General features: G+C 43.9%; 2 protein-coding genes across 3 annotated transcripts; one reads left to right on the top strand and one right to left on the bottom strand.

Annotated features, from left to right (window-relative positions):
- Positions 1-28,678: 28,678 nt before the first annotated feature.
- On the bottom strand, positions 28,679-39,043 carry C8H17orf67 (chromosome 8 C17orf67 homolog). The gene is made up of 4 exons (XM_006262748.4): positions 38,718-39,043; positions 37,881-37,981; positions 31,386-31,527; positions 28,679-29,221 (listed from the first exon to the last, which is right to left on the bottom strand). Exons 1-3 carry the CDS (start codon positions 38,770-38,772, stop codon positions 31,411-31,413), a joined length of 273 nt encoding a protein of 90 aa, XP_006262810.1. The 5' UTR covers positions 38,773-39,043; the 3' UTR covers positions 28,679-29,221; positions 31,386-31,410.
- A 2,849-nt stretch (positions 39,044-41,892) lies between these two features.
- On the top strand, positions 41,893-67,206 carry DGKE (diacylglycerol kinase epsilon). 2 transcript variants are annotated; one of them, XM_006262749.4, is made up of 11 exons: positions 41,895-43,422; positions 48,861-49,020; positions 51,284-51,403; positions 52,433-52,576; positions 53,679-53,836; positions 54,158-54,209; positions 55,351-55,464; positions 57,197-57,268; positions 57,900-58,027; positions 58,288-58,399; positions 58,588-67,206. In XM_006262749.4, exons 1-11 carry the CDS (start codon positions 42,962-42,964, stop codon positions 58,777-58,779), a joined length of 1,713 nt encoding a protein of 570 aa, XP_006262811.2. In that variant the 5' UTR covers positions 41,895-42,961; the 3' UTR covers positions 58,780-67,206. The 2 variants fall into 2 exon arrangements, with proteins under 2 accessions (XP_014457301.1, XP_006262811.2); XM_014601815.3 differs by lacking the exon at positions 58,588-67,206 and having other exon boundaries at positions 41,893-43,422; positions 57,904-58,027; positions 58,288-58,376.
- The last annotated feature ends 4,141 nt before the right edge of the window (positions 67,207-71,347 follow it).

The following is a 71,347-nucleotide window of genomic DNA, read 5'->3' as shown; positions in this document are numbered from 1 at the left end:
GTTTCATTTTTAATCCAATAAAATGCATGCACACTTTGTTGATGGTGGGGACACACTGAATTTCACATCCTTCCTGTAATTATTTTTTTTTTTTTTTTAAGTCCGAGGAATTTGCATGTAGTGGATGGAACTGTAACTGGGACGCCCGCGGTTTAAACATCTCTTGCCATTGAGGCAAATTTAAGCAAGCATCTTGTCAAGGCAAAACTGAGCGAGGTTCTCTTTTTCCAAGGCTTGTATGTGATTTCCATCATCCTCAATGGAGATACGCGTGCATAACAGGTCTGATTCAATGGGACAGAAATGGATCTCAATGGATCAGGGGAACGAGGGGCAAAAAAGCCACCCTAAAGCTAGCAGATCCCCAAAGGCATGTTTCCAAGCCCTGTTAGCACTTCAAAAATCACTATGCAGTATTTCAATAGGGATCTGGTCCCAACTTGTTATAACAACAGGGGGTTGGTGGGATGGGGTTGGCCATACAAACAACAGTGGCAAGGACTGATTGCAGCTTTTAGCAATGAGAGGGCAGCGTTTTGTTGCAGGAAGCCGAACGAGGCATCCGGGGAAGGAAACGCAGCAGCAAAACTGATCGGTACTGGGGAAATGCTGGTCCTTAGTGGCTTCCCACTTGAAAACACTGAAGAACTCTGTTGGAAATATCTTGCCGCATGTGTCCCTGCCCCTGTTAGCAAGCATTGAAATAGCTTCCCCTGAACAAAGACACTTGACTGAAGGGGGACAGATTGGTCATAGATTAAAGCTGGTTCTGGCATCTGTAGCATCAAGAGCTGTAGCAGCCGTGTGTTCTGGAGGAATGGGGATTGGAAAAGGAATAAATGTTTCTCAAATGCCCCAAAGAGAATTTTTCTCTTTCTCTGAGGAATCTGAGCGAGTGCCGGTCCGGGCATTTTTAATGATTGATTTCACAATAGAACTTGGTACCATAAGTTAGCGTTTGCACCAGAAATGACACGTGGCAGTATGGATTGTGTGCTGGTTGCAAGTCTATACTGATGGCTTTGGCATTAATCCTTGCTTCGTTAAATGTCTCTTATCTGTTCCCAGCACCAGCTAATTAACTGCTGCGGATAAGAGGAAGTGATACTTCCCGTTTTGCTTGATACATGTTCTAAATAAAGCAAAATAATGGTCTGCCTAATCTGCTTAGCACATCGGTGGAAGTCCTGAAGTTCATGGCTAGTAGCCGAGAGAGAGGGAGGCAGTCCATATTCTCTAAGGAATGTATATGCCTCTAACTCCCAGTGAAATCAAATACCCTTGAGGAGCTAGACCCAAAGCCCCAGCCCACTGAGGACTTTAAAGATGAAGTTTATCAGTGGATAGACTTCAACCAGTGATAGTCAGATCGCACTGCCTAAGCCACAAAAGAATTTGCACTTCATTCCCTATGGATAGTCACAAAAAATACTGTCAATGTGGACTTTTTACTGCATGCATTGGCTATGTCCTTTGTGCAATCGTGAATAATGCAACACATGCTAGCTATTTCTATCTCTGTCAGCCACAGTATAATGCGCTGTAGTTTTATCTTCTGAGCTGACAAGTGTCACAGGTATAAATGTCATTAGTTAACACTGACTCCTCATGTTGCCCCTTCATCAATAGTGTCACTGACTTCATTTCTTCCAGGCCTAAGAGAGTCCTAATGCAACCAATATAAGCACAGGTGCAACCAACTGGAAAGCTGGAGTGACCCTCTGCTGTGTGCTCACTGCAGATCTTTAAATGGACCTGGTTTTGAACACAAGGTGATGCAGTGCATAGAATATCGGTGCAATAGGCTCTCTTCTACATGGTACGCTTGAAAGAATGGATAATCTGTGTTGACTGTCACAGCCTGCCCCCAGATCAGTCATAATACAGCCCCCCCAGGTTTCCTGGTGTACCCAGGATGGTACACGAGGGCACAGAGATTTTAGGGCATTCTTGGTGATGTCTCCAGAAGCACTGGAACTACCTCACTTGGTCAGGAAGAGCATGGACTTGATGGGTTTATGTGCGTGCTGCAGAAGACCTGTGCCCGAAAGGGTTTGCGGAGAAGGCTGGGTGTACATACATTACCTCCACGATGTGGGAGGTGGAAAGACGTTTCTTTGTGCACAGCTGTCCAACTGGCCAGCTTGGCTCGGGTGAGGAGAATTATTGGTCCCTGCTGACATGTGTGCTTGTTAATGCTGCCAAAAGGTTTGATTGTGTTGTTGAGATATTAAGAGCCAGAGTGCCTAGAGACCCTCCGTACCTTTGTTACACTTTACATAGAAAGGAAGAAAACACACATTTTCAGGAGTGTCCTTGTCTCTGCCATTGGGTGCTGTGGAAGGGACGTCTCCAGTACAGCTCAGGTTGAATGCTGGATAACAGAGGCATCCCAAACCAGTGACGGTGGGCAACATCCATGATGTCGCATAGTGGCAGTGAGATAAAACACAGCATCCTGACTCCAAGGGTTTCAGTCTCTCTAGGCATCACTAGCTAATGAGCGGAAAAGAGAGGCTGATGTAGCTTCGACTGTAACATTGCTGTCTGATAAGCAGGGATCCTGGTTTTCTCTGATTTAAACAAGTCCCCAGTTTCCGAATTAAAAAAAGTAACACCAAACACACATTTTTCCATGATTAAAATAAAGCACCGCTAATATATATATATATATATATATATATATATATATATAGTTGTGTTTCACTTTAATCATGGAAATGCATGGATTTGGGGTTACTTTTTTAAATCCAAAAATTGGAGATTTTTTTAAATCAGAGAAAACCAGGATCCCTGCTGATAAGACACATTTTACTAGCCTTTTTTCACTATCACCTTGCTTCCCTGCTTCTACTATATACACATACCTCATATTATATAGCCACATATGTAGCTAATATGTGGCTATATAATATAATATATATGTGGAATATAATATAGCGTGTGTGTGGATTCATGCGTATGTATGTATATATATATGTATGCATGTGTGCATACATATGTTTATATGTGTGTGTGTGCATGTATAAAATATAAAGTATATATAATAGTATATATGTATACACACACAAATACACCATATATAATCTTTATAATATATTTAATGTATAATTAGGTATATTATCCATACAAACACACTTTTTATTGCCCCCTTCATTTGACTCCACTGTGCTAAGAAAAATACTAGTATTTATTTCAGGACACTGTAAAGCCCTTTTGCTGCAATGACTGCCTTCTGATTCTGGGAGAACACTGTCATGTGAAAGGACCTATTCAAAATCCATCGCATTCCCGTCCTTTTAATTTATGCAGTCAGGTTTATACTGTAACTGCACATATCAGCTCTTGTCTGCTCCTAGATCCATTTGCTTTCAGAGCAGACAGAGCTGCCTAAGTGGCCACGTACATAACGTCCTTCTCACACTGGAATGATATTGTCCCTCAGTGGGTTTCATTATAATTGCTGCTGCTGCTGCTGAAAACTCTGGCAGGACATCAAGCAGATTAAGAAGTTTAACAAATGTCAGAGCTGTAGACATTAAGGGCCAGTGTGTGCCAATCTGACTTGTGCTGCAGAGTAGCTCATTCCCCATATGGTCCTATTGATTTTAATGGGGCCTCTCAAAGAATAAGGGTATGAGAATCTGGCCCTAAGTGAAACAGCTATTTGGTGAGCAGTTACTCATATAAGTGTCGAACTGTGCGCATAGAGGGCTTCCCACCACGTGGAAGGGTTCACAGTCTGGCTCTTGGACCTAGAGTCTGCCCAGGTGTGAGCGCACATGCTGCGTGCACTAAGACTGCAGAGGTGTTTGTGGGGCAGTGCGGGGGTATTCCTTCCTGACGGGTTTGGGAGGCACCCAGCCAGGGGCTACAGCAATGCCTACTTCCCTAAATGAATTGTGGCCAACATGCTGCAGTTCATCAGAAAACGCTGCAGTACATTGTCTAGCATGGACCACGATAGCTAGTGCGTGGGCTGCCTTATTCATGATGGCAGGAAAAACAAACCTAGCGCCTGCAAGTAAAACAAGATGAGGACACGGTCTGTGAAAAACAGCAGGTGATCAGCAGAACAGGTACCTTGGGCCTGAGTTGCACTGATCCAGTGCTTTGGGCACTAGCCTAGGACTTGGGAGACCTGGAGGTTAAGCCTCTCTGCCAAAGGATCCTTGCAGGACCTTGGCCGTGACATTTAATTTTTCTGCATCTTTGCTCCTCTTTTGTAAATGGGGAGAGCAGCACCTCCCTACCGCACCACGGGCTGGGAGAACAGCAGGAGATGCCGCACCTTTCTGGAGATGGGAGCGTGGAGTACACAAGCAAGAGCAGATCAGTCTCAAATTTCCATCTTGTTCCTTTCAGAGGAATTAGCAGCTTAGGATGGTTTGGGTAAAATACGGCCTGCAGGCTGGATCTAGCCTATGGAGAGACTTTGTCAGCAGGTCTCTTGGTCCTGCCTGGCACAGGTGGCATCCAGCCCATGGCCCTTTGCAGCTGGACTCCCATGTCCTGGTAGCCCTGGTGGCAGTGGTTCCTTCTGGTCGGTCCCAGCCCCATGGAGATCAGCCCGGATCCGTGTGGGCAGGGAGCCCAGGGGTAATTGCATGGCCCCGGCCCTGGCCCACCCTGCACAGAGGATGAGGGGCCATGCAGAGCCCACTTCAGACCCACCGGCCCTGGCTACAATGAGCAGCAGCTGTGGCCAGGCAGAAGCTGCCGCTGGGCACGTGAAAAAAGCAGGCATAACCACCTCCCCCTCACCACTGCCAGGCCCTTCTCGCTGTGGCTGCCTGGAGCCTACGCCAGGGCTGCCCTGTGGCTCCTTCCCGCTGGGTGTGGGGGCCCAGGGGTGATGCTGATGGAGATGGGGAGGAGAGCCCCCGTGCAGGCTCCAGACAGCAGCAAGGAGGAGGCGACTGCACCTGCCCAGGCTCTGCTTCTTCCCAGCACCCAGCAGCAGCTTCTGCCCAGGCTCCACCGCCGCCGAAGCCGGGCAGCAGCTCCAGCCCCTCCTTGGGGTATGCATATTTCTAGTGCTGTCAGCTAAAGTCCCCGGCATCCCATCAGCCACTTGTTCTGATGCCCAGCTCCTCGGCTAACAACGGGGATGTGTTTTCTGCCCTCCGTCGTGATGGCAAACCCCTTCTCTGCTCCTTTCCGACAAGCTCTGCAGCCTCTGAACACTTTCCACTTCCAGGCTCTGTTTGTCCTGGGAATCCTTCAGCCGCCCCTCTACCAGTGTTTACATGGTTATCTGTGTTGCTTTCTTTCTCGGCTTGCTCATACTTTCCCTTCTCTCTCCTCCAACTCTCCTACTCCCACCATGGCAAATTAATTCAAATTGCTTGTTTATCTGTAATTTTTTTTCTCTTCACCACAATGTGCATGCCACCGTCTGCTTTCCAGAGGCCCGGTCACCCAGGGAAAAACAAGATATTTTTTCCAAATTTTCTAGACATTGGCTATTTCAATTCTGAGGCAAGGCCCAAGGAGTCATCCCCACTTCAGCATCCTCGTGCCTGATCCACCTTCTATTCTGGGAAAGGGGGAGAATATCACTGCAGTGTCCCAAGACTGCGACAGGAACTAGACTGTGACAGAAGAGCTCCCTTCTGGCCCCTGGGTTTCTTCCCGGTGCAAGGACGGGTGATCTGGCTACAGTATGGAACAACTGGGATGCTAAACTAAGACCCCCCCATTCCCTGCCCCAGCCCCTCGGTCCTCACTAGTCTGCACAAAGTTGGCTCTCTGCCCCATGAGCAGCCAGTGTGTCTCCTGCACTGGGAAAATTAACTGACTTGAACGATGCAACTTCAGACCTGTTTTTGATGCACCGTCAACTTGTCTTTCCTTGAATGTCCTGAACTCCCTTGAATTGGAGCACGTGTATATTAAACCATTAACTCATAATGTTTGGCAATAACCCAACCAACTGTGGCCGAATTTGGAAAAGGCACAGAATGTAGCAAGGCTGCCAAACCAGATGTGGGACCCAGGAGCCCTCCACCAAAAGCCGCAGGAGAAACTTTTAGATGCTTCCAGGATGAGCACAGGGCAGCCGAAGTCTTGAGCTTTCATTCAGCTTTTGCTGCAAAGCTGGTGACGCATCTCGTTAGCTGGAGGGGCCCACTGCACAATGCTGAGAGCTGAATGCAATTCCCAGGTTTCCATCTGAGTTGTGTCATGAGTACAAAAAAACCCCAGAGGGGTGCAAAACCAAAGGAGTCAAAGGCACTTGCAAGGGCCAACAGGGTAAGCAGTCATCACTGATCTTTTGCTCTAGATTTGTTATTGGGAAATCTATACACGTTCCCTCTTTATGGGATCCTGAAGGTTGGCTCTGGTTGCACGTTTCTGTATCGGTTGCACACATCCACATGCAGCTGCCAACAGCTGCCACTGACCAAACCCACAAAATGTTTGTTCTTCTTCATTGTCAAAGCAGCAAGTTCCACACAGCTCAGCTCTTGTACCTATTCGGGATGAGCCCAATTCTGCCACGCTTAGCTACCATGTACCCTGTATGCCACAAACAATCCTGTTTGGGAAGGGGAATTGCAGCAGAGTCTGGCACTAAACTGCTATGCAAGTAATTTTTTTCCCTTCAGCAGAGCTGTGATGCAGCTGATGTCCCCCTCTTCATACCCTACAGCCACGGATGAACTGGTATTGTGAATACATCCTGGATTAATCTATAACAAAGGTGAATTCTGTAAAATCCCAGGCTGTACCAGGAATTGCCCACATCTGTTATTTCCACTTGAAACTGTGCATTGTGGTCTGTCCTGGAGTTTTGCATCTCCCCTGAAATTAGCCCGGGATGCTGCCTCGTCGAGTGCAGTTCTCAAAGGCAAATCAGGGCCATGCATTTTTGGGAAGGTATTAATTAACCCTTGACGTGTGACTGCTCACAGCACCTGCAAACTTCAACATCGTGTGTCATTCCTTAGAATTAACATGTGCAAAGTGTAAAGTGTAACTACACCCAAAGGTGCACTCCATTAGGGAGAAGCCACACTGTGTTTTCAGAGCTGGGTTAAGGTCCCCAATCATTAAAACATATATTTTTTTAAATGCACAATATTTGAAAATCATTTTCTCCAATTATTTATCTGTTTTGATCTTACTCATTAAGGGGGGCAGCATGGTGTCTACAGCAAGCCTCATCAAAGAGCAGAGGTGTAGCTGGGCAGCTGCACACCCAAGGCAGCACCATCTGTTGTGATGCTGATCGCAGCAGCGCAATCAGCTAACGATGCAGTTGTAGCTATTTTTGTGCCGCTCCATAAAGGCACACTGCCCTGTTCACTCCCCCTCGGTTACACTACTGTCCAGGAGGGCTTCAACATGCATTCAGCCAGACAAGGAATTAGATCTCAGGCAATGTAAAACAACATTTCAACTCAGTAGAGCTTCATCCATTTAAAGGAAACAGTCCTGAGATCTAGGTGGAATAAAACTGCCCATTGACTTCTGGATATATTCTTATGTAGCATCATCAACATTAATTTATCAGAAACTGCCATGCATTACTCATGTTGAATAATACTGAACTTGTAAATATGAACACATCTACCCCAATGAGACATATGCGGTTAAGCTATTACTTCCTATGACTAAAGTCGGTAGGATTGATTTCTGCATACGTGTTATATTTATTGTGTATAAATGTATTATACATGAATGCACAGATAAATCCATTTTCTTAACTATATGAGAAGCTACCCTCCTAAAGATATACTATAATGAGAGGACAGATATAATATCATGAAAGGCTTTACAAAAGAAGATCAAGATTGCTACAAAACTTCTTAAGGTTCTTGAATAGATATAATTCCTTTAGGCATGGGAATTTGGGGATTTTGAAATCTTTCTAGCCGTTCTAACCTTGAAATGTTATCTGCCTTGTCTGCTGCCCAGAGCTTCTTTGATCTGTTAGGTTTCATCATTTCTTTGGGAGCTAATTGCTGTCTCTTCCTCCCACAGCGTTATTTGAATTTTAATATCCCTAGACCAGTCAGACAAGGAGCAGTTAGTGCACAGCAGATCTGGTACTCATCCATGTTATATACACATCCAAAAAGCTGCTTCATACCTGTCCCAGAAGTTGTATTTTGATACATCCATTTCTTCATTGTTGTAGGCAGGAAGAAGCATAGACAGTGCTATGGATGACAGGAGCAAAGTTCAACCTACATAAAAACACGGTCTTCTCTTTTGGGGACAATTCGATTTCTTGAAACTGTCACGGTCAGCCTTTTGGTTTGAAGAACCATACAGAAAAAAAAAGAGAGAAAACTCTGCTAGCCAAATCTACAATCACAAACCAAGTGGACTGGGTTTTCTTTGCCCTGCTACTTGCTACATGTATCTAATTGCAGGCTATCTATTTTAGAGCCTGGAAAAGGAAATACCTACCGGACTAAAACTTGTACCATATTTAGACCTCATCTGCATAGAGAGATTGCTCAACTCCCAGCCGTTCCTGGACCACCAGTGAATGGTTAAAAGGGTGCCAGTGAGAAAGGGATGAGACCATTTCATGGATGATAGATCTTTTCATAGTTCTTAAACAGAACAGTCAGGGCTGTGACCCCAGCCCTCCTCTATAAACATAGGAAGGTAGAGGGTATTTCACTCTCGATATACCTAATTCACTGCTCTCCCTCTAAAGCATCCACTGCTACCGCTGTCAGAGGCAGGATGCTCGGCTAGATGTACCAGTAGCCTGGTCCAGCACGGCATTTCTCAAGCGGTCTGCAGATGACCATTTGGGAATTCCCACTTGGGGAATGGAAGCTGACTTCCTGCCCCTGGGGCAGGGGGCCGGACTCGATGATCTTCCAAGGTCCCTTCCAGCCCTAATGTCTATGAAATCTATGAAGTCTATGAAACAAGAGGACAAGCTCAGTGGAAACACAGGTTCTCCGCACTTCTCAGGAGCAAGACTATCATTTACTTTGCGTCGGTCAGAAGGCAAGAATGTTCTGCCTTCCTACTGCAGAACCGCCACGGATGCAAGGCGGAGGCACTGCTCCATTTAGTCATCCAGACACAGCCAAAGGATGGCTGGAAATAGGTGCCGGAGAATGTGAGGACAGCAGGGAATGAAAATAAGGGTTAGCAATTTTGGCCATCTCCCCCAAACGTGATATTTAGTCAACCTCATCTTCTAAAAGTTTCACGTCCATCCAGTGGATTTTTCCTGGGGTCACACCAATACCATCAGCCGGCCTCAGGCTCCCTTGGACATTTCACCAACTCAAGGTGACATTTAGACAAGCCTGCTCGGAGGTTCAGATCCATGCAGCGACATGAGCCGCAGCTGGGTTCCTGTGGTGTGCGGGCTTGGCGTGATTATGTTGCACTGTTCTGAGGAGCACTTATAGGTTATTTGGAAAAAGCATTTAAGAAAACTCATGTTTTTGTTAGTTCCCTATTTTCAGCCTGTTACAAACCCAGGCACAGAGACATAATTAGACACCTGCTTCCTTTGCCACATGCACACATGCTTGTGGTGGGGGTGATGAGATCTGGGAGCTGAGTTGTGTGATGCAGGCTTGCTATAAAAAAGCAGTCATTAAGGTTTTCTTAACCCATCTGTAAAAGGTCCAGGCCTCCCACTGTCTAGGCCCCCATGGCCAGGTCCTTGGTTCAGAGATAGCATCTTTGAACTGAGCCTCCTTCACAAGTTTTGAGACTGGCTTGAATCATTCGTGCTAGCTGTGATAAAGTGCCATCGTAGAGATACAGCGAGTAGCTTATAGGTCATAGGCTGGATGGAGATATGCAGACGGAGCTCTCTGGGTTGGGTGCAGAAGCTGCTATCCTTCACCCTGTTACTAAATAAAAGCATTTTGCCAACACTTGAAATCCCCGTTTTCTCGAGAACGCAGAACAGTCCTGCAAGCCCTCACCTGAGGATCCCAAAATAAAGCTGTCAATGGGTTGACATGTAACCTCTTTGCAGAGGTGAAAAGGGATTTCTCTCCATTTCGGCATTGCCAAATTGGGGGATAAGGGTGCTCCTTTCTTTGAGGTTTCAAATATCATCTGTTCTCCAGTAACCGATACCAGAATGAATGGACCGACGGCCTGACTGTACCAACTCAGCTGTATAACTCTGGCATCAATGAAAAGATTTTTTTTCCCCCAAGCAGAAGTTATTTTCCCTTGAATAAGATGATGCTGATGTGTTGTTTCTTTACTCTTGCATTTGCCCCAGTGAAGCAAACACTCGGGCCCACAAGTTTCACAACATGCATTTTATAGGAGGAAAAAAAATGAAATGAAATGAAATGAAAACTTCTCCTCCAGATGCAGCCCTCCTAAAATTAGGCTGGGGTTTACTAGACGCATCGACTTCACGCTGAGTTACTTTCTGTGTTAAAAAAATATTATTGTTTACCTAACTGTTCTTCGGTGAGAAATGGGTGTCTGTTTCTTTAAACGGAGAGAGCTGAAGGCAGACAGAGCGGCTCCCGTCTTGTTTGCAGCCTAAGCGGCGGGGGGAGAGAAGAGTGCATCCTGTTGTTGAGTAGAAAGAGACAGACAGACAGGAGGAAAGGGTCAGCTTCAGTCTCAGAGATGGAGGGGAGCAAGGCTTGGTTTCCCTGATGGAGGGTTGCAAAAAGTATTGCCCCCCCCCACCCTCCCACCCCACCCGCAGCTCATTTTTAAGCCGAAACCCTGAGTTTTTCCAGTGCAGCCCAAGATAAAACAGGTTTATTTGTGACAAGAGAGCTTTCTTCAGCCCAGCTCTGCAGGGAGCTGTATTTCTGTATAATGGAAGGGTCACGGCAGACCCAGGCATTTGCAAAGATTTTATCCAGAGAATGGTATTATGACTTCCAGAATTTAAGTCTCGGCTTATTTAAGCTCTTGGAGGATTAAAAAGAAAACGACGGCGAACAGTCCCTCTGCATGTCAGATCGGTGCACGGGGTTTTGGGGTTTGGATGGGACACGGCTCAAGACAGTCCTAGGGCCCAGAGGTAGGGGAAAGCTGGGGATTGCTATTTGAGAAAGATGGTCATCATCCCTCCCTGGGGCACACGTGTACCTCCAGTCTCTCGCTTCCAGTTAGCATCGCAGCTACAGCACTAGTCTACCTCCGCTATGAAAAGCCAACATTGTAAAGCCCAGCACAACCTGCTGAGACTCTGTTTCCACCCCAAAGCCATAAATGAGCCCTTGAGCTCACGTGAAACTCGGCCTTAACTTTATTCCATTCCTGGCCTCATCCTGCTCATTCAAAATCCAACCCAGGTCTCCCTGCTAATTGACTCCCTGAGGTCGTCACTACCAGGGACTCCCTGCAGCTTCACTCCCTGTGCTCCAAAAGGCTGAAGAGCCTGGTCCTAGTTCTGGAGTAGGCAAGGAAGCACAGACGCTTGAGGTTTGTCCCCAAATCCCGCTGAAGTGTGCATGTGTATTACCCTAACTTTCTTCCAGAATGGCAGGGGCCTTTGTTCCTCACAGCATGCAGCTCCTCATACCCATCTATTGCATGTATGCAGACTGTGCTGTACTTGGGATCCAGGCAGCTGGAAGCTTGATTTGCACACACAGGTGTTGCATCTAAATCTGAATTATTTCTGAGTGCCTAATATTGGGCCAGCAAGGGTCAAGGCTTGGTTAAGATCCTTTTGAAACAGAAGCAACAGGTATATCCATGTGTAGGGCTTCGAATGCAATCACCTTTGAATGTAAACTCTTTCTGCCAATCTGAGCAAAATTAAGATGTCTTAATGCTATTAACATAATCATAGCATTAAATCCAACAGTGCATCTTTCCAATCGAAAAGTTCTTCACTCAGCATTAAGGTTGTGCGTTTCTCATGACTGTGTCCCTAAGATTTGGAAATTAAAGTCTGGAGATCAGAGGAGTCATTAGGGTCATAGTCACGGGCCCTCGTTAGGACTAGTATCCACAGTTGAGGCTGTGAATGTCTAAGGGACTTCACGAGCACAGTGCAACCAAAGACACTGAACCTGTGTGATGAACAGGACTCCCAGACTCCGTGCCCGCAAGAAGCAAATTCGGGACCTAGAAGCGCACAGCTCCACCTGCCAGGATTGAAATGAGCCATTGAAAGACCACAGGAGCGATATGGCAACGGTGCATTTGTCAAGTCCAGCACCATGATCAAGCTGACCGCTTCTGCCAAAGTCCTGTAGCTGATTTAGGTGGAGGCACAGTCATGGCACTCTACAAAGTGCCAGGCAAAAGTTTCTCTTTTGCTGATCCCCCCAACAGGACCCCATGACAAGCCATGGGTGATTGGTGGTGACTTCAGTTGTCACAGCACACAAGCTACAATACGGAAACTCAGCAACTATTCAAGGAAAGCGGAGCATTATTATAAAGCCTCAGCAAACCAACTGGGTCACTGGTTGATCTTAAATGGGAATGCGCTGACTAGATAACCAAACTTAACAGAATAGTTAAATGAGCATGTGCTGAATAGATAACCAAACTTTACCGGGACCCTTACAATCCCGGGTACCCTGACCTGTTCACAAAAGCTTTTGTATGACTCTTATTATCTCCTTGAAGAACAGGAAAGCCACAGGCCTAGATTACCTCTGGATAACACAAATTAGGCTTTCTGGCCCTAAAACCCACAACTGGCTTCTTCATCTTGACAACTTTGTTCAGCTATTTGCAAAATGCCAAACCTGACAGCTGGCCTGAATATCATTAGGCCTTGAACCAGGGATATTGCCATCACAAGTCAAGAGCCTTCGACCTATCTTCCTTTTGTGACATACATACAAGCTGTTCTAAAGGCTCATACCAAACCTTATCCCACTATAAACTGAGAAGAGGCAGATCCCAAAGCACCCACGCGCAAGCCAGGTGGCTCAATTTTAGGCAACATATTGAAGACCGATCGCAGGAACTGGATTTGTAGTTCTATTGGGCCATCAATCAGGAGCAGCGACTTGCAGACCAGTCCTTTCGCCAGGCAGCATGTTGGCTCTGTCCCTGGTTAACAATATACCGGTGACCAGGCAGCTGACCTGGGTACCAGAAGTTTCATGTATGCCAACAACTTTGGTGTAACAGCTCAAGGGAAGGACTCTCACCTCCTACATGAAATTTAGCTATCTCTGTCCAAAAGGGGTAATGGCTGAGTTCACATATACGACTGTGGAAATCGTGAATTTGTACGACACCAACCCGCAGACTCCTTAGAGCAGAGACTCTTGCTATGTTTGTATGGCACCCAGCACTGCGAGGCCTCGGTCCTTCTTCAGGACGTGGCACTAGCATAATACAAAAATCCATGCAGATAGGAAGGTGAACAAAGGGTGAATAAGCTATTACCTAGCAAACATCTGTGGCTTTCCTTCTCTCTTTTTGTTCCTCACTGTAGTTTTGTTGCTGTAGTTTCATGAGTTTTCTTTTCTTTTTTATTCCAGTCTGATTTGGGAAGTTGTGATCTAATAAACTGTATTTTTCCATGTCTTTCAATTGAGTGTTTCACTTTCCTGCGTGTTCATTTTACTGCATGGAGGATGCGAGTGTAATTATCTTCTCATTCCATGTAGCCTAGCCTTTCCGTGAGGATGTGCATCCTGCTTCTGGAAGTCTGAACCCACAGGTAATGACCTCTTTAGACCAGGGGTTTTCAACCTGTGGTTTGCAGACCCCTATGTCTAAGGGGTCCGCAGAAGATGACCAGGATCAATCAAAAGTACAGGGTCTTCATAAAGTCCTTGTGCACTTTTAAACATTAATAACTTAGGTTGTGCACAAGGACTTTATAAAGACCGTCTGTGAATACCCACATTTACGATTCAAAGGGGTCAGCACCTGCATTTCAAATTTCCAAAGGGGTCCACAAATGAAAAAAAGGTTAAAAATCATTGCTTTATACACACTCTTCTGATATCAGGGTTCTGTATTTCATCAGCAAAGCTATTTGTACAGATAGAGCAGCTTTAAAAGCAGAGGAGTAGATTAACTGAGCGTCTTTCAACACCCATCACCCTTGCCCAGTCAGCACCCCCGCCCCACGCCAGGCTGGCACCCTGGCATCTGCTAGGGCTATGGCCTCCTCCCACCCCCTAGCCAGTCCACCACCAGCCCCTAGCCAGCCATGAGTCTCAGACAATTAAAGAAGAAGAAGCCTTTGATGTTGGGCAGAAGATGTTTCATTGTGAGTATAAATAACAGCAGTCCTAAGTCATTTCAGTAGCTATGTCACATGTGGCTGGAAGCATTTCCTCTTTAATTTCCTCCCTGTTTTTCTCCTTAATACATCCTTTGCAACGGTAGACCAACATTTTCCTTCTATGTCCCATCCCAAATGATGCCAGGAGGGGGACGGGAAGTGGTTTGCTTGCCCTTTTCTCTGAAGAATATGTGGCTGAAGAAAGACCTGGGTAGACTCCCAGATCCAGACTGAAATGTCTGGCGTGACCCATCTCCGTAAGATCCTAAACAAAAAACCACAGGTTGAAATTTCCAATTCCAGCTCCAGGATTGAATCCAACAACTGGAAGAAATCACAACCCCAAATATCTCCTGGGTCTTTCAAGCGTTCAGATTTGTGCTGCATCCTAAGCCAAGACAAAGGCAGGCAGACAGGTTAACAAAGCAGTTTTCTCTTTGCAGAGACACTCTACATCACGTCAGTCCTATCATACTTTTTTAATGTAAAAAGAAGCACATCTTCATTTCGATAAATTTGAAGAGCATTTTTAACAAAAGTTGCATTTCTAATGAAAGTCCAACTCTGCAGTACACGAAACAAATCTTCCTCTCTCTGCTGATTATACAAGCTTTGAAAATACCCCAGTCATTGAAAGAGGCCTGATGTCACTGCCCTCTTGTAAATTAGCTATATGAACAGAGGGACAAGAGTTACTAGGTTGTCTCCTCTCTCCACCCAGACCACTCCAGGTGAGTATATGTAAAAGCAAGGAACGCAACTAGTTGCAGGGTTCCTGATCCCGCCTATCTGATGCATCAGTTTTGCTCATTAAAACAAATATCTGATGTAGCTAAACAAATGATCATCCATGAAGAAGACGGATCTAAAGACTAAGACCGGGATGTAAAAGAAAAGAGAACAAAGACCTCAATTCAGCGGTCACCGCTGTTCTGACTGAAGCAGGGCTGAAGGACTTGGCCTCCCCGTGATTTAAACATACCTCTCTTGCCCCTTGTCACCAGCTAGACCAGGGCAAAATGCAGCCTGGGGGCCAGATGCGGCCCGCCAGTCCAGTCTATCCGGCCCACAGGGCCCCTAAAAAATTTAGAAAATTAATATTGATCTGCCCGTCTGCCTGTCATGTGGCCCTCAATAGCTTGCTAAAACTCAGTAAGTGGCCCTCTGCCCCAAATAATTGCCGGCCCCTGGGCTAGACATTGTGTGCACTTATTGCTCCAGTAACATTTTGTGCATGTCCGTGAAATGTCGAGCAGATAAATGGGAACTACAGCTAAAGAAGGCTGAGACCAAGCCCCTTTGTAACTTGGCTTTGTCTCTGTGTTATATAGTCATAGCACTTGTTAAATGTCACCCAAACATTCCCCCAAGGGGTGGCAGACCCCGTTATTTTACTTCAGCGAGAAAATTAAAAGCACTCGCAAATGCTGTTCCGGGTTCTGTCTCTTTTTTGATGCATGTCATCGCTTGGGAACTTGTGTTTGGTTTGGGAGGTCTTGTCTTAAAAAGGCTATAGCAGAAATGGAAGGAATTCAGGGAAAGCCATGAAAACCATGCCTGGAAAAATCTTTCATAGGAAGAAGGCCTGAGAAGACTGGGACTGTTAAGGTTAGAGAGGAGAGAGAGAAAAGGGAATTGGTACAGGTATGAAGAATAATGACTAGCATAGAGATCATGAGCTCACCGCTCCTATTTATGTATTATTTTAATAAAGGCATGATTGACTTGTAGAATATAGTGTCACATGCTATCATGGAGACCAAGAGCTTGCCTGTCTTCAAAAAAAGATTGGACTCTTATATGAGTAAGTAGAACTGATTCAGTTTTATTAATTAAATAAGGTAATTTAGTTGTTTGTTACTAAGGGATAGGGACACTCCTGCTACCATCAGAGACAGGACATTGTTCCCAACTCTCCTTGCAAAGTGACTCTCTTATCTTAAAGGTATGTTCTTGCTTACACCCAGGTTGCACTACTGTCTGTCTAGGACCCAGTCCTTGAGATGATGAGCATCCTCTTCAGCCCACTATACCATCATTTACCTTGCAGTATCAGGCCTCTAGCTGTTGGCAAAGGGCTGGGAACAAAAGAGCAAGAGCCTGCGCCTTCTCCAGTGGGGCTCAACAGCTCTCTGTGCTGCGTGCCCATGCAGAAGGACAGGGGGCTGTAGCCGGTATGCAAACTACCCTCTGCAGCCAACCCATATCAGCACAACATGCCCAATGTGGGCAGCAGGTGTTGCTGGGCTGCTCCAGCCCATGAGGTACACACAGTATATAAAAAATGTATAGTTACAGAGAAGCTGGTAGCTGCAATATTTTCTTAGTTCAAAAAAAATGCTTAAGGGGTTTCAGCTTTTAACTATTTGTAGCTGTTCACTTTGCAGAAGCTCAATGCCTCCAAATAGCACCTAAGAACTGTTTGCAAGCCTGAAACCATTTTAATATTTTAAATGTTTTTTTTCTCCAGCGCTGTGATGGCTACGTAACAGAATGAAAGACGTTTTTCTCAGAGTCTTTGGGCAGTGCCAATGGATCAGATGTTAAATAGGGAAGGGAAAAAAGAAAAGTTTTGTTCCCTGCCACGGAACTTCTCTGAAGTATCAAATATTAACCCCCAAATCCCCTCCAGGGCTGTAGATCTGATGTCAGCAAAACCTCCTATATCACAGAAAGGCAGTAAAATAGTCAGGATTTAAAAATGAATGACTCCAGGGGAAAAGCTCCGTATGTAAAAAAAAGCTCCATTTCTTCTGCTGGACTACTCCAAATGAGCTGGACTGCTCAGATCCCCTCCAAATTAAAATATAGACCTGACTTATGTGACTGGGAATATTTACAGAAGAGTCCTACTGGGCTTGCTTGCTTGCTTTCCTTTTACTTCAATAGGGAATTTGTTGGATGTAAGACAAGATTTTTGCTTATCCAAATTGTAAGATAAAAGCCAGTTTCTGATTGGCTGAGCTGACTGTTGGAAAGCTCTGGCCCAGGATACACACCATCCCATGGAGGTGGGGGGGTCCCATGCCCTTTCCCAGAAATGACAGCAGGTTTCAGAGTAGAAGTGAATGGGACAGCTCTTATATCTATTGTCTCAGGCTGCGTGCAGACTCAGGCAGGCAATCAGACTGATTCACATTTCCAAGCTTTTCCTTCATTTATAGAGCACTAGAAATACGTTTTCCTTTAAATAAGAGCTGAGCATCTGACCATCGTGAGACTCCCAAGAGCTGCAGCCCTCGGCCTGAGCCAGTAGCACCCCTGCTTTAAGCCAGCCCAGGCAATAGTTTTAATACCCCTCTGCAGCCAGCTGGCTGCTTCGATAGCAACAAGGAAATGAGGCTCCTTGATTAGTTCTGGTTATTTTAAAAACAATAACATGTTTGAAGACATCTCCTGTTTTAATCTGGCAGCAGACAGAGATCACAGCTCCATTGTATTAGACACTGTGAGTGCGTCTACATGTGCAATTCATGCGGCTGAATATACTCCAGCTCAATATGAGCCAGAGTAAACTAATCCTGACATCACCATCTACATGTGCATTTAAGCACTGTAATTTAGTGTGCTGCCGGATAGCATTTGTATCTGATGGGACTATCCGGCAGCGCAGTAAATTAGTCTACTGGGCCTTAATTGCTGCACACATGTAAAAAGTGATGTTTTACTGCACAGCAAATTAGCCTGCTGTGCAGTGAAGTGTCTTGTGTAGATGTGTCCTGTATGTATATAAAGTAACAGAGTCCCTAGCCCACAAATAATTAAGCCCGCCAGTAACTTTGCTCCTGTGACATTCAGGAGTGCAATTGCTCATGACATCCCGGAGGATTCTTTTTCTAAACTCGAGATCAACCTTGAAGCACCTAGGTATTTTTGAATTGAGGACATTTCTTCATTGTGTCGTTTGAAGAGCTGCCTTTGCTGTGACCTGATACTTTTTGATCCAGGCTGCAGAAAATGGCTTAATATAGCATAACACAGCACAGGAAACATAGCATGACAAATACCGAATAGTATCGAGTAGAACAGTATCGACTAGCAGAGCACGGCAGGTATAGCAGAGCACGATGTCACCGTGAACAGTTTGAAGCCAAGTTGTTGGCCATGTCGTCAGTGCACATATGAACAAAGCCACGTGTCTCCTGATACCAGTAGTGTGTTTTCTTTGCAGGAGGCTGTCCTTATTTAACCCTAGCTACCTGTCCGGGCGCTTCCAGGAACTTTGTGCTTGGTGAGCATAACATTTAAAAAGCCTTTTTTTTTTCTTTTTTTTTTTAAGTCGGCGCAGTTTCATTTTTAGAAGAGTGAGACACCGAACACATCCTACTCTGAGTAGGGTTCTTTGATCGGTTGTGATGCTGCATGAATGGTAAATATATCCTCAGACTCAGAGTAAATAGTCAATGGCATGTAACTCGGGTATAAAGGAGTAAATTTTACACAAGTTGGCCACAGACGCCTTGTCATTTCCCAGTAAATTAAAGGGTCTTCCATTGGACCAATAAATTTATCATAGTAGTATTCTTCCATGACTACAGAAACAGACGGACCCTGTTTTGATAGAGTGCTCCAATCCTTGCAGATAACAAGAACTCCATGCTGTTCGTGTGCATGCCATGGCGCCCATAAATTGAGAACTAAACCTATTTTGTTGCTGCTGCTGCTGCTGCTCGTGGTTGTCTTTCTATTTTACTAACTGGCAATATTTTTTTTTCCCAGAGCCTTGATCAGATTCTTTGCCAGAAAAAAGTCTTTGTATGTGTTCACCTCATTAATCACAGGCTTGGAAGCCGTCCCCTGATGCAGAAGCACTGCAGTCGGACCAGCATCTTCGTCCTCCCACGAAGAAGTAACCATGGTAGGTGCTCAGCATTGTAGCATGTGCCTTACTCCTGTTACAAGCTGCTTCTGTGTTCAGACACCCACTCTGTTATGCTGATGTAAATCTGGATTTAATCCTCTGGTGTAGCACCAGTGTAACTGAGACCTAAATTTGGCCTTCAGTCTTATGTAACATCAGCGTCATTTTGCAGAGCCTTATTCAGTCTTGTTATACTTTTCTCTTTCTTTTGGCATTGCCATGGGCAAACCTTGTTTCTGCCTGGCCAGGGACTCCTGGCAGGAGAAGCAGTGCGGGGCAGGATTTGGGGTAAGCTCTGAAGAGGTACAGAAACAGCCCGAGCATTGCAGAGCATAGCTCCAGTGGGTATGGGTAAGGGACAGGTAGGATGTGGAACAGAGCAGAGCTACAGGATCTTTTGCTGTAAAGAACCTCCCTTCTTATGGTGGGGCCAAATTATATGCCGTGAAGTTTATGCCACCTGCTTCGTAGCATGGGGCATTGTTGCTATTGCTCCAGCCCAAGAGTGACGATTCTTTCATATGCCCAGGGGTCTTCCCTGTTCCCTACCTGGCCTTTTGCAAGGAGGTTGAATGGAAGTTGAAATCTTTGTCAATGTTGCACATACAGGATTTTCCCCATCCCTGGACATAAAACATCACCAAGGCAGATCTATGAACGTGAAGCAACTATGGCAGTCCACTGCAGCTACCATATTCACACAGCCACCACCAGTCAGGCTGCGCTAGAGCTCGGTCATGAATTTCTTCTCTTTAGCAGATCAGTCAAAGTGTGTTGAGTAACCACAAATCTCATATATTGATGAAGACTTTATATTTTAATGTCTCACCTCCTCTAAGGGAAGTCACCAAGCTTAAGCTCGGAGCAGGGGATCTGCATGTATATGGGGAACCGGGAGGTGGCATTGCAAAGTTGACGGCATAATGGTGAAAAGCATTTTAACATGTGCACGCACATCTCTGGGCCAGGAACTCGGCTGGTGCTAGGAGGTGAATTTCCACTGGAGTCAGTTCACCCCAGCTGGGAATCTGACCTTGAAGAGTAAATGTCACCCTGGCTCCACTGCATAATGGCAGCACTTTTGCGAGCAAGTTTTCCTACCTGCATTGGTGCTGTTTGTTGTTTGACCCTTGGGAACAGTCCTGAGAATGGTCTTGAAGAGATGGGAGCCCAGGAAGGGTGGCTGTGCCTTAAGGAAATGATCCTTCGGGCACAGAGGGAGACGATCCTGATGCGAGGAAAAAGAAGGAAAGGGGCCCGGAGGCTTCCCTGGCTGACCAGAGAAATCCAGAGCAGCCTACGGGCTAAAAGGGGAGCATATAAAAAGTGGAAACGGGGAGAGATTACCAAAGAGGAGTATACCTCCTCTGCTCGTGCTTGTAGGGAGGCAGTTAGACGGGCCAAAGCTACCATGGAGCTGAGGATGGCATCCCAAGTAAAGGATAACAAAAAATTGTTTTTTAGATATATAGGGAGTAAAAGGAAGGCCCAGGGAGGAATAGGACCCTTGCTAAATGGGCAGAAGCAATTGGTGACGGACAGGGGGGACAAGGCTGAACTCCTCAACGAGTTCTTTGCCTCCGTGTTCCTGAGCGAGGGGCACGACAAGTCTCTCACTGGGGTTGTAGAGAGGCAGCAGCAAGGCGCCAGATTTCCATGCGTAGATCCTGAGATGGTGCAGAGTCACTTGGAAGAACTGGATGCCTTTAAGTCGGCTGGCCCGGATGGGCTCCATCCGAGGGTGCTGAAGGCACCGGCTGACATCATTGCAGAGCCACTGGCGGGAATATTTGAACACTCGTGGTGCACGGACCAGGTCCCGGAGGACTGGAAAAGGGCCAATGTGGTCCCATTTTCAAGAAAGGCAGGAAGGAAGACCTGGGCAAGTATAGGCCAGTCAGTCTCACCTCCATCCTAGGCAAAGTTTTCAAAAAAATTATCAAGGCTCACATTTGTGAGAGCCCGGCAGGACAAATTATGCTGAGGGGAAACCAGCACGGGTTCGTAGCAGGCAGATCGTGCCTGACTAATCTAGTCTCTTTCTATGACCAGGTTACAAAACGCCTGGACACAGGAGGAGGGGTGGATGTCGTATACTTAGACTTCAGGAAGGCCTTCGATACGGTATCCCACCCCATACTGGTGAACAAGTTAAGAGGCTGTGACTTGGATGACTACACAGTCCGGTGGGTGGCGAATTGGCTGGAGGGTCGCACCCAAAGAGTCGTGGTGGATGGGTCGGTCTCGACCTGGAAGGGTGTGGGCAGTGGGGTCCCGCAGGGCTCGGTCCTTGGACCGATACTCTTCAATGTCTTTATCAGCGACTTGGACGAGGGAGTGAAATGTACTCTGTCCAAGTTTGCAGATGACACAAAACTGTGGGGAGAAGTGGACACGCCGGAGGGCAGGGAACAGCTACAGGCAGACCTGGACAGGTTGGACAAGTGGGCAGAAAACAACAGGATGCAGTTCAACAAGGAGAAATGCAAAGTTCTGCACCTAGGGAGGAAAAATGTCCAGCATACGTATTGCCTAGGAAATGACCTGCTGGGTGGCACAGAGGTGGAAAGGGATCTCGGAGTCCTAGTGGACTCCAAGATGAACATGAGCCGGCAGTGTGACGAAGCCATCAGAAAAGCCAATGGCACTTTATCGTGCATCAGCAGATGCATGACGAATAGGTCCAAGGAGGTGATACTTCCCCTCTATCGGGCGCTGGTCAGACCGCAGTTGGAGTACTGCGTGCAATTCTGGGCGCCACACTTCAAGAAGGATGCGGATAACCTGGAGAGGGTCCAGAGAAGGGCAACTTGTATGGTTAAGGGCTTGCAGGCCAAGCCCTACGAGGAGAGACTAGGGCATCTGGACCTCTTCAGCCTCCGCAAGAGAAGGTTGAGAGGCGACCTTGTGGCTGCCTATAAGTTCATCACAGGGGTGCAGAAGGGAATTGGTGAGGTTTTATTCACCAAGGCACCCCCGGGGGTCACAAGAAATAATGGCCACAAGCTAGCAGAGAGCAGATTTAGACTGGACACTAGGAAGAACTTCTTCACAGTTCGAGTGGCCAAGGTCTGGAACGGGCTCCCAAGGGAGGTGGTGCTCTCCCCTACCCTGGGGGTCTTCAAGAGGAGGTTAGATGAGCATCTAGCTGGGGTCATCTAGACCCAGCACTCTTTCCTGCTTTATGCAGGGGGTCGGACTCGATGATCTATTGAGGTCCCTTCCGACCCTAACATCTATGAATCTATGAATCAGTCCAATCCCTGAGAGCCAAAGCCAAAGGAGATGCTAGGTTATAACACTCGTGGGGGTGGGTTCGTTCATGTGATGTTCTATTCCAATTACTCCTACAGGGTGATTTCATTTACACCTTCGTTTTTACTTTTATTGATGTTCCCTAATAATAATTATACTGATACCATGTAACTTGATAACTGATTGCCCTGTGTTCACCCAGTCAAGTAGTGACAACCCCAGGGTAATACACTGGTCATGGTGCATCACCCCTCCCTCCCACCGCCTTGTGCCTAATGCACAGAAGATGCGAGTCTTGCACGCTGTAGTATAGAGCCTGGCTCTTTCAGCTGGGGAGTCGCTTGGTTTTTCCCTGCCTAGCTTTCAACCAGGAACTGAACACAATCTTCTGATCTAGGTCAGGAGCTCATTTGCACTAACCTATTGGTCTTATGAAATAGTCTGAATAGCTGATATAAGCCCAGAGCTCACAAGCATTTAAGCATGCGAGGAGCTCTGCTCAGCTGATCTAACATTACTGTACTGTGAACTTTTGAAGGACTCACATGTATGTGCCCAAGATTGTCTATGACATGATACGATGTACTTCTGGGCTTTGAGAGGGACAGATGGGGGATGTTATGTTGTAAAGGTAGAGAAGGAGATAGGCTCAGAGGAAACCTTGGCTCTAGCCATTCTCAGACTTGGAAAAGCTTGAACCTGAACTCTGCAACTAGACTATTTGACGCTGGGCTGAGTAAAAGCCCCAGAGATGGTCTTGGCTAGCTCTTGCTCCTGCCCATACTTGGCTTGGAAATGAGTCAGCACTAGGGATAGACAAACCCTAAAAAAAAAATCCCCATCTCAAAGTTCAGCAGTGCTTCCTTCCTTCCTACTTGTTTCCCCTTTTTGCTGCACATCTTCAGCAACAGGACTGAAATGCCTCAGAAGTGACAGATCCCTTGGCATTTTGTATCACAAATCAGAAAATTCTCCAAGTTCCCTGTTCTCTACTTCTCTTTGTTGACTTCCCAAAGTGAATACTGATCCCTTTTGGCAACATGATTTTCATGCAAGTTCTTAGCTACATTTCCACCTGAACAATTCCATTCAGCTGACCCAAATTCCTCTTGCCATTTATGTTCATTAAATAGAACAGGGCATTGGTACTGGTGATTCAAAACACTCACTACTCCAGGAGCATCTAACTGTCACAGCATGCACAAAAAACCAGAACTGCAGATTTTTCACAACTGGTTTCCGTGCACACTGTCTTCAATTTTTGCTTTCCCTACGTTCAGACCTCTTTTGTTGCCCTTGCACAAATACTCCTGAAAGCCAACATAATCTAGTGGAAAAGGCGCATAGCTAAGGGACAGGAACACCTAGGTTCAAGTTATGTACCTCTGCCACTGAGTCTTTCTTATCTTGGGCAGGTCATTTAGGCTTGGGCTTGCTGAGGACGTTGGTGCTTTTGAAAATTCCAGCCTTCGTTTTCCTTTTTCTCTAGTTCCTCCACGTGCAAATTGGGGTGAATAATTTTGCTGCCTATTACAGGGTGTTCTGGCTCAGATTGGAGGCTGTGTGGAAGCACAGACAGTTTTTGCAGTATTTGGATGTGCAGCACCTGGCGCGGCAGGGCCTTGCTCCCAAACAGCATCACAGTCCAATACTAACAACAGCAACAGCAGTAACACAGGTTGAAATCTCAAAGCTGGACCTACGTCCTACATACTAGTATTCTGCTGTTTGTAGTGTAGAATGAACTGCTCAGGGTGACGCATGTGAATTCGCTCTTGGGGTGGGAGGATTTTTACTGCAGCACAAAATGACACATCTGGACTCTGTAGCCAAGTGAAAAAGTAACAGTAAGTAATTATGAGCTGCTACAATTCCTAGGCAGAAAACAGAAAAGGAGCCATTCAAACATTCCTTTCTATGGCATAACCAGTGGCACCAAGATAACCAGACAGACACCCACAAATAAGACCATATGCACAGGCATCTTGAATCCAAAATGGGAAAATGTGTAACCACACTCTTTAGGGTATTTTTTTAAAAGGCAACTTTTTTACTCCGGTCGTCTGAACTCATCTTTTTAGGAAAAGGGGGCGCTTGAGTTGGGGGAAAAAAATGCATCAGGCCAGAGTCAAATATTCTTGCAAGGGATGTGTGCAGAAACAGTGACATCTAGAGGCCAGCTTCCCAACTCACAGGTGTGACAGCCCGCTCTCAAAACCTCCTTCCAGCTTCAAGTCAGCAAGGGATCAGGCACAGCTGGCTTTGCAGCAAGCGCCAGAGCCGTAAAACCACACGAGGAGCGAGTTTTGCACATAAATGAAAACTTTTCCCGAGTCCCCCAGTCAAATCTTCTGCAGTTCAGCTGAGTTATCTGCGGTGCTGATAGAGCATTTGGTATTCCCTCTGGAGCGCTTGTTTGCATTGTCTGGACATGAAATAGGTACATTCGGTATGCAAATTCAAAGCAGCTGGGATCCTATTCCAGGTATGAAGCACACGGTGCACCTTTATTGGCCTCTTATAAGTGTAGCTTTTTGCCACCTTCTGAGATGCTGGCAGCCAGCAATCCACAGCTGTGCCTCATGCCCGGCCCCTTCCTGGCTTGGCCCTTGTATTCACTAGTGCTGACACTTCTGAAGGCTGCTAGGTTTGGCTAAGCTCAGCTTCCTAGGCCGGAGCCTCAGCTAGTGTCAAGTCACGTGCTGGAGCTCTGTTGACTGCATGGGCACTCACTGAGGAACTGGCGCCTTGCCTCTGCAGAAAGAGGCTGGAGATCTTGAAAGGGGCACTTAGAGTCCTTGCCTGACTTCATTTAGAAAGTAGTTGCAACTCAACTTCAGAGCTTCAAGGACGCTCACGCTGCGATGAGGGTGTATGTCTCGGTTGGGTCTTTCCTTTCTGTTTCTCCCCCACATGGACAGAAGGAATGAAAGCAGACACATCAGCCTGAGCCACCTCTGTAAAGGAAGCAAAGCAACCCCTGTTCCAGGACTTTCCCACTTAAGAAAGGACGAAAGAAGGAAGCAGCATTGCCCAGTGCAAAGCGTGACCTAGAAGTGAAGTCAGTTTAACCCTGACAAGGGAGGGCTATCCATGCAAGGGGCATGCATGGGAGGCTGTGTCCTTCCCCTGTGAGACCCCTTGATGATGCCAAAATGCCATAAATGAGCTTTGGCATAATAAGGAATGAGGCCCTGAACACTCAGGAACACCCAAGAGAAGCTAATCGTGCAGGTGTCTATACCTTCTTGTAGATCTCGTCTAGTCCATTACAGCAAAACCTTTGGCTATGTTCATTCCTATTTTTCTTTATATATCGGTTATCTTCGTTCCGAAGATTTCTCCTTGCATCTTCATTGCAGCTCATACGCTTCCAGTGTACTGTACACCTGCGTCCTTCCATTATTTCACGTGTCATAGGTTTTACTCTTCAAGTGTAAGTTTTCTGATGCCCAAGTGCACAAATGGGTGAGCTTCAGATACGCTTCCTGAAAGCATTTGTGCAAAAAATCCAGACATTTGTATGTTCACGGAAACTTTTTTGGAACCAGCCATTGACTTAGAGCCCAATTCCAGAAGCTGCCTCACTTCCCTGTGACTTCAGTGTCAGCTGGAAGTGTCAGTGTTCAGTGTCAGTGTTCAGTGGAAGTGCTCAGTACCTCACAGGGTTAGGTCCAAAGGCTGCTAAAAGTATGTTGTTAGTTGCCTAGATCTTCAGTATATGTAAGGAAGTGCAACTCCATCAACTTCAAGGAAGTCACTCAGTCACATTTTCACATGACATGCAGGTTTGATGGGCATGAGTAGGAATTTTGCCCCTGACTTTGACAGACCCAGGATTTCACCCAATGACTCTGTTAACTTCAAGAAAGATTAACAAATCAACAATAACGAAGGATCGAATGTCATATCTGCATGAAGTTGCATACCATGAATGATTGCAGCTTCTCTTGTTCTTCAGGGTTTCACCTCTGACTCCTGATATCATTGGAAAGTAACCCCCCAGTGTATTACGATTTGCATGATTTTCTGAGTCACAAGTAGCTCTGTCTTTGTGAGAAGAGATTAGACTAGAAGGCCAATTAGTTTATTCCATTGGTAAATGCTCTGTTCCATCTTAGTCTTAGTCACCTTGCGTATCTCAGTGGCATGGGTTTTATTTTGTCACCAGTCATCAAGGTTCTCATGTGAACGCAACGAGGGGCTCAAGAGTTATCTTGGCGTGATATTTAAAGTATTTCCATGTATGTCACACTGCCTTAATCCACTGTTCACAGGTTTTGGTTTGATGAAGACTAATTCTGTGAGTGCTGCTTCAATAAGCAGATCAGTGAAAACCAGGGAAATCTAAATTGGCTTCTAATTACGCAGAAGTCTATGTTAAGGTCCTGCTCAGCCCACAGTCCAGTGATACAATATACTAATCCTGATGTCACACTGACCTTTAATGATGACATTCTGTGCCTAACAGGTCTGTTAATTATTTTATCCTACATGAGTAAAATGTTGACACATCATAAGTTATTGCTTACACCATTCTGACTGGATTTATAAAATAATGAGCACTAATAATATAATCATCGTCGTAATCTATGGTGGTATTTACACAAAGCTGACAGATCATATTGGCCACATGAGGTCAGTTTCTGCTCTGTTACATCCTGAAAAGCTAGAATAGTATTGTGGGTTTCAGTGGCTTTACACGGGGGTTAAATGACAGCATAAATTGGCCTGCGTAACGTTATGTGGCTCACGATCGCTAGAGAGACGTATATTAGATACCTTGTTTTAAGTACTTAAAGCATGCAGAAGGTGAAGCAGGGTGGCACCTTAAATGCTTACGGCCTCTCTCTATTCAAGTATGCAGTAAGGGACAAATGCTGCCCTTGCTGCCTTGGTTTTGGAAGTTTCCCTGGAATTGGATGCAATCAAGGTTTAGGGGCAACAAAAAGCCTTCCCAAACTGAGCAAGGCATGGTGCATCTCTGGAAGGGTTGTGAGGACAACTGCACAATTGAGTGCTAGGAGTGTAGTTGTCGCGGTGTGCTCCTCCAGGCAGTCCTCTTCCAGCTGCCCAGAAAGCCCAGGCCAGTGACAAACTGGCTGGAACAACTGCTGCTCCACTGCTGTTCTGTGGCCATAGGTGAAAGGATACCTCCCTCTCAAGTCTCCTGTGTACCCCGCTGAATTACTGAGGTTGACTGCAGGGGACTGGTGCTGCCCCTAATTACGTCTCTAATGATGTGGACCCTTCAAATTATAGCCTAGATATAAGAGACAGGTAAATCAGTAATATTTGCCTTCACTCCTGTAGGAGCTGGCCTATGTTTACCAGGTTACTTTTCATTAATGGCAAGAAATTCTGAGACAAGAAGGGGTTGCCATGTTGAGCAGGTTACCCAGGAAGGAGAGGTGGAACAAAGGAAAATGACACAGGATTAGGTTGTGTCTTCTCTTGTCCTGGCTGCTGATGCTGGAAAGACCTTGAGTCCTTGCTGCCGCAGTTTGTGTTAAGCCCTAACAAAAAGGATGTGAAGAGACCCGTAACTGGGACATTTTCTGAGCTGGTGAGTCTCCATGCTGGCTTTCAGATCCTTTTCTCAGCAACTTTCTGGAAAGTTGAGACATTTCTGGAAATGAATGTAATGTTTCATAGAAGATTTGGAGCCTAGGGCATCCCATTTGATCACTAGCCATCTACTGACAGTCCCTTAGTGACTCTTTCCTATTTTAGTTAATTTAATAGCCGTGATAAGCACTGAGGACCTGAGAATAGGACCTAGGGCAGACACACAGCACCAGTACTTCATAATCAACTTCTCTCTGAAAGAGTAACACAGGTGCCAGTAGAAGAACTAGTAGATCAATGCCAGTGACTTTGGGGAAACACTTCCAAGTGGAGACAACTCCTAACTGGTTCACATTATTGTGCCTGAAAGGTTAGTAGCAGGGGTTCCCGAGTTCAGTATATATGATCCCCAGCTCAACAGGAGGTAATGCATTCTGTCCATTCAACACTAATGCTGCCTCATTTATTTTAACTGGTCTTACCCCTCCCATTCACACAAGAGACCTATCATTTTATTCTGCCTTTGAATTGCTAAATCCTACCTTCAGATATGTTTGAGATGCCCTACTGAAATCAGTGTGGCTGTATTTATAGAACTGAGGCCCCAGATGAATTCTTGTGGAACAAAAGTCCCAGAAGATGACACTATACCCAGCCAACAACATCTACCTCTCTGCTTTTTTCTTCTACCATGCTTTGCCCTCAGTGAATCATATGTACGTTTTACACTATCAAAATATTGAGCCACATTTGAGTGATTGTCATCAACACACATCCTCTGATTTCAGTGCAACAAAATCAGGTGTAAGTGGATTTGATTCAAGCCTTTATTATGAAATGAGAGGTGAAAAAGCTCAGAAGGCAATTAACATAAAAGATTAATGCTGCATACATATTGAGCTTAAGTATAGTACTCTTATTATTAAAACTGCAGAGATGCTATAATTATGGTTTCCTCCAAGGACCTAAAGAGTGGCAGCTTCGCCTTCCTTTCCCTTAAAGACTCTCTGTGCTTCAATGTAATCTAAAACAGTACCCAAAATAAGTATGTTCTAAGGCTAGCTGGTGGTTTATTCCAGCCCATTCTTTAAATCTTGGAGGGGAACCATAGTGTCTTTTACTCATGCATTAGTTTTCCTATTGTTTGAAGATTCATAGTGATTTAGTTAATATAATGAAACAAAGATATTTTTAAAATCTATCATTGAAAAGGAAAGCTTTGCCGCATCCCTAGGATTGTACAATATTCCAGAGATGCTCAGCTCTACAGTTAGTATTTAGCAGATATTGAATGAGGCACTTTCTGTTAGCAGAATCACACATCTTTTTCTCTCAAATGCATGTGGCGATCTCTGGAAAAAGAGGAGAGAGAGATTGTTAAAACATAGAAAGACAGGTCGATAATACGAAACACTAACATTGTACTTCACACATTAGCCTTCACAACACTCCAGCGAACAATTCTCAGCTGTGCGATGACTGGCATGTCTTTTACAAACTCCCAACTTCTGTCCCAGTATCTAAACTTGAGTTGGGGTTTTTTCCCCATTTTGCTTTGTGTTGTTGGTGATGTTGGTGTTTGGTTTTTTTTAAGAGCTGGACATGAAGCTGGTTTAACTTGGTGTCATTCTATCAAGTCTGGCTTAAAAGGCCAGATTTTCAATGGTGTTTAGGAATCTAATGCAGACAGACACCTGCTGGGATTTTCAAAAGCTAGTTAGGTGCCTCACTCCCACTGCCATCATTGAGAGGTGCCTACACTGCTTAGGCAGACAAGGTTCTTTGGGTGAATCTGATATCTTTTATTAGACCAACTTAAATAACTGGAAAACAATTATTAAGCAAGCTTTCGGGTTCAAAAACCCTTCATCAGGCTAAGGAAGTTTCAGCAGTTGGTGTGTGCTCTTCCTGGGTGAAATGAAAACTAAAGAAGCCAGGGGCTGGGCTGGTATGCATACAAGACAGGTAGTCAGTGAAAATGTAGATTGAGAAGTCAATGGGTGAGAGACAGGCTGGGGAAGGGGGGAAGAAAGACTACACTGCTTAGGCTTTTTTGAAAATCCCACTGAGTACCTAACTGTATCTTTAGGCGTCCAGATACCTTTCTGGTCATGAAGTTAACCATGAGATTAGTTCCCATTTTGTTTACAACATTATATCTTCCTGAGTCTGCTGACAGCCTGAATCAATAGCTCTGAAAGGCCTGAAGTGCTTCATTTCATCTCAATGAGGCATTCTGTCAGGTGTCTAATGGTGATGTTAAAAATGTCATTGCAGCTAATACTTCCATGTTGTTTTAAACGACATAAGAAAAAACAAGGATGTTCATATTACAACATTTTGCACAATATGTGGCAAGTTGTTTCTCTTTGGTATCACGAGCAGGTGAGTTTCTGAAGAGTTTCAAAGACACTTGTGCTTATATTTTCCAAATTCTCCTCCTCCTGTCTGTAGGGACATAATGGTTTCAGTGTTCAACAATCAGCAGATGTTGCTGCATGCAGGACACACCAAGAATCAGAAGGACAACATATAATAGAGTTGAACAACATAGTATGACACATCATTGTGGAGTTTCGTGTTGGTAGAGAATGGTTTCTGGGGAGTGCCTGATTTCTGGGGCGAGCTTTGAAGAGCCTCTCTAATGGTATTTTCCCGTTCAACCCTTCTACATGCAGCAGACTGAGATAGTGGGCCAATTTAGTTTCACTGATCTGAGAAGTCATACACTGAACACATGACTTATGCAAACAGCATGGAGATGCCCATGGTTAACAGCTATTCAGTATATCAGTTCTATCATGATTACCTTAACAAAAATCAGCTGCTACCATCTGCTACCAAAATATGGTCGCTGAGATAATGTAGAATGAGCCCAGCTTTTTTCAAGACCTTGGTGAAGTATCTATGATCCCATTGTCTAATCATTGTGGTTACAGACAACTGTAAGTTCAATATTGCTGCCTTTTCACAGACAACTATAAGCCAAGGTGCAGTGTGCTGTTTAAATAAAGGCCAGCTGTAAACAGAGGGGCAGGGCAACCAACCTAGGGGGAAGAGTTGAAGCAACAGCAATCATTTTGCTCCTGTGTTGCCAAGTACTTTAATAGCCTGAAGAGAATTGGGCGGGATCCCCACACTGCTGCCTCCCTTTGTTCCTTTTCTATTCTGTGCACTTGCAAGTGGGAGAGAAGGTCCATGGTATGTGATGAGTGAGTAACCTCATGTAAACCCACACACAGCCTTCACTGAGACACACGCCTGTCCAGCCCAGCACAGCCTGCTGCCCACTGCACTAGTCTTGATATGATTAGGGCCTGAGTGTGAACCAAAGCATGCCCAATTCTGGGGTGTAAATTAGTGAATGCTTGTAGTAGCCTGACCATAGCTCACTGGTTTTCTTTTTAAATTGAACCCTGGATATGATGTGAAATATTATCCACCAGTGTGACATGGACTTCAGTTACACTTTAATTTGGAAAAAATGATGGTGCATGTACAAAGTGCAACACGTACCATTGACGAGGAAAAATCAGAGCCTTCAGACTGGATAAACTAAGTCCCGGTTGCAATGTGGGAAGCAGTGTGGATTTAACCAGTGTTCAAGGAATTGTTCTTCCGATCTCTGCTCCAAGCGCTGCAGGTAAAGCATGTGCTCCTGTTTGAAGAGAAGAGAACTGCATTTGAATAGGTGGTCACTGAATCCTGGCATCAGCCCTTTGAATGCAGGGACATTTCACTGCTTACAAAAAGGCTGAATTTAGCCCAGAGCGGGAAACGATGACACCTTGAAAGGGATCTGTAAAAACCTCATCCTGTTAGCAGCCAGGCTGTTCATCATGGGCCAGGTTTTTATAGGCAGATTAGCATTAATTTTCAGAATTAAAGACATCTGCATGAACATGAGTTGATTTGAATACACACACTCAAGTCTTTGCTGGCCCAGTGGAGGGACCTGGGGTTCTGTAATTACATTCATCTCAGTCTCCTTTGAACATTGAGCTCTACAGATTAAAAGCTGTGGGACCTATAGCTGTGGGCCACATGGCAGTGCTGTGGGGAATGCCAGTAAGCAGTACTCATTTACAGATCTTTACAAGGGGATTATAAAATGATATGGCTTTCCCAGGTAAGCAGCTAAAACTTAGAATCCATGCATGTGACCTCCTTAAAACAGCTTCTGCTTCAAAACTGTAACATCCCAGTCAGGGATGGTAAACCTTCTGGTCAGTATGAACAGTTCTCCCTCCCAGTTTTTAAAGCATTTCTAATATTACCATCAGACCAACTTATAATGTTGGGGGGGGAGGGGTCTGATTGTACCTCTTTTACCAGCTTCTATTAAAATCTCATCTAGTTGTGAGTCACTTGGCTAACAAGGCTTCTTTGGGTGGGTCCTTTTTGCCGTCTGATGTCTCAGAGCTCGAAAGAACTGCCATAATTCCCAGCTTTCCAGTGCTAACAACAGTAGTTCCTATTCCTAATAGTCTATGAGAATATCTATGAGAATCTCATGCTCTGAAGTGTCCCTGGGATGTTTTCATCATCAGTAACAGAACAATCTATTGTGTGTTGTGTTTTCACAAAATTATCTGATTCCTCTCCTCCTCCTCCAGTTTAATGCATATAAACTCTACTCACTCTGAGATCCCAGCTTGTTTTCTAAATTACTTTACAGCATAGGTAGATACCAGCATACTGTAACAATGACATACTTATGTTGTTATTGGGAAAAAACACCATGTCATCAATAGGTTAAATTGTCTGCCCTGTGCGGTTGGCAAGACTCCTCCAAATGTTTGACTCAGAATTTGATGTTCCCTTTAAATCCATTCTGATATGGGTTTATTACTTCTTCTGATGGGATTAGTCCTCTGCTTGAACTGAACATATACCTTAGATCCAGGGCACTGAATGCAGGATAAAGAATAGGCTGGAATTTTTAAAGCTATTTGCAGTGACCCCAAAGCACTTAGACGGCATGAAAAACACAGCCATTCAGGGTATAAATGGAAAAGACAGGGTTGTGGATGTAAAAACTGAATGAGGTGTAATAGACTCTGAAGTCAATGGAAGTTTTGTTACTTACTTCAGTGGGTGCATGCCTAAATAAGAAAAGGCTCAGGAGAAATGGCTTGCATTTCTCAGTTATTGATTACTATTTTTTTTTTTGTCTATTTGGGGAAATTTTTAAGAGAAATCTGTCAGATAAGTTGAATGTTAAGATGTCATTTCAATGGCACATTCAATGCCTGGCTGGAAGAAATGCAGTTTTACTAGAAAAGGCCCATGAGCCTTCCCTGTAGCATCCCAAGTACAATGCAGTGCCAAAATCAACTCCCTCAGAATGCAGCCTGCTTTGGGATGCAGAGGATAAGCAGCAGTTAAAAGGTACAAGGTCTTTATCGAAAAGTCTACCTTAAAAGGTAAAATATTTCCTATACAATTTGTATCAGGTCTGATCATCCCTCAGCATTTAAAAGGCATGTTGTGATCATTAATACATACTCTCTGGAGAGGGGTAGGAGATTACGTGCTCTTTAAAGTTCAGCATTAACTAAAATGACTATACACTGCTAAGTGAGGATACCTAGAGTCAAACAATCTTAACTCTGGCTTTAAAAATCACATAGTACAAGACAGGAATGCATCGAGCCATGTACATTTTATAGCCAGTGGAAAAAAACATATATTCTGCAAGGTTGCTTCTGATCACACTAAGTGATTTATGTGACAGTTCCTTGACTGGCCAACGTTTAGCTGACTCGTTTTGAAAAGAGACGTTCTCTGTGTGAAGGGATGCTGTCAGTATTCGTGCCATTTTTCAAACAGTCCCCACCGCTGCTTCCAGCCAGGAGTCTTGACAACAGTCAGAGCCCTAGCATGAGCCCTTGACACCACCAGCGTGCTCCAGGTCACGTCCTGTACTTACTCAGGCCCCTGAAGGAGCATTATTGATTTGGGCTGACATCACACACTTGGAGCTGCATCCTCAGTTGCTGTTCTTGCTTTTCAGCACTGCTCACACTGCAAGGCTACCCTCAAAAGGTGCTGGGCATTACCCTGGAGTAAAGAAATTTCCACCGATTGTGTAGTGTTGGAGGTCCTTTTAGGTCTCTGTTTTACTCCTCTCCTTTTACTTCTCTCACTCCCTTAGGGACCCCATAAAGAGGACTTAATGTCCCTCCCTGCAAACTTTCCAGTGCTGTGCTTTCCTTGACCGGGAAGGGCCGCAGGACAAGAATAGGAAGCACAAAGGTTCAGACTCTTGCTTCTTAAGGCTTCCCTTGAACATTGCCAGGTCCTCAAGCTCAGATGCCTGAGTGACACTATATGACAAGCACTCAAAGAAGAGCATGTGGTTGCGATGAAACTGTGCGACTGGCAAGCTGGATTCGTATCACAATCTTGAATATATCAAGAGCGTAGCTGGCATTTTTATAAATTTGACTCATTTGCTGCCTTTAAATTAATAAGCTTTTAGACATAATCATAATTTTGAGGTGGAGCAGTGCTATGAAGAACTGTAATTTAAAATAATTCCCTGGTTGAGAGTGCTCTGACCCAATGCTTGTAGCACTTGCTTGAAGAATATTAACAGAGGCAGCTTTAACAGGTGTAATCATCCCAGCATAAATTTCACCCTAGTACATAGGACCCATAAAAGGTTCATTTCCCACATAAGCTTTGAATTGGGGCTGTGGAAAGGATCATGAGAGACCTGCAAGAGACTGTCTTATCCCATTAGAGCAGAGGGGAAAATGCTTCACATGGGAAGGAGTGTAGAGCTGATCCAAAAGCATTTCCTTTTTCCACAGCAAATCTTGATGTTTTTTTTTCAATCTAAAACCCCCAATTTTTCAAGCTTTGAGAGTATTTTTTGACAGAGTTAAATGTTCTGCTTGTCAGAAAGCAAACTCTTTGTACCTGCTTAGTCCAAACCCGTTTTTTCATGCAAAACCAGTTGCAATAGAAAATTTGCAGGCAGTTTGTGACTGTGTAGAAGGCAACACTGGACATAGGACAGGGACAGACCAGCAATGGCAAGTGTTCACACCCCAGGCAAATGAAGACAAGAGGCAGGAGACATTATTCTAGCTCGATACTAGGACCTCACATGCAGAATGAGTGAATTGTATCTTCTAGTAACACAAGTTGCATGTAACCTGCTGTCATGTAGAAATTGAACCAATCTATCTGCTTTTGTCTAAACTATTATGGTTTTATAGCCAGGCTAATACTCGGCCATTGGTGTTGGTGGCATTGTATTATTAGATAGACCCTGTGTACCTTCTACTTTCCAGCAAATTCATGAGTCTCACTTGCTTGTAGTTTGAAACCCAACCTAATCCTGGATGTTGTAGTCAGCTGTAGAGCTCCTGGCCAATGTTTGTAGTGCCATCATGTCATACGAGGTACTTCATAAGTATGTTGGGCACCATGATATTGAAAAGTCATCATGTCAGCGTTCATCTGCTCATGTCATCCTAGTGAATGAAGAGGAAAGTATAGAAGTGGGAGTAACTTAGCCATAACTGATAAGGAGTCAGGCTCTTTTAAAGTAGAAAGAAGCTGCCTCCTTGACTGAGGAGGATTTCTTTCCTACATGGCTGGAGTTTGTGTTGCATGATCCCATTCAAAGTGCTCCTTCAGTCAAGCCTGGCCCTAGCCTGGTGAAATGGGAAACTTCTTGTGCGGAGAGTTATCATATGGTCTTTTTGCAGGGTTGGTGCACCTCTCTTCTTGAGGTTAGTTGTTTCTTTATTGGTCCTGATTCTCCTGAGGTAGAGGGATGCTACCTCTGCCAGGGTCATCTCATCCCTTCGCCGGTCTCTCCATACACAAAGTGTGGCCCAGGCTTGGGATTAAATGTAAGGAGCTGAGATACACCCAAGCTGCAAGGGTGTTGAACCTGTCCTCTTGAGGTAGCCGATTCTCTCATCTTGATCTATGTAGAGGGCAGTAATTATAAAATCTCTTCCTCCCTGGGTTGTCCACCAGTATTGTTAAGCAGAGGATCAGCTGCCCTGCTGGGGTAGGCTGATGCCAACCAATCTAGTAGTCAAGATTTTCTGCAGGGTGTCAATTCTGAACCCTCTTGTTGATAACCCTTGGGCAACCATACCCTGCCTCCCTCACTTGCCATTGCACGTGAATGCTGTGGATCCTCATAAAACAAGAGTGCTGCCAACCTGAATCCCTCTTCATATTTGAATAGATTACAGGTGAGCCTTCAGGAGGAGCTATGCCAACTCTCTGACTACTCTGAGAAGTCTCAGGACCACTGGCAGAGGGTTCAGAGAGCTGGCTGCTTAATATGCTTTAAGAGGCTGGCCCTGTATAAGCAGTGCCTTCCTCAGAGCAGTGCCTTTCACTGTCCACGGTGAGGCCAGAGAAGTGTGTGTAAGAGGTCAGTCATCTGTGGCTGGATGTGGGAGGCCATAATGAATGTGAAGTGCCTGTCCCAAAGGTCTAGGGACCTAGGGCAGGTTTGACTTGAACCATTTTTGTAGAAGGTTCAACAGTGACTCAACTACTTCTCGAGTGAGTTACCAGAGCTGGATTCAGAAGGGCCAGGTGTATCTGGGATTAGATGACAGGAAAGTAGTTCTTTTTCAGTCTTGGAGGCTAGGACACTCTTGAATTTTTGGACACTTTTGAACATCTGCTGAGAAGAGTTCCAATAAAAAAGGTGTCACAAGAAACCATTCTTTTCCACTTCTCTGTATTGGTAAATTTTAAATTGAATTTCCCTTTGTGCCTATATGTCTTTCTACCCTTTTCCCGTCTAAATGTATTAAAACGTCTTACTCCTTTTCAACCCCTCTTTCTCTTTCTCAGGGTGATTACAATAATTCTGTGCTTGCTTAGACTAATGGCTGAATCAGTCGCCGGGGACAAACAGACGCCAAATAACCTGAAAATGGATCTCTGGCGTGTTAGAAAAATCAGTCTTCCATGATTGCCGGATGGGTAATTCCTCACTACTATACGGAAACATAAGAAAGACAGAACTACCAGTATTTTCTAGCCACCTGCCCTGTATGGGTGAGGTTCAATCCTGCAAGGCACGTGACAGTCCCGTGAGGTGCTGAACACCTCAAGGTTCCATTTATGTCAGAAGTACTCAGAGGGTTGCTGATCTACGGTCTTTACACTCATTAGAAATGCTTCCTCTATTGTCTACTTTCTGGCTTCTGTGGCTTTTAGCCTCTTCAGAACCATGTAATTTTAACACAGTTTATTGACTTTGGAGGGAAATATGCAGTGATTTTTTTTTAAATGCTCTAAGTAACTTTTAAGAAGTCTGGCATTATACTGCACTCTGTCAGAAGCAAATAAAACAAACAGCTCCTTTCTTTTTTCCCTTTTGTTATAATGCTGTTAATTGGCAAATAATAACAAATACTACATGCAAAAACAATGTAGTTTGACTCTAACCATCAAAGACATGCATGGTCTCATAATGTATGAGCCTATCCCTAGCATTTGTAGAAAAAGTTAATACATGCAACGGATCTGAAAAGCAAGTTCAGAGCTACCTAAATCTCCACACAGACCACTGACACCTGCACCCCCTGGCCAACTTTGAGTGCAAAATGTAAAGCAAGCAATTTTCCTTTTCCTGATGTTGTGTTTCATTTTTCAGAACAAATGTAAGGAGCACCACATTCACATAGAGAGAAATCCATCTTTGGATCAGTAATTGAATCTACATATTAGAATAATGATTCCATAGATGATAAATGATTTGTACATTTTGCAAGTACATATAGTGCAGAGATGCATTCAGTATTTTAGAATGCTTCCCTAAAAGTAGTTTAAAGAATGCAGATGGCTTTACATACATTTCACTGCTTTAAAGACTTTAAAAACACTGGCTCAGCTGTTAAAAAGAATGGAGTTTGCAGTTGACTACGCTAATCATTTAGAATTCCATCCCACATTAAGCACTGAATACAGTGAACTATGTTTAGTTTGTTTCAATGAAAATTAAAAGTAGTAAATCACCCTCATTGGCTCATCAGGAAAACCAGCTTTTCTTGGTCTGTCTTCACGACGGGTCCTCAAAATCTGTTTGGCTTCTTTTTCAGTGAAAATCGGTGAAGCATCTAAAGTAAAAGGGTAGGAGCAGCGATTAAGGGTGAAGTTAACAAGTTAATATTTTATCTTTCAGGTCCATAAGTGAAATGTTTTCAACCCTGATTTTTCTGAGCACACAAAGTGCTCTTTCATCCCAGCACCTTCCCAAGGGATATTACATTCCAGAAGAGGAATGGAATTTTAAATGCTTTTATAATATATTTGTGCTTCTTATAAGCTAGTTCTGCTAATGAAAAGCAAAACCTACACAGAATACTATTTATTAATGTTCCTGTTCCAAATTATAAAAAAAATAACAGCATCTTCTTCTTAAGTGTATTTAATAATCCTTCCAGGTTTTTTTGTTACATGCTGCACTACCTTCAAGGCTGTTATTCAGACAAAGTGACTGATCAAACTGTCATTGGACTAAGTATTAAGCTAAAGAAATTGAATTAAATATTTAGCTAGCAAATCCCTGATAAGCCAATGACACCAAAATGCCTTTTTAGGTTTTTTGTGAATAAATGTAGCAATGCAGAGAGTAAAGTATGTTCTATAGTAGTATAATTGTAACTATCAGTTTTATTAATTTTATTGATTTTATTGAAAGGCTGCAGTGTATCATGATATTTTAATGTTATTATACTATGAATGATTAACTGAAATATGAACATATTTATATATAAGGTTAAAACACTAATGTTATAATACAACCCTGCACATTTACAGTCACAAGTAGATTTGTTTTATAAAATCTCTTACCTGCAGAAGTGGTAAGGAGGACCAAAAGAAAAATAAACACAAGTAACTTCTTCATTTTGATTCTGCTTTCTCTCAGTCGGTCCCAAAATGAATAACATTGACTGAGGCATTAGCTACTTGAAGCGTGCTACGTCAGTCACAGATGTTTGTTTATGCTTGAATTAATTTGATTTATGGTATGATTTTTGAAGACATCTGATCCGAAGTTGTAAATATGGCTATTATCCACTGAAACGTTCTCAGTGTAACTCTGCTCTTGAAGAAAAGAAAAGGGAAAATCCTACTCTTACTCAGGTTTCAGAGTGACCGAAATAGTTTAACTTTGTGAAAATAAGTGTATTAGAGTCAGCATGGGGAGCTATGGTTTTAATGGTGTAAGAGAAATAATATTTTTATTTGTTTTAAAAAGGCACATGTCAGTCCCTGAGCCTTAATTTGCTAAGCAGCTGTTAATGGGACCCTTTCATAGATTTTTAGGGTCGGAAGGGACCTCAGTGGATCATCAAGTCCAACTCCCTGCCTTGGGCAGGAAAGAGCACTGGGTTCAAATGACCCCAGCCAGTTGCTTGTCCAATCTCCTCTCAAAGACCCCCAAGGTAGGGGAGAGCACCACATCCCTTGGAAGCCCATTCCAGACTCTAGTAACCCTCACCGTAAAGAAGTTCTTCCATACGTCTAGTCTAAATCTGCTCCTTGTCAGTTTGTGGCCATTGCTTCTAGTTATTCCAAGGGGTGCCTTGGTAAACAGAGTATCTCCTATACCTTGCTGCCCCCTCCACCCCCTTGACGAATTTGTAGACAGCCACCAGATCCCCTCTCAGCCTCTCTTGTGGTTGCTGAAGAGATCCAGGTCCCTCAGTCTCTCCTTGTAGGGCCGTTCCTGCAGGCCCCTAACCATACAAGCGGCCCTCCTCCAGACCCTCTTGAGGTTATCCGCATCCCTCTTGAAGTGTGGTGCCAAAAACTGGACGCAGTACTCCAGCTTTGTCAAAAACGGCTGTGGATATGACCTTATTCAAGCACAGAATTACATCTTAATGCCTTGGGCTAACTTTTGCCAAGTTGACTATCAGAGCTGAAAAATAAGATAGAGAAATGTTATCAAATGAATATAATAATGAAAATCAATACACACTTAAGGATTTTTGGTTGTAGCTGTGTTGGTCTAAGGACAGAGGCAGGCAAGTTTCTTTGGGTAGATGCGATATCTTTGATTAGACCAACTGAGTAGTTGGAAAAAACGTTCTTTGCAAGCTTTCGGGCGCTGGCACTCTTCTTCTGGCACAGGAAGTCTCTGCTGTTCTAAGATCTCCAAGGAATGAAAGAAGCTAAAAGTGTGACAGGATGTCAGTGAAAATGTAAATAGGTGGCAATTAGGAAAACAAAGGGTAGAGAAGGGAGCAGGAAAGGAGGGGGAAATAATGGCAAAAGAAAAGTAAGGGAAACTCTACTGTAGTTGAGTTCTAGGTAGAAAAGAAGTAGATTCATAGATGTTAGGTTAGGGTCGGAAAGGACCTCAATAGATCATCGAGTCCGACCCCCTGCATAGGCAGGAAAGAGTGCTGGGTCTAGATGACCCCAGCTAGATACTCATCCAACCTCCTCTTGAAGACCCCCAGGGTAGGGGAGAGCACCACCTCCCTTGGGAGCCCGTTCCAGAAGTAGTCTGTGAAAAAGTAAATAGCTGGATATAATAGCTGGATATAAACCCGAAAGCTTGCTTAATAACTATTCTCCAACCATTTGGGTTGGTCTAATAAAAGATATCAAATTCACCCAAGGAACCTTGTCTGCCTAGCTGGATATTAGGAAGACAAATGGTAGAAAAGGAAGGGAGGAGAGGAAGGGAGGGTGGGGCAAAAGAAAAGTGTAAATGGTAAAATCTAATAATGTAGTAATAAAGTGCAATGGTTTTCCAGTTGGTCTAATAAAAGGTATCATTTTGGAACCAAGAGTTCTAGTTTTTCGTATGTCTGTAATGGTAAGGTCAGGCAGGTACCTGGTGAATCGGACGTCAGGCAGTGTAACGTGTTGTAAATCCAGTGTCCATATCCAATACATATTTAATTCTTCTATTGTAGGGAAAGCCAGTAGTGGCCAAGATTATAAATGTCCTGGTTAACGAGTGTAATGTAAAGTGTCAAGTGAGGTAGTTAGTGATGTTAGTGTGAAGCCAGGCAAAGGCAGGGCAGGGTCCCACCCGTACAGACCAGCTCACTCGGAAAGAAATAACGGGAAGCGAAGAGGGCGAGGTCAGCAGTCGTATAGAGGACTTTCCCGTTTCCGACCAGATTTGCTTACAAGTTTCTGCCTTTTTACAAACTGAACTGTACGCACTAGCTTCGTATAAAGCAACCTGTTTTAAGAAGAGAAATGCCGTTTCTCTTCGGCAACAACAGGCAGGCAACGGGAAATGAACAGTTCGGTTCAGTTTCCATTCGCGTCCCCTGCCCAAAGCAGACGTGCCGCTACTCGAATCGCCATCGCCGTGCCATCGGGAACCTGGATGACATCTGGAAATCGCCAGCCCGGGCCTTGCAGGGTTTAGCTTACGAGGTCTTGTGCCATCACCCGCTCAAGCGGTGCAGTTCCCGGTGGTCAAATCTTTACACTGACTTGGTTAGCCTGCAAGGTGCAAATCTACTCTGCCTTCTCACAGCCAGGGTCAAAAAGCAGCAGCATCTAATGCCCTAGCACGGCCCGGAAACCAGGAGCTCGCGGAGTCCTCGATCCAACCTCTCCTCACGGCCCGGCTCCGCCGCCCTGCTCAAAAACTCCTAATATTTTCAAAAGTAAGCACTAATTCGTGCAACTTTGCTTTGTCACTGCTTCATGGACGAAGCGTGTCTGATACCCCTGACTTATGACACTGTTACAGTTTTGTTTTTAGTGTCTGGAAAAGCAGCTATCGCTTCGTTTCCAGACTGCTTTCAGCTCGACAGGAGGGGACTGTAGCGTCCCCCCCCCCGGCTGCTGTTTCCCCACATTTAAAACACGAGTCACTCGGGTTGAACCCATCCGGAAATGCATTTGCTCGGGCACGTATCGATCAAAGACAAGCCCGTCTCCTAGCAACCAGCAGCGCCCTCCCCCCCACCCACCGACCGCTTCCGCTTCCGCTTCCGCAGCGGCCCCGGCTCGGTCTGCGCGGCGCGGCGCTGCGCGGGGCGGGCGGGGGAGGTAGGTAGGTGCAGCGGGGAGGGGTCCTGGGCAGGCCCCCTCACATCAGCACCCCTGCGTGACGGGGCGGGGGTTGTAGCGAAGCCCCCCTGCATTGGGACCCCTTGGCAGGGGCAAGGGTCGTGCATTAGGACCCCCTGCATGAAGGGGCGGGGGTTGTGGTGAAGCCCCCTTGCATTGGGACTCGTTGGAAGGGGCAAGGGTCGTGCATTGGGACCCCCTGCATGAAGGGGCGGGGGTTGTGGTGAAGCCCCCTTGCATTGGGACTCGTTGGAAGGGGCAAGGGTCGTGGGCAAGTCCCCTTGCATCGCGACCCCATTACATCAGGAGCCCCTGCATGATGGGGAGGGGGTTGTGGTGAAGCCCTCCTGCATCGGGACCCCTTGGCAGGGGAAAGGGTCGTGCATTAGGACCCCCTGCATGAAAGGAAGGGGGTTGTGGTAAAGCCCCCTTGCATTGGGACCCCTTGGAAGGGGCAAGGGTCGTGCATTGGGACCCCTTGCATGAAGGGGCGGGGGTTGTGGTGAAGTCCCCTTGCATCGGGACCCCTTGGCAGGGGCAAGGATCGTGCATTAGGACCCCTTGCATTGGGACCCCTTACATCAGGACCCCCTGCATGAAAGGAAGGGGGTTGTGGTGAAGCCCCCCTGTATCGGGACCCCTTGGAAGGGGCAAGGGTTGTGCATTAGGACCCCTTGCATGAAGAAGAGGGGTTGTGGTGAAGCTCCCTTGCATCGGGACCCCGTGCACCAAGGGGAGGGGTTTGTGGTCAAGCCCCCCTGCACTGGGGTGGGGGGCTCTAGGCCCAAGGAGGACGGATCAGAGCTTGCCAGCAGGGGTCACGCCAGGCTAACGTGAGGGGCTAGCGGCAGGTTCGTGGGCTTTGGCACTCGAAGCATGGGACGGGCATCCGAGCGGGACGAGACGTGAGGTCCGTTTGGGCTGGAGGGGGAAGGATGGTTGGTAAACCTGCCCGCAGGACCCCTGAGCTGTGCGGGGCAAGTCCCCACGTCCTCCTGCTCGCAGCTTGTTTGGTGTGAAGGGGGATTGCGGAGCTTGGAGGGATGGAGGGCGCGGGGAGCAGCCGCCCCTCCTCTCCCGTGGGAGCATTCACAGACTGGAGCTTGGCTTTCTGGACTCTGTGCTCCGTCGTCGTGCCGGTGCTCATCACCTTGTGGTGCAGCTTCCAGCGATCCCGGAGGCAGGTGCTGAGGCAGGACATCTTCCGCAAGAGCAAGCACGACTGGCAGTACACGGACCTCTTTGGCCAGCCCACCTACTGCTGCGTGTGCGCCCAGCACATCCTCCAAGGGGCTTTTTGTGACTGCTGCGGCCTCCGCGTGGACGAAGGATGTCTCAAGAAGGCCGACCGGCGTTTCTTCTGCAAGGAGATTGTGCTGCGGAGCGAGAGCGGGCCCGGCAGCTGCATGCTGCACCACTGGATCCGAGGGAACGTCCCTCTCTGCAGCTATTGTCTCGTGTGTAAGCAGCAGTGTGGTACCCAGCCCAAGCTCTGCGACTACAGGTATGGCTGGCCCACAGCAAAAGCGCTCTGTTGTGTCAGTACTGTGTTTGCTCCAGGGTTCCTTGATCACTTTACTGCTATATGAAATGCTAGGATAGTCCACTAGGGATCTCTGCCAACTCCAAGAGCCTCGTAGCAGTGAGCGCACCTGTGATTAAAGGTGGACAAATGGGATTATAAATGAGGACACAGGAAGCTATGCTATTCACTCCATTATTACTTCCGTTGGGCATAGAGTACAGGCATAGGGTAAAAGAGCCTCAAAGAGCTTGCTCCCTAGGCAAGGACTTGTACAATTGCTTCGCTTTGCACACCGTGTGACCCCACTCCCCTCCCTGGCGCTACTCGCTACACATCACATGTCAAGGCAGGGGTCCAAGCCTTTGCAGAAGGGGGATCTAGATTTACATATGCAGGGGTAAAAAGATGAGCGCCTCCTAGGAATGAAGTAGCTTGTTCATTTTTTTAGAACAACTCTCTAAGGAAATTTAATAGAGAGTTCTTAAAAATTGCTGGCACACTGATGCTGCAGTGGTTATGCTATGGGCATTTCATGCTATATCATATTAAACCAGAAGTTGGTGTGGTACCCTTAGATGAGGATACACTGATCCCTGTGGGACTGCTGGCAGAGTACAGTCCTAATCACAGTGGCGAATGTGGCAAGACTCGGCTACCAGATGGGCCCTGAGCCATGTTCAGTTTTCATATACGCGACAGCAGCTACTTTGGATTTACACCACTACACAGTGAGATAAGGATTTGGTCTCTAGCGTTTATATCCCTCAAATCCACAGCTTAAATGTCTTTGGTGAACTGGGATCCCCACTGGCGCAAGTGTTTTGCCGCTAACCACAGCAGAGCTAGGATTTTACTTCGATGTCTTATGTGCAGCTCCTTCATTTTTTTTTTTCTTGGGCATGTTGTTAAATACCCCATTGAGGTTGTGGTCCATTTTGACTATTAGTTTTTTGCTGTGTTTTTGCTGTTTTGTTCCTCTGTGGGGTTTTTTTTGGGGGGGGGGTGTATTGAAGTGTGGGGTAGAAAACAGCATTTTTCCTGACTCAGGTGACTTTCAAGAGACAAGCTGAATAGAATAGCCACCTTAGGGATCTTCTGCCTGGGTCTAAAGCTGAAGCATGAATGAATAGTCAATGAACATTTCCCCACACTCATTTGACTTTGACAGTTATTGGTTTAATAATTTTGACTGCTAGGGTTGTGTGATCATCTGTGGCGTAGAGTTCTATATTACATCTATTTCCTATCTCTGTAGAGAGAAAAAGAACCTAACCTTGTACTCCAGGGATTTTATGGGGCCTCTTGCATGTCGCTGTCGTGCATACAGACAAGAACAGCCTGGAGGGATTGAAAGGAAAGGCAGCAAGAATATACAGAAGAAGAGGGAAGCTAATTATGTTCCACAGCACACGCTGTGTTTTGTTTTTATACAATTCAGCATGGTTGAGGAACAGAACAGAGGGCCATTCTGGAGGGATGATGGTGAAAAGATATGGCAGTTTTCGTATTTTCTTAAAGACAGCAAGAGCCTTAAAATCCTGTTGACTCTCTCCTTTTTCATAGGAAAAATGGAGTGCTACTGCCGTGTGAAGTGTGTATACATGCAGCTAGCACCCTCTAGTCTAAAATACCTCACCGTAGAACCATGCAAATGTTAAATGGATATCCTTGGAGCAGCTCCATTGTCTGGCTAGCCTGTGTGTCCAGGTCGGTGATTCTAGGCCATGTCACCCTGGGGTGGTTGAGATCCTTTCAAAGGTGCCGCAGGGTGCTCCACAAGGCTAGCTGCTAGGTGTGCAAAGATGAGTCACAAGATGACCATGTTTTCACATGGGAAGCCATATCATTAAAAACTTTGCCCTGCTGTGGTCTTTCTGAGCTCTGTGTAGCAGAAAAATTGCTCTTTCATTTTTCTGTAGTCAAAAAAGAGTAAAAACTTAAGAGCTGGCATCTGATGAAGGTGCCTTGACTCTACAAAGGTTGAGACCCACTGATCTAGGCCTTTGAGTTACTTGGCCTGTTGTGGACAGCTACGTGAGCTGCATACCATGTCCAAAGGAGTTTGAAGATGCCATACTCATACATTAACTCAGCTAGTACAGCTCTTTTGTACTGTCTTTCTAGGGGTCCAATCTTGCAGATCCTAGGATTACTGAAAAGATCCTCTGAAACCCAAGACTTCTTTCCCTGTGTTCAGTTAGAGACTTGGGACATATAGGTATCAATAGCTGCATTTGAGATCGGAAATGGTGGCTAGAACATTTCAAAGAAATTACTTGTTTCCCAGAATATACTTGCTGCCTCTTTTTGCATCCCTCTTGCAGGACACTAGCAAATCGCTTTGTAAACCAGCAGTTCCAGAAAAGTAAACAGCCGAAGCATCAGGAAGAAGTCTCAAATGTGTGTGTTTGAGAGCAGGATCCTTGGCCAGCAGCTGGGGGTGGCAGGAAGGTCACACATGAATGTTAGTGTCTTTGGCCATATGGGATGTGTCCGTGGTACTCTTAAAAGCCAGATTAATAGGGGGACTCCAAAAATAGCTTCCACAGCAGCTTAAATCAGGTTGTTGGATGTGGCAAACCAGGATTAGCATTCAGCAGAAGGTGGCAATAGGTATTATAGTATTTCCCCCTCCATGCTCTTGAGAGTGCGTTCTTTCCCAGGACAGTTGTAGGAATAGGTCAGAAACTTGAGCAAATATGTACTGTGGGATTTTGCTCTGCGGCTTTGCATAATGCTGCTACAGTCCCTGGAGTCTAGGACTGAATGGGATCCTGTCTGCTTCAAAACTGATGTTGTTTTCAAATGTCTTAATGTTGTTGCTAACACTTTAAATTTCTAAATCAGGCATTTGAACGTTTGGTTTGTGTTTACTATTTAAGATGCTTCTTTGTCAGCGTCTGCCAGTTCAGTTATTTATGCAGTTGTTCATACTCACTTTCAGATTTTCAGTACCACGGTGTTTGTTGCAAGCAATTCAGAGGAATATTTATTTGCTTTTAGAAGCTGTTTCCCTTGGAATTAAGCAAATAATCATGTTAATGTTCCTTTTGGTCTTAAATTCTGCTAGAACTCATTCTAACAGAACTTGAATATTTGGCCAGAGTTGATTTGACAGTTTAATTGTGGACTCGAAGCTAAAATGGTTTCCTGAAATGCGCAGCGATTCTGTTAGTTTTGAGTCATTAATCAGTGTGGCATCATTATACATGAAGTACTTTTTTTCAGCAAACAAACCCAAAATATGAATACCTGGTTAAAGATGATATTTCCATCTACTCCGTTTTTAGCTGGAAGTAAATATTGTTCCGCAGTGCTGTTCTGACACTTGTCCAGCACCCTGAAATGTTGCTGCCAGCTGTATTTTGATCTCTGCATATTTGAGCCGGTAGAGGTCCTTGGGGATAAACATCTTGATGTTGTGCACACTCCATGCTGTTAGTGCTTATGCGTTTCAGCCAGAAATGGTGTGCTGTGTATAATTTTGCTATTGGCTTTCACTTGCTAGAGAAGTTAGGTGCTGAGAAGAAAATGGTAAAGATGTTAATTAGTAGCATGTTAATATTCTGTCACCTGTGTGTTCAAATTTGTTGACTTCATTACCAATTGTAAATGCTAGGTTGAAAAAAGAAACAACTATGTAAGTGCACTTTGGGCTTCTCATATCTCAAGTATTGCAACAGGAATACATGCAAGAAAAGTCCAGATCTAGCTTCCTGTGTGTTAATGGATGTGTCTACACCTATATTTACACGCGCCTAAGCTTAATATGCCTTTGCTTAAGGCACATTAAAGCAATTTAGGCATGCGTCTACTCATGGTGGACGCACTGATGATCCTTAAGGTGCATTTAATTTAGGTGTGAATAGCTAAGTTGCATTAGCACATGTGCAGATGCACTAATGCTCATTAACATGGCGTCTGTCCATTGAGACACACTGCGTTAATCTGCATTAGTGTGTCTACATGTGTTCTAATGCAATGTAGCTATTCACACCTAAATTTGATACCTGCTTTATGCAGGTATCAAATTTAGGCTCACATAGCCTTAAATTGCCATTTTTAAGGTGCATTAAGTGTGCGCACGTGTAGACATGCACCCTTAACACACCTTAAAAATGGCAATTTTAGGCGAAGCCCACTTAAGAGAGGCATATGTAGCCCTGTCTTAGAGTTTAGAGCCCTTTCCCAGTTCTTTGAAGCATTCTTCTTAATTGGCTTCTCCCATTATTTGAAGATGTCAAGACAGTTGCTTGCCTTACCATATCTCTTCTGAACCCTTTAATCCTCTACTCTCTTCCAGCTATAAGCCTTTAAAAGTACAGCAGCTTGTGAATTAAAAACAAGTGCTACGATATGCTACAGACTGTTCACTATAGCTCAGCTATCATTGGAAGCTTTGTTTGGGACTTTTGGCCTTTCATAAAGGTTTTGCTGGTGTATTTATAGTAGTAAAATTAACCTTTTGCTTGGGCATGATGATATTGGTACTCCTCTGACTGGCAAAGCTATATGGTTATACAATGCAACTACACTAAGTCTTTAAGCCCTACCACTCTGACCACCTACCTGTTCAAGCACAAGTTCTCTCACATCCTCCTTCATTGCTCAGCTCCTCAGCAGTGTCCTGTACTCTGCTCCTGGTCTCCATCACTTCTCCATATGTCCTTTCTGCCTAAATTTGATCCTTGTATAGCTGACCCGGGCTGGGAAGCACATGAGGCCTTTGGCTGTTGAATGCCTGCTTGTACATGTTCTCTTGGGCAGCTGATTTCTATCCACCATTCCCCTCATCTCTTCCCTTTGCTCCTTCTTATCAAATTCTTGTTATAGTAGCTGTTTAGGTGAGTGGGGTGTAGTGTTAGAGCAGGCATCAAGGTTACTGTGACATAGATCAGAATTGGTTGCTATCTGGTAATGCTTTGTTTAAAACAAAGCAACTAGATGTCCTGTTGCAACCTTAATAATATTTTATGTAAATCTTTGGTTATGGTGACTTTATCAGTAAACACATTTTAAATCTTTTTAACATTTAATGTATTTTGTATTGCAGCTTTTATTTTTTTGTTACAGTCATTTCAACATATTGTTGTGGGGTTTAAAGACAAAAAGGAGAATCTATCATTTCTTGAGGGCTCCTTCCATGTTGCAGAGCAAGCTGCTGTGCAGCCTCGTTGCTCATCTGTTTCCCAATAAGATCTGATACCCAGTCATTAGTGAGGAGGTTTAGCTCTTTTCTGTTGGTTCCCAGGTGTGCATTCCCAAACCTTTCTCTTCACAGATTACTTTGTGCTCTGTGTTTCGTAGAGTGTTTTGGCATAGTGGTATGCAAAATTAGCAGACCACCTTTCAATTCACAGGCTGCGTTGGGCTTAAAATGATGCAACTGCTTGAGGCCTTTGTTTCTTTTTTTTCAGGTGCATTTGGTGCCAGCACACGGTACATGATGAATGCATGCAGAATTACTTAAAGAGCGAGGAGTGTACGTTCGGAGAATTTAGGAACTTAATTATTCCGCCATATTACTTATCCAACGTTAGTAAGATACGTAAAGACAAAAAGCCTGATTATGGAAAGGTAACTGCTTCTTGCTTCTGTTTTTTAGAATGAGTTTCCAAATACACACCAACATTTGAAATATTGACATGTTGGTTACACACAGAATCCTTGTTTGACTACATTATGTACAGAGCCCTCTATGAGATGTTTTGAAAGAATTAGTCATTATTACCATGACTTTGTCATTTAGTTATCCTAATTAATCCCATGCATTTATTCTAAAGTGATGCTGAGGCTTTAGTATCTTGCTTTTTTAAACATAGTAAATAAATCAGTCCTCATTAATTTGTGGTTCCAAATGTCACCAGTTATCAATTACGTGTTAGAGGATTTGAATCACTAGCAAAATCAGTACAAAAGAGACCTTTAAAGGAAAATATTCCCCCTGTGCTAAACCAAATAAAAATCCTATAAAGCGTTTTTTTTTTAAATTAACACCTGGAAAGAGCAAGCCCGCTAAAGAATAAATGTTCATTTTAGCCAAAACTTAAATACAGTGAAAACCAACTGGCCCTTCAAAAAGCTACAGCTTTCAAATGAAGGGATTTTTTTGGTTACTGAAATGTAGCATATTACATAAGGTAATGTCACGAGCAAGTGCAGTGTTATGACTGTCATGCCTGAAGAATGCCAGCTGGAAAAGCAGCGCCTCTGAAAAAGGATTTTAGGGATCGTGACAAGCAATATAGCATGAGTTGCCTAACATGGGGCCGTGGCAAGACGGGCCAGTACAACTTGTTTTTGGATTATAAAGGGTGGAGTAGTGAAAAGGAGCAGGCAGGTGACTCTCTGGATACAGCATTGAGAGGTTGATGCTAAAACCCTGTCTTTGATTCTGGTATAGAAGTAGTGAATGCAGACTAGATCCATGCAATTCAAGGACTGGAGGACATGCCTTGCAATGAGAGACTTTAACATCTGTTTAGTTTAGCAAACATAAATTGAATTGCAGCATGATTGCAGCCAGTAAATACCTTTTCAGAGAGAGAATACATACCTAGCACTAAAGAGTTCTTTCACCCAGTGGAGAAAGGTATAATAACTAAGGGCCAGTGGCTGCAAGCTGGAGCCAGATTAATACAATTAGAAAATAGTGATATTTTCTTTTAATGGTTTTGTGGATGAAAGTGGTGGATTACCCACCATTCAGTGAGGTTCAAATCTAACCTAGGTGCATTGTGAAAGAGATGCTCTAGTCAAACAAGTGGTTGCCCTGAACACGGAGGTGTCTGGGTGAAATTTAAATGGCCTGTCAAATCTGGTTGTCTGTATAGTTAGTTTAAGTTTGGACTTTAACGTCTCAGAATGATTTCAGATGGATTTCAGGAGGCTCTTGCTGTGAGAGGTTTTACTGGAGATCCCTGCACTTCTGCTTCTGTCTTGTAGAAGCCATTGGGCTGGTTTTGTTACAGGGAGCTGCTTGCAATACTGGGGGAGGAGGGGAAGGAAGGGCCTGCAGACCCACCTCCAGGCTGGGTAGTAGAAGCCTCCAGCTCCCCAGCTCGGTTAAAGGAAAGGGGTATGGAGGATGAGTAAACCTAGTGAGGAGGAATTAGATGTGCTGGGGAAGGACCTGGAGTACTCCATGCTGTGGACCCAGGAGGCAGGGTGAGGAGTCGGGGCCTGCAGTTTTCTGGACCCAGATATTGTGCTCTTGGCACAACTGCAGGTACGAAGCCTTCTCCAAAAGGAACTTACCCATTTGCACAGGTGTGGCACAGGGGAGATATTTATAGAAACCTTTGACTTTGCTGTTAACTTTCTCTTCCTTCCTCCTATTACAGAAAGCGTTTATGTTTGAACAGAAACGCTTTGTATCCAAAACCAGCTTTTTGATTCTGTCATTGAAATGCAGTCTTGGGTTTAAAAACGTCACTCTGTTGCTATGGAGATGATTGTGATATCTTGATATGTCTGCAAGAAAAGCATGCTATTTGAAAGCTCTTTGTTAAAAAAAAAAAAAAAAAAAGCAACAACCAAGAACACTTGATTAGCATACGAGATATAATAAAGAAGCTATAAAAACAGAAAAGTAAATAATTTTAAGGTGCAGTGTTAGGATTTCCAGATAAAACAGCATCGACTTAGAATGCACTTACTGCCTAACTGCAGTGGTAGCTTTTTTCTATATTTAAAAGAGGCATTTGCTACTTTTTATTCAAAGTGAACGAGTAACCCTTTTTTCTGTGTGTGTATTAATATGGGATGAGGGTAGGGTTCAGAGCTTTTGTTTCTTCAGGTTTGTCACATTCGTGTACACGTGATCTTTGTCTTTCTGCAGCTAATGTCTTCCTGTGGGAAACACTGGATTCCAGTAATCATCCTGGCTAATACTCGTAGCGGAAACAACCTGGGCGAAAACTTGCTAGGAGAGTTCAAGATTATCCTAAACCCAGTGCAGGTAACTGCGGTGGATAGCCATTGCTGTTTAATAAACTAAGGCCTTGGAGTCACCAGAGTGGTGTTCGTATGAGAACCACAAGATTTGTTTAAGGAACTTGATATAGGAACTTTTCAGGAACTTGATCTTCAGCTAAGGAAAATTTCAGGCAGCTCTTGTATGGAGAAAAGAGTCATCAGCTTTCAAACATAGGAGCTGTAAATGTAATAATATAAGGCATATTTTTTCCATTAGTATGGTAAGGCGTGGTATGTCATTAACGCATATAGCATCTGCAGCAATCAGTACATTGCTTAATTTTTGCCACTGGTCTCTCAATCTCATACCTTCTTGAATTAACAAGATGGAGCAGTTAGAATGAAAAACTACTTTTCAGCTAATGAATCATCCTCTAATTATTTTGAAATCTGTGTTATTAAGCCTAACTTCACTTGTGAAAATGTTAGTACTTGCAGCTGCCATTTCCCAAGTTGCTGTTTTCACCTTAAACTCAAATGGGATGGCACAGGATACTCTGACATAACATCATTTTTCTTGGATTTCCTGACCGAACCTTAATTCTCTTCCTCTGAAGGCTCAAAACACATTCTCGCAATGTAAGATAGATGTCATAATTAAGGTCTCTGAAAAAAATTAACACCCAGACACGTTTCATAGAATACATTTTTTTCACATCTCTGTTGTAATAAGAACCCACTTCATTTTTATTTTATTAAACTTGGTTCTTATAAATGTGAAAGATTGAAATGAGTGAATATAAACACACTTTACTTGGGACGGAGTTCCACTTGATTTTTAACGTGTGCGTTCCCACTGAAGTAACTGGACCTCTCACATGACTATGACAAGTGGGAGCTGGTGTCTGAAAGTCAAGTGATCACTTGCCAGTATTGTGCATTGGGCGTTGAGCTATTCCTTTTCAATCCTGATAGGTTTTTTAAAGTGACATGATTTGATCTCTAAAGTAAATCCAGAGTCATGCTTCTTGAAGTTTATGGACCTCCCATTCTTATTTTTGTTCATTCGTAGGTTTTTGACCTGAAGAAAATTGCACCTGCGAAAGCACTCCAGCTTTGTACCCTGCTGCCTTGCAATTCTGTTAGGGTGCTTGTCTGCGGTGGGGATGGCACGGTGGGCTGGGTCTTGGATGCAATTGATGAAATGAAGATCAAGGTATTTTGTTTAAAATGAACCTGTTATCTGTGGTAAAGATCTAATTTCTGTGGTCGAGCAAGTGTTCAACCCTAATCTCTTATCTAGATACAAGTTGTTCCTCTATCTGAGAAAACCAATTGGGAAAGAGATTCGCAGAATTACTTATATGCCCTGAAAGAAACTCTTCATGAAACTCATAAACGGCTGCAAATTGTGAACGTTAATTCAGAAGCCCTTCTGCTTAGATGGCGTAGCATATTATATCCACTCCTCTTCCACTTGTTGTCTAAAGAGAGATTTTATTTTGCTTCAAATCTCTTTATTAATATTGGACTATGATTACTTATTTCTCACCAAACATTTTTAGATTTGAGACATTGTCATTACTTCCATAATCATCAAAAATGATAATGGTGCTAACTTCCATAGTCATCAAAAATGATAATGGTACTAATGCAGCACTATGACTTCAATAATGCATCTGCTTCTGTTGTCTGGTCTCCCTTTCAAAAGCCTGTTTTCACTCTAGTACTGTTTGCTAATAAGGAATGAGGAAAACTGTGTACTGTGGTGTTTCATATTGTTTCTAAAGAGAGCACACACTCAGTTTAAAAGGTTTTAGTAAGAATGTCCAAAAATACTACATCAAGAGAGTCTAATGTAGTTGTTGTATTTGTGTCTGGGATCTGCTTGCCTTTCTTTCTGTTGCCAAAAGAAAATAAGGGCCAAGCTCTTGCAGCAGCTCAGCGGTACAGTGAAGAAAACAAAACAGAAGTTCCAGCTTCTCTTCCTCCGCTTTAGCTTCTAGATCATAACTGGGCTTGTAGGTAGAGGTCTGATTTGTATTTCTGATCCAAGCCTTACTACAGTGGATTGCTACTTTCAAGGGCATTGAGGAATTTTCCATATATTTCTTTCCAAGCTTAAAAATTCTCGCTTTCGTGTTTTTCTGTCACAAATGATGTCTGCCATGTTTCGGGTACCAGTTGTTCCACTGTAATAATCCATGGAGCAACTTTCCAGTTAACGATACCTGTTTATTATTTAAAGTTCGGGGAATAAAGGAAAGAAGTGGATCCTAAAAAAAAAGTCCTAAAATGTGACATTTGTCATCCCCCAGGGACAAGAACGGTATATTCCACAAGTTGCAATTTTACCTCTGGGAACAGGCAACGATCTGTCTAATACGCTGGGCTGGGGTGCAGGTTATGCTGGAGAAATCCCAGTGGAACAAATCTTACGAAATGTCATGGAAGCAGATGGAATTAAACTAGACAGGTGAGTAACACCACATAGGGTGACTCCCACAGCATTGTGATCAGTTTGGCCTTAGAAGTTAAGATGGTGTTTGTATAAAGAAACACCAAAATGACAGCAGTGGGGGTATGCCGATGTAATTGGTAAAATGGCCAGCTAAGGACTGATTGATGGAGGAGTTGCTTTTGAGCTGCCTCTAAATAATCAAGTATCTAGATGTTCTGACATACACCTGCCTTTTTGATTGCTAATTTTGTACATGATTGTTTTTTGACAGTAGTTTGATGGGTGAGAGCAGTTGAGCTTCTAGTTTGGGGCTAAATAATAGCCTTTCTTTTTCAGGTGGAAGGTTCAGGTGACAAACAAAGGATACTACAATTTAAGAAAACCAAAGGTATGATTTGAAAACTTTAAATGTGGATCCCATAGGATGCCTTTTTGAACTGATTGTTTTATTTCCTAATGTGTATGATGTTTGTTTTGTTTTGTTTTTAATGGAAAAGTCTCTGTGCTGAGTATCACAAAAGGCACCTTTTATTTTCTTCTGCTATGTTACGTTAGAAAATTGGAGCGAAGCTTTTGAGATAATGGTGCTGAAGCACAGAAAACAACAGGCAGCTACAATAGACCAAACATAGGACTGAAGTTACTAGGTGGCGATCTTAAAATAACAGGAATCATTATCAAAACTGAGGGAGGTTGAAAATGATGTGTTGTCCCTTCAAAACGTTTGAGGTGGAGAAAAACCCAACAATTTGGTGTGTGGAAAAGATGAGAAGATCTGTGTTAAAGTCAATACTTATGTGAGAGAGCAATTTGCTCTCATCTTCCCTAACACGTTTGTGATTCACTTAGTAGTGTTCCTCCTGATTCCCACTTACTTTTGCAAGAAAAGAACAGGGCCACCATCTTCTGAGTGTTAGTATCTGATTTGAGTGAGATGAAATGTCTCTTATGTAGTGTGCAGTGTATGAAACCTCTGAATTGTACATCTCTCAAGGGGTATAGTCCCATCACAAGGAAAGGGGTAGGATCCACTAAAGGTAACGCGGGATTTAGTTTCTTTGCTAGATGTTTGCCAATCTAAGAAGCTTTGTTTTATTTTTTAAAATGCTAAGGGAGCACCATTAGTGCCAAGGGAAATATTTTCCAAAACAGAAGGCTTTGAAAATGATCTCTGGGATTTCCTGCTCTCTGAGGAAGTCAAAGCTGGAGGTTGCTCAGAAGTGTGTGCAAACTTCCTGGATCCAGCAATAATTTAAGTGGTAACTATATTAAGTGCACAGAATCAGTGAAAACCTTTGACTATTTTAATTTCATAGTACTCTGTTCTTTCTGTGGCAGGGATTTGCTTTCACCTGTCAGAGGCTCCCACTGAAACACCTGTGTATCTGAGAACAGATGTCTCTTAATTATTTCTTAACCAACTAAAAATTATTATCTGCTCCTTCCGTTTGCATGCTAGTTACTTCTTGAATTCTGTATTACCAGGGTTTTCTCTCTCCATGATCTTAACCAGAACTCTTGTCCTACAGGTGTTCACGATGAACAACTATTTTTCTGTAGGACCTGATGCACTCATGGCATTAAACTTCCATGCACATCGTGAAAAGACTCCATCTCTGTTTTCCAGCAGAATTATTAATAAGGTGTGTTTGGTAAAATAACTGCTTTTCACCATGGATAAAGCAAAAACTATTTCCGTTTTCTTTGGCATCCTTTAATCCAGGGGTGGGCAAAATGCAGCTCGCCAGGCCATTCTGTCCGGCCCGTGGGCCACCCCAAAATTTAGAAAATTAATATTTATCTGCCCCTGGCTGCCTGTCATGCGGCGCTCAATGGCCTGCCAAAATTCAGTAAGCGGCCCTCTGCCCGAAATAATTGCCTGCCCCTGCTGTAATCTCAAGGATATTAAATCGCTTCCATTAATTTATGCAAGTATGTAATTATCAGCTGATTTATATAACTGCTAGATGAAACAGAATTAAAAAAAATACCTGAAAGTTTTGTAACATTAAACCACAAAAAAGATATAAACATCTGGTTTCTGGATGGAAATCTAACCACTTGCTGTAATATAGGGCCTCATATTCTTCCAGTGTTGGCATTTTGTTACTAAATACCATGGCTGTGCCAGCTAGTATGATGTCAAAACTTGCAAGAAAGAGATCAGGCTAATGACTTGTTGTAGTCAAGTCAGAGACCTGAATCTGAATTTCATCTTCATTGTTCCACTGGGGTGTAGTGTCTGTACCTCTTGGGCAGGATGAAGGCAGGGCAAGATGGCACCTTATGCATCCCTGAAAGAGTTGATCTATGAGTTTTTGTAGGCTACAGCCTATTTCATGAGGATGTTCAGTCACCTAAGACAGTATGTGTCTTGAGATCCTGATCAGTTGTGGAGACCCATTGTGTCCCCAGTTTCCCTCCCCATGCCAACACATTTTAGAAGAAGTCCGCCCCATAGCTCTTGAGGAGCTGCTTTCAGGAGCAACATATACTGGATCAGGCGTATACTAGATCAACCTTTTTAAACTTGCAGCACCCCTGGATAGACTCATCGCACCCCCAGAAGATTCCAGCTGTTCGTTTTCATTCCTCTTTTTTGACTACAGAAAAATACTAGAGCAGTTTTGCTGTTGCAGAGAACTCAGAAAGACCACAATTATGGATTCCTATTTGAAATCTCTGAGCATTTTTACATGCGTTTCCAGACATGACGCCAGGCACTTTAATTAGCAAGCTGCACTAATTAAAAGTGCCCATGTGCAAGAGCATCGCTGCGCGTTCCTGAGTTGAATAAATGGCGGCAGGGTGCCTTGAACTAAAGCTCATCAGACGAGTTTTATTTCAAAGTGCACCACCGCCATTTTGTCAACGTGGAGGCACACGACAATGCTGATGCACATGACGTGCAAGGCTGCCAGAGTACGTCTCAATTTCCATGCTCCGACACGCTGGATTTGCAGTACATCAGAGCAGGCTGCCGGCATGTGTGTAGGAGCCCTCTGGGTTTATTTTGTGAACTATGTTTGTACACCTAACAGTGCTAGCACTGTGTGGTACCCCATGGCACCCGTGAAAAAGTCTCAAGTCAGTCCGAGTGCTGTGGCACCCTCGTTGAGAATTACTGTTCTAACAGCTTTGGCTGCCACCTGTTTTTGAGTGCAGAGTCATGACCCTTGTCCAGTTTTGTGTTAAAAGGAAAAACCCTCTTAATTGGTCATGGTGCAGTGTTCTCCTCTAAAGAAATCTTCAAAATTAATATGCAAATATCTTGTGTTATATAATTTCAAAGAAAGCTCTTAAGAAGTTTCAGTAAACTACTGTCATCTCTCTCCTTATCTATAATTCTGTTTTTTTTCCTCCTCCTTTTTTTAGGCTGTATATTTTTTCTATGGAACCAAAGATTGCTTAGTACAGGAATGCAAAGATCTTAACAAAAAGGTTGAGGTAAGGTAGCTACTTTATCTCTTAATTGCACATCTTCCTCAAGGCAGAAGCACCTCAGATGGAAAAGACCTAGTAGCATTCTTATTTAAAAAAAAAAAGTGTAGCCTAACTAAAAGTTTAGAATATGAGCTATAGAGACACCTCTTCAAATATACTTACGTCACTTTTGCATGTGTAATTGCAAAATTAACCCGTCACAGATGACCAAATTGTATCAGCCAAAGTGTTTCCAGTAGAGGTGGGAAGCTGTAATGCCAGGTGATAATGTATTCTGGACACCCAAGTACAAGAAACTTGAACTAAAGCTGGGACAGAGGCAGAAAAGGACTATTAGTATGAGCAGGAGAATGGGGAAGCTATCTTACAAGTAGAGAATGAAAAGAGACTTGGAATTGAAGAAGTAGGATTCTGTGATGTGTTTGCCTAAGACGATAGGATCTGGTTTCCATAACCCAGGATAACCCTCCCAGTCTAGTGTACTTTTTGCTATTTAGCGCTTACTACACACAATTCAGGGATAATAAGCAGCTGACCCCAAGCCTATTGCATATCTGAATGATTTAATTGGCCCCTGGATGAGGCTTTTACTACCCACAGTAATTTACTAACTGTCTGTTGTGTATCTTTAAAGCTAGAGTTGGATGGCGAGAGAATCAGTCTGCCAAATTTGGAAGGTATCATTGTCCTCAATATTGGATATTGGGGAGGAGGCTGCAGGCTCTGGGAAGGAATGGGTGATGAGCCTTACCCTCTAGCAAGGTACATAATGCATCAATGATTAATGTATACGTTCCAATACAATGTAAGGGCCCTGCCCAATTAAGCTTACTTATTTTTGCAGCCCCATGTAAATCTATTGATGGATTGCTCATAGACTTTAAGAGGAATAGTAAGATTTTTATAATGTGTATTGAATGTCGTTCTTCAGGCAGGAAATGCAGAGCTTTAATCATATATGTATGGCAGCATTCACGAACAGGGTTTTTTTTGTTAAGCATACGTGTCTTTCTAAATTACAGGCATGATGATGGATTGCTGGAAGTTGTCGGAGTTTATGGTTCTTTCCACTGCGCACAGATCCAAGTGAAGCTGGCAAACCCTGTTCGTCTAGGACAGGCACATACTGTGAGGGTAGGTTGTATTTAAGATGGTCTTTTCCCTTGGTTATAGGTCCTCTATAGATCTGCATAGTCCATTATACACTAAAATAACATGAGACTGCAACCTAGCAGCATCGCTACAGAGAGCGTTGTTGTGAATGTGTTTGTGGCTGCAATGAACTGTTATGATTCTATGTGTCCTCTTTTATTTGGCACTAGCTGATTTTGAAGAGTTCAAAGATGCCAATGCAGGTGGATGGAGAGCCATGGGCTCAGGGGCCCTGCACTGTTACCATAACTCATAAGACACATGCACTGATGTTGTATCACTCAAGCGAACAATCAGATGACGATGCCTCCAGCGTGTCTGAGCAGGAGCACATGAGGGAACAGACGGATGAAGACATATAGGGACTGCAGAATTCAGCGTGTGTTACTAAAATCAATTTTAATGGAAATGCATAATTAGCTCTGTATTAAATATTCTATCTCAATAACAATACCTTTTCGATGCCGTAAGGTATATTCTTGTGACTGGCAAAGGGATAAAAAAAAGCCATGCTTTCACTTTATTCATGAAAACTGTACCTTGCTTTCACGTATATTCCACCAAGATTTACACTGATTGTTCTTACAGCTAAATGTAGTTTAGTATGTCTTGAGAATATGATTTTCTCTTTTTTAAAAATAAGCAGTGTGTGCTACTCCAACTTGAAAAAGACTTATTTGAAGAACACGTGAAAGAAATAGCAAGGCAGGGCTTTGAATAATGGAGCTGTCATTTTAACAGGATCATTTCTTTGGTGGTGATTGGCAACGTTTTTAAAACATATATTTTTGGAGGTAATAGAATTTGCCTCAATGTTATCTGAAAGTAGCCAAGAGGGAAATCATTTTGTTTACCACCTTGGTGATGAATATGGAGATCTAGGCCAAGGTGAACAAATCAGGATCTATAACTTGCATATATGTGATTAGATTCAGGGAAAATGTATTGATAGCTAAAACAACTCAAGAACCTTTATAAACCTTTGGCCAGATTCTTGCTCCAACCATCAGGTATCTGAATGGCACTTACACATCTAAATGAAATCCTGTCCTACTCTGCTTGAGTCCCTGAAAAACCGTTAACACATTTACTTTTGTAACATGCTTACTTCTTAACTTTTGCATTAACGCTTTTTCAAGGACCTGAGGAAGATTGGTTAGAGTTACTCTCAAATGCCTTGGTATCATTTATATGCCTAATAGGTGGAATAAGTTCCAGTCCTTTGTTTCCTGATGGTATCTTAAGAGGTAAAACATGATTTGCATGATCACATATGGCCATTCCTGGTGTATATATTCTGAATGTTTAACGGGACATGTGACTGTTCTGTTTAGGTAGCCATCAAAATTGTCTCAAGGAAAATACTGACATAATGGGAGCTTCTCAGGTTTAGGTAGTCATCCTGGTCAATAGAAGTCATTATCTGCTGTTTTGTTAGTGAGTACCGAAAGCTGACAAAAGCCAGGAGTTTCATGCTAAAGCTTAAACCTTGTCACTAAATCTGTGGAAGCCCATTTATAAAAGACTCTGTCCTGAGAGCAAGTGATTTTATGCTGAATGTGCGCTGTATAGTTAAGCACAGAGAAAAATTAACAGATGAGTCTTGGTCTCGGCACTGAATTTTCTTGTTGCTTTTGTCAATTTTGAGCTTTGGTCTTGACACTGAATTTTCTTTTGTTATTCGTAAGCCAGAGTCTCCCCAAGTGACTTTCCTTTTATTTTGTTGATATTGCATTGAAGGGACACTGCCAAGTACGCTAAGCTGTACGCTTAGGTTTTGTAAAATAAAATGGTTACAAAAATCTAAAAAAAACCACTTTCAATAACATTAAGTAAACTATGAAAACTATTTATTTTTACTTTGTTTAGCACTTTCCTACAGGTTGGGAAGTCAAACACCACAACACTGTCCCAGTACATGAGAACAGGAGGTAAAACTAACCTCTTGGGGTTTATTTTTCCGTATTGCGTGCAATGGAAAAACAAGTGTGGTATATCTGGTAAAAAATTGCTCTTACATACTCTTCCATTTTTATTTATAAATGGAACGGAGAAATGTATTTTTAACTTGATGGTGTCCCTTCTAAAAGTTGACTTGATAAATTCTAACTACTACTGACCTTCAGCAAGTGGATTGTATGCGTGATTCGAATATAATTAATTGTACATGTGTAAATGTCACATTCCATAGCTTTGTATGCTTAATTTCGTTTGTACGTAAGAGCACTGTGAGTCGTAAAAAATGTATAAAAAGTAGAAAAGAATTATAAAAATACCCAAAGCAACAAAACCATATTACAGATAAATCCGTTGTCGTCTTAGTTAAAAACAGGTTTAGCTTGTACCTGCTAAATAACTTCAAAGGAACAAATTTCCGTTTTTATTTTTTTATATTTGAGTAACTTATAATGATCCACACTTTTTTAACGTTTATTTAAGTGTTATGCTCTGAGCCTTTTGTATTTGTGTTTACAAACAGGTTGCACACCTCTGGAAAAGCTTGGTGTATACTTTGAAAGAAGCTATCTCAGTAAGACAGTTATGCTGATACTTGATCTAAACTTATGTTGGGAAGAGTTGCTTAAAGCTGATCTAGAAATTGCCCCAAAACGTTGATATTCAAAGGTCCCAACATTGGTTACAGGGTCAGAAGCAGGAATCCCCGTCCCCATCCCTCCTCTGCTTAATACAGAATCTATTAAATGCTGCTTTGTGATCTAAAGGAAAGGCCAGATCACAGTCCTGTATTTTCTGGGGAGCCACACAGTCAGCAAGCAGGCTCCCTCCCTGCTTTTTGTTTTATTTCTTGGTTGGAGGAGGAGAAATGTCGTTTCTTTGGTAAAAGGCTGTTGGTCAGGGGTTATTTTACACCTCCTGTGGGCTGGCTCCTTCTTTTAACTTCATCTCCTCAAACAGTGCTCAGATTCTGGTCCTAACTGTGTGTAATGCTCTCTGGGCAGTGCAGATCCATGGATCGTTTTGTGTTTGTGTAGAGAAGGAAGAGCTGACTTCTGCAGAGCCGCTTACTGAGATTATGGAAGTGGCCCTGATCATCCCTTAGCTGAAGGGGAGAGTTGTGTGGCACACAGCAGTTCCTGATGGCGGAGAGTAAATTTTAGCTTTTACAGGCTTTGAAAGCGTTTCCCAAAGCTGTATTTAAGAGCTGGAGGAAGTCTGCCATCGGAACGGTTTATCTCCAGTTCAGGCACACCCTGCTCCTTTCAACTTCAGTGGTCTCTCGTTGTCATCTGCCTGTCAGAGGATTTCTAAAAACGTAATTGTTAACACTAGAGTTTAAATAGGCCAAGTGACCACATGGACTTTGCTAACATTTCACCCCGTAGCATTTTAACTTTTCTTGTTCTTCTCTTTTGTTTTAATTTTTTTTTCCAGATCATCACAAATCCAGAACTAAATTCTGCTCTCAGTTGCTGCCTGATATAACACTCATTTTGGTTGACTACAGGGAGTAAATGTCAGTGGTGTATAGCTCCCAGACTCTAATTTTTGTATAAATTATATTAAAACAAAAAGCAGCTTAACACTTACTGGTAGATGCTCATGCAGTGTTGCATATTCATTATACCTGAGACCTGGTAAAATGTCCTCTTAAAGTAAATTTAGAACGTAGCACCTAAAACAATTATTTCTAGTCTACTGAATTTTCTGATTTTATTAAAAATTGGCACTGAGTTTTGGAAGCATACAAATAATGTTGTATATTCGTTATCCAGAAGAGGGTGCCCTGCTGTTGAAAGTCATATCTTCCCATAGTCTAAAGGATTCCCCCACCTTGGGACTGATACAACAGGAGAAGCAGCAGGATGTTGCAGGCTAACAAGTCATGACCACTTGTAATCTCTTATATATATTATTGGTCATAATAGAAATGCATAGATGGACAAATACTAAAGTATCAATGAAACAAGCATCGAAAAGAAACTCGTTCCCAAAAGTTCTTCTGCAGCTTCTCCTAGCATAACTAAAGGTTGTGGTCAGTGTTTCTGTTACAAATTTGTCTTTTTCAGGGTTCATAACGCACAAGTAAAAACACTTTTGATGGGCTGAAATTTGCCCACGCAGCCCAGCTGAGGGGTGAACTTCTTTCTTTCCACTTTTACCTAATTTTATAAATGTGACTTTGAGCAGTTCCTAAATCGGGGTGAAAAATTACTGGGCTCCGACACACTTTTTTGCGGGACTGTTTAAACATTTTTGGGCCCTTTCATAGAAACTTTGGAAGTCCACAGTTCTGGGGGGGTTTTTTCCCCTTTGAAATAAAATAGCTGAGAGAGTGGCTGCCATTCACACTCATCCTCTTGTGCAAGGCTTTGATATTTGTAACCAAGCGTGCACTATTGGTAGTGTGCTTACAGTATTCTTCAGAGGACTCCTGGACATTGTCATGTGTTCCAGATTCTCCTTTTTAACACACTGAGGCTCCTCCTTTAAATAGAGCGATACTACTTAAAATCACCGTTGGATTTGAATGTTATTGTAATCTGCTACTCTCCTGGATTAACTTCAAGGTTTTTATTCCCCTTTTTAATTTTAAGACTGTGCAAGACTAAACTAAAGGTAGACATTTAGCAGCATCTCATGTACAGTCACTTTCGCTGCTGTCCCGGCAAACCCAAGGTCATACTCATACTTTTCCCTGGCCTGAGTACCGGGAGCTTCAGTTGGAGCTGCAAGGGTGAATGCTTTGGAAACGCAAGGAAAAATCACTAGTGGACTAAAGGATTGTTCACACGATAGAACCGGACCGTGTTTGAACACATTGGAGAGAAGTTGTTTCTGATGCTGCAATGCTGACAACTTTGCAGTCAGGGTAAACCAGGTCAGTTCTCGTGCAGCATCACGTCCGTGTGCCAAGTTTGTCTTAGCCCAGGGAAATTTAATCCCATTTATTTGACGCTGTGCTGAAGAACCTTTGTTCTTTTTTTCACTAACCGCAAAATCGTGGTGGTCCAGTTGCTGTTATCTAGCTTGATTTTTTTTTTTTTTTTTTCCCCCCCCCCCATAGTATTCCTACATGATTAAGTTGTTCGGGGTCATCCCCTCAGAGTTTTCAAGAGGCAACAGTGGAAAGAAAAATTTTTTTTTTAATAATAAAATATACTTGTAAAAACTCTACTTTGGCAGGGCTACTGGGAAACTATTTTTTAAATTCACTTTGACTGAATTTGAAGCTTTCGGTGTCCTTCAAAGTCAGAGCCATTCTGAAGCCAGCGGGCACTTTTGTGCTCATATCTAATTTGTTTCAGTTCTGTTTCCTTATGTGCATAGATCCGCAGCCTTGCTTTTCAGTTGTAGCTGCCAGGTGGTAGATTAATGCTCCCTCTAGCAATCTAATGCACTTTTCCTAGAAGCCAGTTGTAGAAAGGTAGGGCCCAGAGGTCACCAGTCCCTCCACCCCGCTTTCTGTTTTGAGAATAGATGCTGTTTGCCCTGCTCCAGTCCTGCGGGACCTTGACACACTCCTCCAGGTCTCAAAGATAATTACCAGTGGTTCAGAGAGTGCTTTGGCTAGTTCCATATGTAGTCCAGGGAGAGCTTCATCTGCCTCTCACCTCCTCCTATATACTTCAGAACAAATGCATTAATGATAGCTAACAGATCTTTTCTTGCCTGTCTTTTTTGATCGAGCAATATATTCTTCTGAGCCAATGCTTCTGTCCATCAGTCTATTCCCCTAAGCCTCTGCAGTGCCAATTAAATTGCAGATTATGTGGTGAGCTAAAACTTCACATTCTTCTTGCTCATTTCTCATACTCCCGCTGTTTGGGTAGCAACGTCTCTGATGTTTGGCAGGCTGCCCTGGTATTCTCCCCCCCCCCGGTCTTTTCTATTCCCACTTGCAGCTCTCTGACCAGTTTACCAGCCCCCTTTAAGCCTAGATTAAAACCTTCCTAGTAGATCATCATCCTAAAATGTTCTTTCCCTTTCCTGTAAGGGGGACCTTTCCTCTTCTGCACGTTCCTTAATGGACACTATTCGCTGGTCAAGGAAGCCCAAGGGTCAGTGCAGCCATGCATTCTCTTCCACTGCACATATCTGGATCCTTGGTCCTTTCCAACGTGCAAGTTACTGTATTTATCTGGAACAAATACTACCCAAATTGCTGTTCCAGAGCTTCACACAACATAAAGCATGTTACAATAGATGCTAGCTTCTGTCTTAGACAAAACATTTGATTGTTAAAAGTAAATCTATGACTTAGTTATCTAACTAGATTATCTAACTATAGCCTAGTTCATTAGATGAAAGTAAGACGTTCATGCAAACCTTGCCTCTGTTTAATGGAGTGGCACACTTTTGACCCCGTTTCATTATCTTGCATATCTACAGCTTAAAAAAAGGAATAAACTAGAATGACTGTAGATTTAAATAGAGGTTCCTACAACCATGTGCTTACTATTTTTTGCCCCTACTGAAAGTGAGCTAGCCACGGGGCACTATTGCTGCACACCGTAGGGTAACAAAACACCCCTCGTTTGACTCTTAGCTGTGTACCAACACTTACACACACCATATTTCAGCCATTTGTTTAGGGCCCCGTCCTGAAAGCATTGTAGGCGCCACATCCCCGTTTAGTTCAAGGAGTACACAAAATATTCCACATATGAAGGACTTGGATCCTTTCAGCTGGAGTGAATCAACATTGCTTAAATGAACTCGGTGTTTTTACGCTGACTTAACCCAGCTGTGGATGTGGTTGTTAAAGTTTAAAACGGGTGTGAGACTCGCACGTGCCTCCAAGCCAGATCTTGGGTCACATCTGGACCCGGCATCAGTGCTGGGTGATGAGCAGCATGGGCTTAGCACAGCTGTCATTCCTTCCCTCCGTGCTTCCCCACCAGCACCAACGCGCCCACGCATATGGGCTCCGTAGCTGGGACTGGAGCAGCACGCTCCACCCCTGCCACTAAAATGAACTGGCCTTGCTGGGAGCTCTGCAGGCCAGATGTAGCCTGCGGGTTGCCTGTGTGACAGCCCGGCTTTAAAACCCTGAATACGCTCATGGTTTGAAAACTGTCGCTGGCTTTTCTTTGACTATTGCCATGTATGTGCGCCCTCGTCCTTTACCACAATCTTTGTTTTCAAACTCAGTTGTTAAATTCTTGAATTAACAATGTGTATCTGACAGAAAACTGGTTATTGTACTGACTTCTCTCGTCAGCGAAAACAGAAGCTAGCACTGTAAGTATTACAATCTGGGTCTTCAAAGTTTACATCCCTCGTTAGCCATGTGTCCGCTACCAGCTCTTGTAACTCTTCGAGTACCTCGAGCCATCTACTCTTTATAGGATTTTTTTATAGTAAAACAGAATGATTTTTTTATTTTTGTAGTTTATACCTTCAGTATGTATAGGAGTTATTTCTATTCAACCACTAATATTCTGAATATTGTGAAAATGTGAAGCTCAAGAGTGGTAATGTAGTTGTAGTCGCTTAACTATTACTTATGGAAAAAAAAATACCAGCATGTCAGAGGCTTAAAAAAAAAATGCCTGTTCTTTAGTGTGGAAGTGTTTTGATGTTGTGATATGGTTTTTATCACCTCTGTATATGCAGGGTCCGAAATTGCACTAAACAGGAAAAAAAGGAGCTTTTTACAGATCTAAAGAGTGGGCCAAGCTGTGGACTCTGTAGCATTTTAGGATTCTTTTCAACCAGAAAAAAATGATGGTTGTGGGTGTTCACTGGCTTTTCCCATAACGGGTTGATGCTGGGACCATCAGTAACCTACACTGCTGCCTGCTGTTGCATATTAAGACAGCAGTTTTGAAGAGTGCTCACAAATGAACACGTGCTGTTTTCCTCGCCACCAGCTCCCCGTCATTCTCCCCCCCAAAAGAAAAGACTTAACTGCAGCTGTAAATAGCAGAGTCTTATTTGCAAAGGCATTAACTAGCCAGCTTGACATTGCATCTCCAGAGTACCTTTTTAAAAAGGCATTCGATGCATTTATATCGTCTTGAGCTTCAAGAAATGCCATCTGACCCCAAATTAGAATGAATTGCTCTTCTGTTTCCAAAAGCAAGGGTAAGCTGAAAGGGGGGTGTTTACTGTAGAGCTCAGACTGTCCTGTATTCTCATTGTGCGCACAGAGCGGTGTGGTTTGAGCCATTTTATTTTTGCTGGCAAAACTTCCTGCTTTTTTTACCTTGTCTTTGGACACGATCTTAGTATCCTCCTAAAGCAGGTGATGGCCCCGCTGACTTGAATGGGGAATTTATTGCCTCGAGAGCACGTGTTTGGTCTCTGTGGTAGTCTAGCAACAAGATGAATAAATTATTATGTGTAACTGTTGTGTATTATGATGATGATGATGATTTAAAAAAACCCAACTTGAGCCAGGTTCTGTCCTTAAATGTAACTTCAGTGAAGTCAACAGGACTCTGCTGGTTTCAGTGGACTCGCTCCAGACATGCATCGCTGTGACGGAGTTGAAATTGCCATCAGTCAGGTTTGTCATCTCCCACTTTGTTTCATGACTTAGAGAAACGCAGAGGTAGGATAAGATGCCTCCCTAGAGGCTGTTTGCTTCATACGCCTCTCAGACCTTTGCAAATAAAAACTTCTCCCCTCCTTGACTCAGTTTCCTAAAGCAGCTTTCTGTTGTCTTGTTCTGTATTTATTGTACTTCTCTGTGTGAATGGACTGAAGAAAATGTGCGTGAATTTAAAGTATTTGAACCCATTTCACTTGGTTTGTACATTGTTGGTTTCACCAAACTGAATATCAGCTTGCAAAATCTGTAATAAACTAGTGAAATTATTTGACACCTGACTGTCAGTGTACTTTTTTTAACTTATTTGGCAAAAGCTTACAAGGCCTCATTCTTCTTAACAAAACCCAAGGATGGAGGTCCCAAGGAGTTCACCAAAAAGACACGAGCCTCCAAATTCAACTACAAGGGCTGCATAGGCATGTGGTGAAGGGCTGATCATAGGAAGACAGAAGAGCTCTCGATTGTATAAATGTATATACGTTACAGCAGCTGCTGAAATGCCTGCCTGAACGCAGACCTGCTCTTTGACTTGCCCTCCCTCTACCAGTTTTTTTGTAGAAATTCATGGCTTGCTTCCCCTGCGTTCTTCCTTGTTTAATTGAGCTTGCTGAAAGGTGGTGTTGGTTTTCCTGTAGTGTTTTTCTCCAGGTAGGATGGTGATGCCTAAAACTGCAGTGACAAAAGAAGAAAGAGCCTGTGTTTTCCTTTGGGTATTTTTACATCCTTGAAGTGAAGAACGTTTGATCTACATATCTGGTAAGGCTAAAGATCTACAGCTTGACCCTGCCCCCTATCCCTCTCCATAGGTGCACCCAACCAGTCTTCCTGCAACCACCTAACTGAAATGTTTCTTCATTACACAGCAGCCATAAACGTAGCAGATCTGGTCTCGTTGAAATTGCCTCTAGCATCACCTGTTGCCCACCTCTCATTTAATGGGGGGCAGGGAAGCGCACAAGGGTGCAAAGGTCACACTTGCACCTACTGTCTGTCCCCCCATCCACAAAAAAATCCCCTTAGTTTTCCCAAATGGAGTTCAGAATCAGGTCCATCCTTTTCATTATGTCCTGCACTTTAAGTCACCTTGCACCAGAGGATCTGTGAGCTCTTTGTGGAGTCATGTTAATTCTTAGGTAATGCTGTTGAAGTTAATGGTTTTTACTGGAAAGGCAGGACCATTAAAGCACGTGGCATTGGGAGTTGGATTTACCCTATGGATGATCTTGGAAATAAACAGAAGGTTGTCACCGGGGGTTCACCATCCCCCAGAAAACAATTTCTCAAAATCTGTGTGTTGATTTGGTTTGGTTTTTTGCAATTAGGAAACCTTCCAGCACAACCAGACAACCACAGACTTGGTTGCCCAAAGTCACAAAGTGAGTCGGTGGCAATCGGAGTGGGACCCAGACCTAGGTCTTGCTCCTAGGTAATTGCTCAGACGGTTGTAACTCATTTTAAGAAAATTAAAATACCATGGGAGGTAAAACGGCAAAGGTTGCAAGTGATCCCTTTTAGGCTAACTTTATTATGAACCATACTGGGTTTATGCGGCAGGTCTCATAAAAGAATATTTTCTAAAGAGCTGATGGTTTTATGTGGTTTATTCAATAACCAAGTATAAAGAGAAATGTTTGTTTTGTGCAACAGTTCAGAAAAGACTGGCTGTATAGTATTTTCTAAAGGGACAAAACTATATTTTTACTGCTTTTAAGAGGTCTTTTCTTTTGGCATGTCACACAGGGGTAATGTTGGATGTGTGGCTTCTAATAGGTTGCTTTTATTCGGAAAATCTCCAGGTTTTGAACAGTGGTACAGCTAAACTGACACTTGTAATAACTGTTTTTAATATACCAATACACTGAGAAAATATGATAAGGGGGGCTAAATTATACATTTTTTTAAGTTTACGAAAGCCAGTTTATCCTTAATTTCTTACCTATAAGCAGAAGCCTCTAAATACAACGACTAGGCAGTGTTTCTAGAGAGGTTGCTTTCCAAAGAGTGATCTTTTCAAATGAAATTTTAAAGCAGCACCAGTGTAAAATGTCATTTCTTAAGGACACGTGCTAATGAGGAAACATTTTTTGGATTGTAGTTTTTCACCAGTTCCTGAAGTGGCGAATGTCCTGTTGTCTGAGCCCCATTTTTGTAAATCCACCCACCAGAACCTGATGCTCTCTTTATGAGCCAGTGTTCATGGGGAGGTAATGAGCAGACAAATCGGCGACGTACATAGAAGGCTGCCCACGGAAAGTGAAAGCGGCGGGATTGCTGCTGAAGAGGTGCAGAGATCAAGTGGCTCAATGCTTTCTCCTGATGGCAGCAGATGGGTTGCTTTGCGTCTGGAGGCCTTTGGGACTGAATACATGCTCCTATGGGGCCACTTCATCATGGTGTCACTCTCCTCTCCGCGTCTTTTCCTTTCTACTTCCCCAAGCCTCGCAAAAGAGGGAGAGAAGCTGCAGCATCTTAACTCCTATGTTATGCTATGAACAAACCTCCTAAAAGACTGTGTTGCTGTTTATTCAGGAATTAACATTCGGTAGACCCTTTCCTTAGGGAGCTTGAAGCTGTTGTTTCACAGAACGGTGGGAACTATAGTTAGCATGGGATCTTGTACTAACATGCCGGCTTTTCTTAGCCTAATACTTTTAGGACCACTTCCATGCAGCCTAGTGCAGTGGACTGCAGTTCTGCCATTGGTAAGTCTCCTAAAGATGCACTTTTAGATTTTAGATCAAGCCTGTTGCATACATTGAGGATGACAGCTCTATGGAGATGGAAAATATTGCTAGCGCAGTCATGGTGTGGTGGAAGCTAATAAACGTGCAAAATTAGGCTTTGGAAAAAAGGTTAAAATTGAAATGCTGGGCTCTTGAGAATCAGGCCGCTTGTTCCTAAGTCTAAATATAGTCTTAGGAGCTGAACTTTTAGACACTCGCTTTCAAAAATCTTAAGCCAAGCTCTGAGCTTCTCCACGTGTTTTTGGCTGCAAAGGAGTCTGTTTTGCGATTTGAAATGGGCCAGCGGCAGAAACGTAAAGGCACAAAATATCTGCCCCCGTTTCTCCTTGCAGCTGTGGACAATGTGAGAATGCTCTGTTAGCAGCAAGGTAACAGATGGCGTAAGAGTCCTGGTGACCGTGGGCCCTGTCTCATTGAGAAGGGGAAACAATACCGCGCAGATCTTAGCATGTGCCACCCAACAGAGTCCCCGCACATTGTCGCAGCCCCAGTGCAAAATCCTAATTCCACGCTTAGGAGCGGCAGAAAAGAGCCTCACTCTCTCAAACCTGCAAAAGAGCAGCTCCCCATGTCGCTCATTGAAAATATGGAAAGGGCAATGCATATAGAAATCTAATTATTGGCCGGCGCAGCCCTGCTTTTAGCATGATAATCGCAGGGTCCTCCAGCTTTCTTGTGCAGGGACCCCTGAAAGGTAATCATGAAAGCAAAAGTTAAAGCTATTGAATTCCCATCCATCATCCGATGTTTGCTTTGATTATGTTGACACGATTTTTTTTGTCGGCCCCCAAATTGCAGTGAGAAGCTGTTATTAATCACTTTAAAATGTTTTTTTTAAGACAAAGGTGGATTGTCTCCCTCGTTAGCAGGAAGGGCTGAGAAAGGACACTTGGGCTGATCTGGGGGTGGCTGTAGATCCCCCCCCCCCCACTCCACAATCCCCTTTGATTCCCCGTTGCAGCAAGGGGAAGGGCTGGCTGGCAAAGCTGGGAGGCAGCTGATTGCTTGGCTGTGGCCAGCAGCTACATGCCCTGACTTGTGCTGGGTGCCCAGGCCAAGCGCTGGGCAGGGGGGCGAGCTTCCCTCCGAGGGGCTGGGACTCCGGTCCCTCCACCCCCAGGGAAGGGGGGTCTCCTCTCCTCCCTCGCATATAAAGCAGCAGCCCGGCAGCCCCCCTGCCCCAGGAGGCAGCACAGACCCCCATGGCCCGCGGGCTGCTGGCCCTGCTGCTGCTGCTGCTGCTGGACCTGGAGCCTGAGCCCAGCGGCGCCGACTACTGCAGCTGGAAGGGCAGGTGAGAGCATCCCCGGAGCACCCCTTGCCTTGGCTGCCCCCTGCTCGGGTCTCGGAGAAATTCAGCTCCAGCCCTTGCTTTTCTGTTTAATCTTTGGGCTGAAATAGCAGGCAGAGCGGTGCAGGTAGGACCTTGAGAGCTGGGGGGGGTGCTGAGCACTCACACCCCCTTGAAGTCCTGCTCCACCAAACCAGCTGGCAGCGGTCCTGTGCAGGGCATCGGTTGAAACCCGCCTGAGTCCTTCCGAACTTTTCCTTCTGCAGGTGTCAGTGAGCTCCTCTCCTTTTTTCCTAGTCTAGCCCAGTGTTTCCCAACCAGCACGCCGTGGATTTTTGCCAGGGCAATGAGCTACCATAGGTGTGAGGATGGGGGAG

The sequence above is a fragment of the Alligator mississippiensis genome, chromosome 8, assembly GCF_030867095.1.
Source record: "Alligator mississippiensis isolate rAllMis1 chromosome 8, rAllMis1, whole genome shotgun sequence".
In the NCBI taxonomy this organism is placed as follows: Eukaryota; Metazoa; Chordata; order Crocodylia; family Alligatoridae; genus Alligator; species Alligator mississippiensis.
The sequence above is the reverse complement of the archived record's forward strand: the minus strand, read 5'-3'. Positions and strand labels throughout refer to the sequence as shown.

Coding starts and splice junctions, on each gene's coding strand:
- C8H17orf67 (XM_006262748.4), bottom strand. CDS start 38,772: ATGAAGAAGTTACTTGTGTTTATTTTTCTTTTGGTCCTCCTTACCACT. Junction 37,982..38,717: donor CCTCCTTACCACTTCTGCAG/GTAAGAGATTTT, acceptor CTTTTACTTTAG/ATGCTTCACCGATTTTCACT. Junction 31,528..37,880: donor TTCCTGATGAGCCAATGAGG/GTGATTTACTAC, acceptor CTCTTCAAACAG/GAGCACATGCTTTACCTGCA.
- DGKE (XM_006262749.4), top strand. CDS start 42,962: ATGGAGGGCGCGGGGAGCAGCCGCCCCTCCTCTCCCGTGGGAGCATTC. Junction 55,465..57,196: donor CCAGCAGAATTATTAATAAG/GTGTGTTTGGTA, acceptor TCCTTTTTTTAG/GCTGTATATTTTTTCTATGG. Junction 58,400..58,587: donor GACAGGCACATACTGTGAGG/GTAGGTTGTATT, acceptor ATTTGGCACTAG/CTGATTTTGAAGAGTTCAAA.